A 72,089-nucleotide genomic window follows, 5' to 3' on the forward strand; every position below is an offset into this window, starting at 1 on the left:
GGAAGAGGTGGGAGGGACTTGAATTGAGGAAAGGGATGGTCCTCCACACCCTCAGTTTATCAGGGAGGGCCCCTTTTTCCCCCTGGCTCTTTTAGGTGAGCTCACCTGGAGGAAGGAGTCTTATCTTGTATGTGCTCAGAGGCCACCTACTGGATTGGGCAGTCACATACCTACCTTCTCTGGTTTGTGACATCCTCAGGGAGGGGAGTGAGTTAGGTGAGCGATAGGTGGCTGGCCACCTAGCCTGGGGCAGCAGTGTTCATGTGCAGGCAGGACAGTGGGGGTATAGAATGAGGCTGTAAGGCACATGCCCAGAGGACAAACTTAGGTGCTGAGTGAGTTTAGGCACCTACAGACAAGGTTAAGCAATAGCCATGGGGGAGTTTCATGGATTGCAGTGATGCCTGACACGTAGGTCCCTAGGTGCATCAGTACCTTTGTGGATACCACCCTGAGATCTGCAGTTTAATTAGCTACTTCTTCATTTTATTGACTGTCCCTTGTTATGAGCTAGCAAGACCAGAAGTTCCCAGCCCTTCCTGTCTTTTATTGTGCCCACTCCTCTTCATTCCAGAATCAAGAGAGCACGGGGAAGGGAACCATTAGCAAGCTTTGCAACTTTTTAACAGCTCCAGTGGCTGGTGGAAAAAATATTAAATTTGGTAGCATGGCAATGATTTTATACAAACTACAGCAGCTTCTATAGGAGATGGGGTGTGGTGCACTCTCAAATACACAGTAGCCTGATGGTTAAAGAGTGCTGCTGGGAGGAGAGACTTAGATTCAAGTCCTTGCTCCACATCAGGCAGAGAGGAGAGGTGAACCCTGCTCTCCCCCACCCCCTCTGAGTGCTCTAATCACTGGTGTAAAGGGAAGGGGGTGGGGGGGTGTGCCTCTTCTTCCAGCTGTGTTAGACCCAGTAGGGTAGCCCTGTTCTTAGCCACCCTCTGAGCACGTGTACCAGCTCAGGCCCCACACGCAGGATAGGGGTGGCAATGCCTAGTTGGTCATTGCATATGGGACACAAGCAAGGAGCTGCTCACATGTGTCAGGACTGAGGTGTGGACTTTACCAGCACAAACTTAGGCAAGTAAGGAATTTAGGCACCTACCAGGTTTAGGCAGCAGGGGAGGCTGTGAGGATCTAAATTTTGGACTTAGGCATCTAATGTGGCAGTTAAGAACCCCTTGAGAATCTAGCCCTAGAGGATTTTTGCACTCACTTTAGAAAAAGGAGCTCTTTGATATTATCAGCATTGCTTGCTGGAAACAGAAGATTGCAGCTTCCCAAAATTAATTCCCATTAGAAATCACCCTCTCTGGTACACAGTGAAACACACAGAAACCCTATGAGGCTGTCATATCCTCACACACCTTTAATCTTCTTGGTGCCTGGCACCTGTTCAAAGCAGCAGTGTCTCTATTACAGCATGGTAGAGATGTAGCAGATCTCTTTTAGAGGTATTAGAGGGAGTGAGAGAGAAATGTCATCTTTCACAAATTTGAATAGCTCAGCTTCCTCAGCTTAAAGATTGAGAGAGACAAATTGGGAGAACTGGAGGACTCTCAACAGCCTCCACACTGGCAAAAGTATACATATTTAACACTATGAAGTCTCTTCCTCTTCTTGGAAAGGCAGGCTCAGGGCCAGCACGTATTTGTTCTCACAAGACAGCTAGAGTTTTAGCTTGGAACTAGGCCTTAATTTACCCAGGAAGGCAAAAGATCCTATAAGGGCACAGGAGGTTTGAGAAAGAGATATTAAGCTTTGCAGCAAAAAGGTAATACCTAGCTCTTATATAGAAATTTTCTACCATAGAGCTTAGGGAAGAGGAGGGGCAGAAATAAATTGCCATTGTCCTCATTTCACAGCTGGGAAGGTTTTCTATTTCCAAGCTCTGCCTCCACCTGTCATATAACCCTGAGCAAATCACATCACCTTTCTGTGCCTTAACTCCACTGTTTAGGCAGCTACTACACAGTAAAAATTACTGTCCCAGAGTTTTTGCTTAAATACATTTTCAGAGCATTGACTCTGTTAGAAAGGTGGCAACCCTACTCTAAATGCTGGTAACTGAGGCTCCACCCTCTGCCCCACCTCTTCCCCCCCCCAAAAGGCCCTATCCCCATTGCTCATGCCTCTCCCCCCTCAGATCCTTTCAAGATCCTGCCTGCAGGTATGAGTAGGGGCTGGCGCAGGTTAATGACCCACTGCCTCCTGCAAATCTGCGGTCATCAGACTTTTGGTTTAGGTGCTATTTAGGGTTGCCAGGTCCCAAAAACCAGACACCTGGCAGCCCTAAACAGCACCAAGACACAGATGCCACCCTTACCCTATCCCCTTCTCTTCCCCATGCCCCATCTCCCTGGCAACTTCCTTTCCCTGCCCCATCCCCTTTCCTCTTCCCTAGTCCCCTGTTCCTATCCCAATTCCTTTTCCCACTGCCTCTTCCCCCACTCCACCTCCCTTACCCTGCCCCCCCATGGGGGCTCAGCATTGTACAGAAACAGGACCCAGCACACATGGAAGAGGATAATGACAGGCACTAGGACCCAGGAGGCAGCATCCCAGAGCTGCCACCTCAGCCCCAAAAGGCAGAGCAGAGCAAGCCCTACTTGGCACTCACAGAAATTGTGGGTGGGGAGGCAATTCTCCCCTCAACTATGCCCGTGGCTGGCATGAGTTGATAATCGGGCACCTCCCCCAACCACTGGTGACTGCACATTGCCAGGTTCCTTTTTTGACCGGACTGTCTGGTTGAATATCAGACACCTGGCAACCCAATGTTTGAGGGATTCCAAAATACACTCAAATATAAAGATTAAGTCTGATTCTGCTCTTTCTAGATGTCTTACTATGAGACTCTCAGTAGTGAGGAACTAAAGAAGTTTCAGAGCTAAGGAAACCAAGAACAGCAATATACAGCTACAGTGATAGTCAACTGCTCCTTAGCTTGGAGTAATCTACTCCACAGGTTACTTCTCTCCATGCTTAATCATAATCTACACATATATTATACTCTCAGATCCATCCAGATGCTACACATTACCGAAGTGCTTCTCTCTTCTGACTCCCCTCCAGAGAAAGACTCCAGGGTGTAAAGAAGCCTAGGCTAGGATCAGGGACCAAAAATCTATAATCTCTTTCTTGCTCCAGGAAGATTTACCTCTGTGGGTGTCCAGCTAAGGAACAGAACAACATTTTGGCATTAACTAGGGTTATCAGCATGTGAGACTTACTAACAAGAGCTTTAGTTCAGCTGCTAGTTTTAGTTGCTATTGCTGTTTTTTTTAGATCTCATTCCACCTTTCCAGTGGATAGATAAGATTGTGTGCTTTTAACCATGATTGGTGAAGGGGGTTATCTAAATGGGAATGTTCCCATATGAAACTGTGGGAAAAGGGGCTCATTTTTACAAACCCCTCCGCTTTTTAATTTGGACTTCAACCTCTCATATTTGTAACAGTTTTAGTAGTCATGGGAATTCTCAGTGCAATATATTTAGCCCTATTCCTTTGGGACGGGTGGGGGTGGGGAAGAGACCACTAAATAACCACAAGATAAATTTACTATGAATGTGTTTGGGAAACTTTGGCCAGAGAAAAAAACTGAAGGAGAACTCTGTGTAAGCTCAAAAGCTTGTCTTTTTCACCAACAGAAATTGGTCCAATAGAAGATATTACCTCACCTATCTTGTCTCTCTGATATGGTGGGAAGAGCATAACTACAACACTGCAAACAACTAAATGTTAGGCATTTAGATGGACAATGGCCAATTTCACTTGAGCCGTAATTCTACACCGCTTGTTCACAGTAAAGATCATACATTCACAGGAATGGCCTCACTGACTTCAGTGGATCCTCTCCCATCTGTACAGTGAGGAATCCTCAATGTCACAGAATCAGACCATTAACCTGGGCTATACTTCAAGTGAGAGGGGGGAATTCTGTAGCGTTCCCCCTTAAAAAAGTACGCCAAGCCCTCCAGCACAGGCAGGTTTTGCTTAGGAAAAAAATTCCCACAATAAAAATACTGCCAAAAAAAGAAGGAAAAAAAAAGAAAAGAAAAAAGTCAAGTGGAGTTCACAGCACTGCATAGCGAACATGTCCTGGTTGTTCAATTTACAAAATGTTAGTGCAAGCGTAGAGCAGTCTCCCATACTTGTGGAAGAGAAAACTGCGACTCAGTTGGAAAAAGAAGCAGAGAAAGGATGTGAACTTTGTTAAAAAATAAAACATATCAGCTGACAATGTTATCTGGCCCAACAGGAGTGTGAAAACAAATAGGCACTTCAAGAAGAGTGTAGTTAGCTAGGTGACTAACCTCAAAATAGCAGGAAGCGACCAAGGAAACAGACCAAGCTGCTGGAAACAAAACGGATTTCTTCACTGACAGCTTTCCAGAAATGTGCAGTACCCCAAAGGACTACTGCCACCATCTATGAAAAAGTGCTGATTATTGATTATATGTTTGATGCCATCACGTTTCTCAACTCTATAGATTCAGCTATGTAACATCTCATACCTCCTGAATAAGAAACAAGACTGAGGAGACTTGCTCAGCACAGAATTTAACATGACCCAGTGTTTATTGACTCCTGCAACACTTTATTTGTTTCATTCCACATTTTTTTAATAACATGAACACAAAATGTGCTGGATTGTAAAATACCACCACATGAATCAGTATCTATTGACTCCAAAGTGCCAGGATTGTTGACCAGCACACAACCTGACAAGAGAAGGGTTACCCATAACTCACTCTCAAACAGCTGGTAGTGCATCACAGTTGAAGTAAAAATAATTAATTTGCCTGCAAATAGATACATTTTCCTTTACATGCGAGTGGCGTTCGAGCTATTTGCAAAAAAACATTCAAACATTTTAAATTCAACAGAAATGGAATAAAACACTTTACAGAAACAAGGGGTTTTAAAACAAATGAAAAGATCACGATCTTTTCAAACTCCACTTCTGCAGACGTCATTTACTCACAGGAGCAAGGGTAAACTAGAGGGGGAAAAAAGATTAACGAGAGGCCACTTTGCTCCAGAGGCCAACAAGTCAGGTACAGGCTTAAGAATACAAATAGCCTCTCTCTATTTCTCAATGCCTTGTTTTTGTTTTTAAAGTTGTTTGTCCTCTCCCAGCTTTCTTTCACAACCAGTAGGCCCTGTTGGGAACGATAGCTTAGTGGAGCTTGCAGATCTTCCAACATCACCTAACGTGAAATGAAGTCACATTGGGAAGGGCAACTAATTATTTTTTTTTTTAAAGCCATGGATTCTCCATCACTGACAATTTTTAAATCCAGATTGGATTTTATTTTAATTTTTTTCTAAAAGCTCTGCTCTAGGAAATATTTTGGGGAAGTTCTATGGCCTGTGTTCTACAGGAGGTCAGACTAGAAGATCAAAACGGTCCCTTCTGTCCTTGGAATCTATGGAAGAAAAACAAAACAAAAACAAAAACAAAACAAACCTCCACCTTTCACATTGCTTGCATTTGGTGTACAGCAGTTCTGCAGACGTGAATGATGAAGGCACACATTTACCTAAATGTGTAAACAAGCTGTTGGTGGCTTTGGGAAGACTGAAAATTAAATACACTGGAGAAATAAGTCCATTTTCATAGCCAGATGGCACACGCTGCTTAGCTATATACTGTATATTTTAAACACTTTGCCATGAAACCCAAAGCTGGAAAGAAACTCCTTAAGTCCATATCTAGAGAAGCAATTCATGCATTTTATTATTGGTACAGCTGCTAAAAGAAAACTTTGTTCTTGTGTAGCAGTTTCAAGCATTCCCCTCAAAAAAAAGTGGGAAGAATGTGGGAGAGACTTCAAGAATAAGGCTTCATTAATGACTTGTTAAAATTAATGTGTGAAACATCCACAGAGATCCTTCAACTGATCTCAGATCTGTGGTGAGGGAAAGGGGGAATATTTTATAATCCTGTATACTCATTTTCTTGATGTTTAAATTTTACATATTGAGAGATGAAAGGTCTGTCTCTTCCAGGTAAAATCAATCAATCAACACTCTTACCTAGACCAAGAGAATATAGGCTGAAACTGAAAACATTAAGCAAACATTTTCTTTACAATAAATGCACCGATTTCTCCACACACCCCAAGCACACTGCTGGTGCCTTATGCTGGCAACAGAGATAACAAAAGTACCTTTAATATCCAGACCCTTTTAAAAAAAAAAAAAAATTGTACAAGCTACTTTGTTGTAGGCAGTTGATGTGATTTGCACTAACATTACTATCTAATAGGCAACATTGATTAAGTTTAGTGTTTCTGAAATCTATCAGAAGCAATGAGTTTTTATTAGGTTTGGCCCCTCAAATAATTAAAAAAAACTCCTTTAAAGAACTTTTTAAAATGTAGAAAATGTCAACTTTGCATAGAGATACTCAAACTATTACAACATATTCCCCTGCAGCCAGTCTTTTAGAGAGTTCAACATTTAACTATTTACATAAATTCATCTTTCAAGGAGTCACCTATTGCTTTCAGTTAAGACTTTTGACTCCTTTGGAATTAGAATTTTAAGTTGATTAAGTTTCCTTCAAGCCCATTCTGTGCTATTTAGATGCATCTGTAGTGGAAGAATTTTACTTTACAGAAGAAGTGTATCAAATTACATGCCTTATTGGAGGGAACCTAGTAGGATTTACAGGGATCAGGGATGGTTGTGTCATCTCCCCTCCTCAAATACATCTCTCTCATTCAGCAGGATGTGTGCCCTGAAGACACAGACACGCAGACCAACTGGAGTTAAAACCACATGATCACACCTGGATCCCCAGTAGAAGTCTGAGAGGAAGAGGGGTTGGCCAATACTAGTTCACTTAAATTCAGACTTCAAAAAATGGGCACAAGGATGACCCTCTTTTTCTTAAAGAATACAATTGGCTCAAAATACTCAATTCCTTTTGCCATTTCTCATGCCAGAAAAGCTGCTGCTTTTACATTTTGTGTTGCTGTTGTACTTTTTCTCCTAGCTAGGAAGCCTGAATAATGTCAAAAAGTCCTAATTTGGCAGTGCCTAGCACTCACATCATCACTCATTCTCTGGGTCAAGTTCTGTGGAAGCCATGTGCTTGCCCATGAAGGCTGTCCTGCCAATTGCTCCCCTTCTGGTCAGGCATGTGACAAGCTGAGTCAAGGGTGGGTTGGTTAAAATGGGGAAGAAAAATCATAATTGGCAGGGCCCCTCAAAACCATTGGGGTCCCCTGACACATGGGAGTATGGGCCAGAGGGGAAAGCATATACTTGGAAGATGTTAGTAGGTACTGACATACATTGACAAGCCTGGTATAACTATATGAATGAAGAGGGAAAGTTTACACACTAGGTGTACAATTGTTAAAACAAGAACGATTTATTTATGTGCTCAATGTGACCATGACAATTTTCTCAACATCAGTGAGATCTACACTGAGCAGCTAAGTCCTGGTTTTGGAAGTTTAAGCTGCTTAGGGACACCTTGGAAGTTATTCATCTAGCTTTTAAATTAACAAAAAAAACCCCCACACACTTGAAGAAAATGTGTTCCTGCTCATCTGAGCCTAATCCTCTTTTTGTATATCTTGTGGCTCAAATGCAGGAGGGAAAATAATTTGAAATAATTGGGACAGCATCACTTTTTCATTCAAAGTGCACATACATACGAATTAACCAAATGTCCGAGCTCAGGATGGGCAGCAGAGAGAGAAATCAAAACTCTAAATTAGACATAGTTATTCATCGTACATTTGTCAGGCTGCCAAACATATCTTTACCTTCCAAATTCACACTTCTATGGTACACACGTTGGTATACGGAGACTCAATTAAAAATTCTTGGCTCTAAGGGCTAAAGCATTTTGTGTGCCATCAACTTCCCCAGCTTACCAATCTTTCGGAGAAACCAGCTGCTTTAAAAAACAAACTGAAAATGGGAAGTGAACATTGATCCAGCTCAAATCAAAAAGAAAAAAAAATAGTTCACAAAATTGTGAACAGATGCATAACTGCCTCCCCACCCTCTGTCCGGGGGCTGTAAAAGGGCAAAGCAACTGAATTGCTACTGCGTGACTGTTGAAACGTGAACAAAATCCAGGCAGTTTGATGGCAACATGGAAGATTATCCTTTTAGAAAGTAAAAATACAGGAGAGTAAAGCCAATGCTCTGTGCAGCAAAAAAGTGATTAGCAGCCCATCAATAGCCCCACGTTAAGCATAACAGAAGATGACCCTCTACAAATACCTAGTTTAATTTCACATTTCCAATATCTTGCATTGCCCATCGGCATCTGCAACAGATTTTAATTTGTAAATCGCCTTTCCATTGAGCTAAGAAATTTACATAAAGTGCAAATAAGACTCAGGTTTTTTCCCACTGGTTCTAATACTTGTTATCTTTATTACCACTATTACTAAAAGCCAGCTGGCTTAGCCACCTGCATTAGGCTTTGGTGACATTCTTCTTTTACTAAAATCCTGGTTACTTTCTTCAGTTAAAGGCAAATAGAAAACAAGGGTTCCTTCTGCCAAATGCAGGCATGATGGGAGGCTACTGTGAGTACCATCAATGTAATATGCAGGTGTTAGACAGACAAATAAGTACATTCCTGTGGGTAGGAAGAATGTCCAATGTTTCACTGGAAAAGGACAAGTCGTCTTTGGATCTCATCATTTGCAAAGAGTTCAGAAACGGTTGTGATAAAAGCACTATGCCAGCAGATAACTTTCAGTCTTCATGGAGAGCTGCTTCTGTCTTCCCTGCATCTACAATGAACAATTGAAAATGCAATTAAGTTATAGTAAGTAAGTGTTTTGAACATCTAATGTAATAGCAGTAATCAGAAGACTCAGTTGGGGAAAGGAATATATCTGTATAAGAACTGCCATACCGGGTCAAACCAATGGCCCATCTAGAGTAGTATCCTGTCTCCAGTATCTGAGGTTCAGGGAGAGTGTATGGAACAGGACAGTTGGAATGATCTATCCTTGACTTTTCATTTTGGCAGTCAGAGATTTAGACCTGTCTACACTACAGAGTTAGGTTGATGGAAGAGTTAGGCCAGCTCTGTGGTCCCATGTAGTTCTGCAGTGACTGTGACATCACAGCACGGTGCATGCTGGGTAGCCATAGTGAAACAGAAATGCCTTGAATTATTATTTTCAATAGATTTATGAAAGAAAATCATACCAGTTAAATTCCTAAACTTTTTCTTGGCTTCTGCTCTTTCTTCAGCATCAAAATACCACACAGTCATGGCATATCTGTGAAAAAAAGGAAAGGATTTATTTCTTAGACTCCCAAGAAGACACTAAAACACCTAAGGACACTGGGTTTTTATTCTCATACAGAGAGCTCAAAACTCTCGTTTGTCTATTATAAAATTGGAAGCAGACGAATAAAGAACTAATTTGATTTCTGGGTGATAAAACAAACCAGGGAATCTCTGTAGACAAACTCTGTGTGTGTGAGTCTAAGTAAAATCCAGGGAAGAATTTGTGCTGTACCTCTGGGAGGCATAGCACAGATCTGGCAGAGGGAGGGCAGAAATCACTTTAAGATCTTCCCATTCTAGGTGCTCCAGATGTTAAAACAATCCCTGGGGTGACTTAGCCAGCTTAGGGGTTGCTCTAACTTATGGTAGCCTGGCTTGCCTATAGTTGGCTGCAGCACCCCCAATCCCTGTAATGTTATATGATACAGGCCTACTCCAAGGACCCCCACACTCATATTCACTATGGCTGTTTTGTGCAGAGCCTGCCACTGAGGAATTCTCTCCTCACCAGCTGAAGGGCTTACAGCTCCAATATGCTACCACAGCAGCATACATGGGCCGCAGCAAATGGGGTAGAGGGAGTGGGGAACTTCACCATATATATTATGCACGTATATGGTTTGATCCTGCTGCTCATTTTTGTGGGGAAATTTACATTGGCTTCAATGGTTCCAGATAAACTCCATTCACATTAGTATTTGTACTGTACATATGCATGTGTGCATATATACAGATACACCCCCCCACATAAAGGTTATATATTTTTATACACTATGTGTGTGTTGGAAAAGAGCCAAGCTCTTTAATCTTTGGCCACATGTCAGTACTGAACATCGTATTTACCTGGTTGCATAGGAAGGTTGCACTTCATGTGGGTTCCTTCGGTCTGACCAGAAAAAAAGTAACCTGTCAAAAATGGGCTCAACATCTGCTACATAGGACTTTCCTTCCGGGAATATTCGAAGAATTCCACCATGCAGCTGAAAGTAGAGTGAAGGGTTATTTTCCCCCACATACATACACCCACATTTAAAATGACAATTGTTTCCTCTTTAACACACAACAAATGTGGAGTAAACGTTGAGGGCAACGCAACAGCAGCACATGGCAGTGCTGGAAAGCTGTGTGTTGCCTCACGTTAGTCACTTTGATTTTAGCAAACCATTCGGATTGACCGAGCATAATAAACGTCTGTTTAAAAAAAAAAAAAAGTCAGCCAAGATGAAACACCAACTGCTTTTTTGAGACAGGACTTCCCCCTTCACAGAGGCTCTGTCACAAACACATGGAAACCACTTGAGCTCACAGTCATTTCTAAAATTAGTTAAGACTCATAAGAAGATTGTTTGTTCATTCTTTCTGGTTTGAGATCAGACTTCACTGCATGACTGTCAAATGGCATTTCAAAACCCTGGTATTGAGCCCACATAGGAGTTCTCTTTTGGGTCTGACAGTGGAATGCTGCACTGGACATGAATATGCGGGTGTACCCAGCCATCTAAAGTTGCATTTTATACATAAAATTGTGGCTACATCCTCCACTCTTCTCACTCCTTCTGGTCTGGCTTCTGTCACATCTCTCACTCTGGTTTCTGACAATCTTATGGGACAAAGTTTGCACCAATTTACGTGCATCAGTGGAAGCGCACAGGGTACAAGTCTGTGCTACCGTCCTCCTAGAGGACTAAGGGAAGTGCAACAGGTCAAGCAGATGGTTACATTTTTTTCCATTTCAATATGTGGGGGTATTATTCAGAACATGCTGTAGGTACAGGATTGTGTTTTTCTATAATACAGGATTTTTCAGTGGCAGCATCTCTCCAATATTAAATCACTTGTTGGGATTTAGTGGAGGAAGCGTGTTGGCACTTAAAGGGATGGCGGCTTTACATGACCAATGCATGTTAAGAAGAAGGTGACCTTAGTATTATCTGACCAGGAAATAACCTGGGAACAGGTTTGAAAGCATTCTAACAACAGAAATCTGAAGAAACAGTCTTTGATTTTACAAGCCCTTATCTTGTTTATTATTTAAGGTCTGATAAATTCCCTGCTCAGGCTGAATTAATTGCCCTGTAATGATACAATATGCACAGAAACAGAAATGAGAGCCAGCTCACCCCATTTGGCAAAGAAACTCATGGGATGTGGCCAGAGAGTTAGGGAAACTCTACCCGATTCCCCTTATGAAGTGTGCTGCGACCCCTTGAATGGAAGGGATTTAAAGACGTGGGGAGTATACAGGGGGCAAGGCCTCCCAATCCCATGAATCTAGGAAATCTGTGGGGAAATGATCTGCCTTTACAGCCCCTGCCTCAGTGTTGCCCCATTAGTCCTCACCCAGCCCTGCTGCCATTGGCTTAACAGTGGCTGTAGAGGGAAATGCATACTCAGATGTCCATGAGGTTAAGCAGGGGACAGTGTCACAAAATACAGCCAAGCTCCCTGCCTTCTGGCTGCTAGCCCCACTGCAGACCACAGGAGCTCCTTCTCCAGAGGGGTTTTACACAGGACAGGAGTACAGAGAGGGTGGGACAGTGCTGCAGAGGAACCTCAGTTTTGGCTCTGACCCTGGAGGTAGTGTCATAAAGAAACGAAGCTACTTCTCACACTCAGGAAGTGCTTCCTTTGCTAGGTCTTATCTTACTTTAAGCTGAAGTCAATGAAAGTTTTTCCACAAGATTCAGTGGGAGCAGGATCAGACCACTTGAGCAAAAACTTGCATCTTTCATGTATTAAGGGGTCTAATGAGACAGTTGGAGCCAGAAAACATGACAAATGGCTCCAATCCACTGAGGAAACTCCTAGAGGCCACACAGAATGGAGTCTGAAGCTGCAAGCCCATAAGCCTGAACAGATCACCCCTAAAATACCAAACCATCATGGAAAGTTCATCTTTGACAGATTCTAATAGTGCCAAAGGCAGTCAGGAAAATAAAACATACCAGGGATCTAGAGTAGAAGGAAGATGGGCTACCATGAGAATTCTAGTCTCCAAACGTTCTGTATGCCTGACTAATGGGAAGGAAGGCAGGTAGTCTTTCTGGACTTAAGGGACCCAATCTGTAGTTAATCCGTTCTTGTGCTTGGGGCCAAAAGATAGCTTTAAACCACCTTTGTGTTCTCAGTATTCTAGGACCATGCAAGGCCCTGACTGACTCCCAGGATAAGTCATAGCAACATTGGGGCTTGGTGCTCAACATGCATTCATTGTGCCCCCTATGCTAGACAAGGGCTCGTGTAGAGAATTTACATCAGTTCTACTTTAGCCAGGGGGGCGGGGAGGAATCCCTGAACAAGGATATTCCCATGGGGCTTTTACACCCACTTTGTAGCACTTTTATGTTTCCACAGAGACATAAAGCAGCCTTTATTTAACCAGGAAGCAGTCACAATACCCAAGTCTTTAAATTAAGGTGAGAGAGATCATAAACATTTCTGGCAAGAAATTTTCTAGAAAAGTCAGGAAAGATCAGACTTCACATTCCTAATATCCCTAATGTGAAAAAACAAGCATAAATTAATAAATGTCTTTCATGCCCTCTTCATGAATCATAAGAAGCAGAAAAGTGCACAAACCTAATTTTCATAGATCCTTTGCAGGTCAACTTAAAGGGACAGACCCCAAAAGTGACCTACCATTTTTTGGTTAAAACTGCTCCCAGATTCCACTTAGTCCTGAGTGGATGTGGTTTCTTTCTAGATGCTTCATTACTCTTTTCTCTAAACAAAACTAAAATGACAGCAGCCCAGCACATGAGCTGTTCTACGACTACAAACTGGAAGGGGGCGGGGGGGGGGGGGGGGGAAGAAGGGGAAATGGAAGAAAAAAAAAACTGGTAAGGAAACAATTTCAGTTTCAAGCTTCCAAAGGGGTTGCTAAAAACAGCAAGAAAACCCAAGATGTAACTGAAAAGTGCAGTTTTTAAAACCAGCTGTTCAAGAGTTCATGAAAATATGAAATGCAAGTAAACAACTGATAGCAACAACGAACCGTTTCTGAGCCAGCCTTCCCTTGCCTAGAAATATGGGGTTGCTTTTGGAACCCATGGCTCACATACCTTTGAGTCCCAATCCTTATTCAGGTAATAAATACAGGTGATACAGCGCCCATCGCCATTTGGATTGTCTACGTGACGAACATACCCAGTTCCGTTCCCAGGGTAGCAAGCTACCATTGCCTAAATGAAAGAAAAATATCCATCAACTAAATTCCCCAAGACTCTCGCTTTGTTTTTAAAACCTTCCTGAACAGTTGATTTGACTCTAAATACTAAATTATTCAGAGCATCAATCCAAAGATTCCAGTGGATACTAACAAGAGGACCAGTCACAAATTTCTTCCCCCATATGATCCTGCCTACGGGCAATTCCATACATGTAACGTCTTTGGTGTATAAGAGCAAGTACACTGGAGGGGGGAAATAGTTTATTTTGAGTAATATGCTAAAACATAAAAGGACCAAGTTACTATTATTTAAAAGCAACATAACTTTCAACTGCAGCTTGTTGTTCAAGAGAGTATCTCAATAAAGGTTTACTAGGGTTTCTAAGGCTGCCTGGTCACTATTAATCTGAAGTTCTTGGTCATAGTGAAAGCAGACAGCAATCTTACTATGCCGAAGTTTTGCTGTGTCCCCATCCTCCACTCCAAGTTTCCTGCACACAAAGCTCATATCCAAAAACACCACATGCAACTGCAAATTCAGGTTCCTCAGGAGCGAAGCGTGCAGAGAGATGCAAATCTTTAGGCTGTGCTTGAACCAGGCCGTACATGTTTGCTGTCACAGGCTGAGCCACAGAAGTAACCAGAAGTTTTCATAATCACAATTCTTTCTTTGATCATCCTCAAACCTGCTGATGTGGCCATTTAAGTCAAGGTTTGGTTAATTTCACATTTAATGGTGAGAAGAATCAACAGAAACACAAACATGAATCATTTTGAACCACAAGAGAGAACTACAGATGACTAGTAGGAGTATGTATCGAGCACTTAAAAAAAAAAAAGTGGTCTTTTGCAGCACGTACGCATTTAACATGAATTCAACCCAGTAGAATGATATTAGCAGACAGGGCACTGGATGCTCAAGGGATTATCAATTGGTTACTATGCCTCACTTGTCTAAATTATTAGTCTGAATTGGTAGTGACAACCTAAGTGCACTAAACTCTAGTCCTAAAGATATGGCCATACTAGCTTTTTCCCACAAAAACTTTTCTTCTATTATTAACACTGGAGGCATGGAATAGGTAGTAGCAATGGTGGCAGACCGTCAGCCAGCACAGTGGATCCCTCTGAACCTCTGCTAATTAAGCTTAGACTCTGTTCCCTCAAGGGTGTGCCAATTGCAGAAATGATTGTACACACAGTTGCACACATACAGTTCTCTATTTTTAATACTACAGTAATCTACTTTCCTTCACGTTGCTTGTCCTTTCCTGTAAAGGTTGCCAGAATGACACTAACAAGTTGTTATAGGATGCAATTTATAATCTGCTCTGCTGTTCAAGCCCCTATGGACATAGCTATTCTGAGGCCCAATCCTACACAGTAAGGTGAGAATCTCAAGGAGGTGATGCATGCTCTTAATTCCGATCAATATCAATAGGCACTCTTAGGATGTGCTGGCACCTTGCAGGATAGGTCTCTAAGGCCCTATTCACTATAGTCATTTCAGGGAACCTGGCTACAAGTTGGGTGTCAATTTGTAATGGAGGCTGAACCTCAATGATATTTCATTACCAGACTGAGGAACTGTGCTAAGGTCCATTCTCCATGGCAGTACTGGAAATATAGCTAAATATAGCTCAGTAAAAAGGCTAAGGGACAAACCTGGTTGGAACCAGGTTCCCTGACCGTTGTATTTGCAATGTAGAGGGAGCAGATGACTGTGAGCTCTGGCAGCAGAGGAAGGACAATACTAATTCTTTGTACCACAGGAACAATACTCTTTGGCTGATTGAGATGCCCTGGCTTGAAAACAAGGCGTTTACACAATATTATGGTGGTGCTGGACGGCTGAGGAAGGCTTTCTTCAATGGGCAAACATCATTTGAATAGCAATGAATTGTTCAAATAAAAATTCAGAGTGACTGCAGTTTGAAAAAAGTGAGCTCTTGTGGTGTAATAAGTCAGAGGTTGTCACTAAGGGTACATCTACACAGCAGCTGAGAGATGTAATCCCCAGCACTGGTAGACATATGTACTAGCTCTGCTCAAACTAGTGCCCCAAAAGAGCAGTGTCCCCATCATGACATGAACATACCAGGATCTCAGACAGAGTTGTATTTGGGTGGATAGCCAGAGCTGCCGCCAAGGCTGACGGCAGCCACACTGCTATGTTTAGTGCGCTGACTCAATCAGAGCTAGCACGTGTGTACATCTTCCTCAGCTGTGAACTACACCTCCCAGCTGCTGTGTTACAGCCTAAGGCCCAGAGTCTTAAAGGTACTTAGGGGCTGATCAGCTCAGTATTTCAATGCCAGCCCTGTAGGTGCCCTGCCACCTAGTGGAATCCTCAGCCCACAGCTAGGTACCCAGACTCCCTATACGCTGGGTCTCAAACTCAATTTACCTTAGGGCCACTGCCAGTCCTCAAATCCTCCCAGGGGCTAATAATGTCACTGAAGATGATGTTCAGAAAAGAAAACGTTTATATTGTATTTTTTATTTTGAATTTCTTAGAAGTAATAAAACTGTCAAACAACTTTATACAATTCTTTGCCTGCCAGAGAGTTTTTAGTGTTTGCCAGACACCTGGCAACGCTTCAGTGCTGTCAGTTTGTTGATGTTTGGCCTCAGTGATGGAGCAGTTGAAACCTTCAGGATTGCAGAAAGGGGTGCATCAGGTAGTTGTGTTCGGTATTTTGACTTGTTTATATTCATCATGGAAAAAAGTGACGCCGCCTCCATGGCTGACTCTGCCCGGCGACTAGTGATGGTATCTCTCCCCCAGCCAATGGAAAGCTGCAGGGGGTGGCACCTGCAGCAGACAGAGGCCACTGTGGGGAGGTTCTCGGGCCGCAGATGGCCCGTGGGCCAGGACTTTGAGACCCCTGCCCTATACAGTGCATGGGGAGAGGTAGGTGCTTAAGACAGGTTTCAGAGTAACAGCCGTGTTAGTCTGTATTCTCAAAAAGAAAAGGAGTACTTGTGGCACCTTAGAGACTAACCAATTTATTTGAGCATGAGCTTTCGTGAGCTACAGCTCACTTCATCGGATGCATACCGTGGAAACTGCAGCAGACATTATATACACGTGTGTATATAATGTCTGCTGCAGTTTCCACGGTATGCATCCGATGAAGTGACTGCTGCAGTTTCCACGGTATGCATCCGATGAAGCGAGCTGTAGCTCACGAAAGCTCATGCTCAAATAAATTGGTTAGTCTCTAAGGTGCCACAAGTACTCCTTTTCTTTGTGCTTAAGACAGGGATCCTCAGAAGCCGGCAGGCTTAGTGAGGAGCTGCCTAAGCTAACCAGGAGTGAAATGCCTAGGAGCAGGGCTGGGAAAGAAGAAGGGCTTAGGCCCTTAACTGGCTGACATGAGGTATCTGGCTGAAGGGCTAGAGATAAGTTCCTCGTTCTGTTCAAGATCCTCAGCTGCAAACCCTCCCCTGAAGTTACACACCGAAGCCAGTTCAGCTGCTTAGGTAGCCCATGCTCTAGCAGCTGGAACCTTCTCCCTGGTCTTGTTGAATACAGCGAGCGAGGGTTTAAATTTACAGCACACTAGGACGCCATGCACTTGGGGCCAGTCACAAAAACTGCCTCACTGCCACTGTAGACACCTAAATTCCAGAATCAGGCCCCATGGGGATTCACAAAACCCTCGCTCAGCGGCCACTGAACCGTGTAGGTGCCTCAACGCTCTTGGTGCCTATGTTTCTACAGTAAAAGTTCCCCCAGCACCTATTTTCTGCCTCAGTGTGTGCGCTTTGCTGCCTCACTCTACATGTCCAGATGCCTATGCCACACAGCGATGCAGGATTTGGGGGTTGGAGGGAGGGCGGACAGACAGGCATTTCTCCACTTTGGGCCCCACAGGTGAGTTATTGGGTAGGCATCTTCAGAGCTCTCCAACTGGAGAGCCTACACAAAAACAGGTGGGAAGAGGAGGCCTTCCCTCATAAGTTTCAGTTCAGTGGTTAGGGCAGTCATCTGGGATGTGGGAGACCCTGGTTGAAGCCCCTGATGTGAAATAAAGGATTTGCACAACAATCTGCCACCTTACAGGCTAGAAGCTCATTAGCTGTGGGGCAATGTCAGAACATAGGTGGCTTTCCAAGTGTCATCTGGGGGCAAGTTAGCGGAAGGAGTAGGGGTTAGGCAGCAACTGAGTGGTGGTTATGAAAGGGTCAGTGGTGCCTAAATATCTTTGAGGCTCTGGATCTAATGCCTTAACACTGAGGCCAGAATCTTCCCAGGCCTCCCCACACACTACATTCTAATAAGAAACATGTGCTTTTACTCAGCAGATGCCGCAAGGTATTAATTATTATTATTTTGTATTGTCTGCATCTGCAACTTATAGGAGTCCCTGGGGATGAATGAGTAGAACAATTACCGTATCATCCAAAGCACTGAACGTGTTTATATAAAAGGTTAAATAGGAGCTTTCCAGCAGCAGCAGACTCAGGGGCAGAAGAGCAGAAGTGAAATATCCTTTTTCCTGGCACTAGTAATATTTGAATGAAGCCTTAAACAATGAAGGGAAATCATTGTGGTCCTCCTAGAGCCTGTTGAAATGATATCAAGTTTTATCAGAGCACTGACTGGAGCAGCTCCAGTATAGATCAAGCTAGCCTCAGCAGGGCCTCCAGCTGTTACTACTGCTTTTGGATTCATTGGTAAGCAAACAAGAAACAGGAGATGAGCCGAGTGACCTAGACCTAATTTAGGTAATTGTTGAACATTGGTCTTTGCCAGTTTAGCACTCGGGCTTGATGCAAAAAATGGAGACTGGATCAGATCAACAAGATCACTATCCCCTATATAGGGGAGCAGCTAGTGCAGCTAGCAACAATTATTCCCTATGGATTTGTGTTGATGTGTTAAGGAGAATACTTTCCTTTGGGGGAAAGTCTATCCAACAGCCAATTCTGATTTAATATAAATCAATCAGGCAGTAGGAAGTATGAATGTGCCCTGTGCTGTTATTTTATAGCAGTGAAATCAGCTGCAAGGAGTGTGAATAGGCTTAACCTCCCACTGCAAATACTCAAGAGTAAATCTCAGAATCAGCAGGTGAATTTGCTTTCATTAGTCTGCAATTTGTTGATGCCAAAAAATACACTATGGTCTAATACTCCAGATTAAAAACCTCACACATCAATGTACATACAAACTACTTAGTTGGTTAAAGGCTATCTAGCTGACAATCACAAATTAAAACCCTAAAATCCTGGAGTGTTATTTACTACCTGTCTGTAATTAGATCATAGAGGGGGCTTGTGACTGGTTTTCTGTGTGTCTCAAGTCTTCTTGTATGTAGCAAACCTAGGGAACTTGGATACCATGAAGGAATCAAGAATTCTACTGTTTCTGCACTGTCATTATCTGAGATGTTTGTTTACCCACTTGGGAAACCTAACCACCAGTTAAAAGAGTAGTAATTATTATCTGTAGCAAGGAGCCAGGGATCATCAGTGAATTACATGTTGCACAAAAAGGTTTACAAAAGGAAATAATGATAAAGTCAAATACCATATATTACAAATTGAATTACCAGGGGAAGAATTCTGCAAGTCATAGAAGATGGCAAGGAAATACAAATGAAGACTGGAAGTATACAAAAAACTACAGATGTATAAATAGTCTCCCTATCCCCCGCCCTTCACTTCATTCTCTCTCCCCTCAATGTTTCCACTAGGGAAAAGCCCTGGTTAATTTCTCTTACTACTGGCCTGCAGCCACCTCACAATACACTGTGGAATTGTCAGATGATTTCACAAGCTAAGTAGGGTTGGGTTAGTCACTATTTGAAAAGGAGTTCTTCAGGGAATTCCTGGGTGGTGATGGTGGGTCAGAAGGTGGCATTTTTCCTTTATGTTAGCACTGAGCCAGTGTCATGCTAGTAGGGACTATAAAGGTGACATTTTAGGATAAGATGTAAATATAAAGGTACTGACATTTGTGACCACTATAGGTTCCAAACCTTTCTCCAATCCCGGGGCTGTTATTTCCAGTGACCCAATAAAATTCTGCCTTGGATAATTACCATCTGCCTGCATAAATTACTTCTATAGGTATCAGCTGGTTCCGGTATTTTTTCCATTTCCTGCACCAGATTGTTGTGTAGTGTTGCTGTTTGTCATTAAACAGCTGCTATATTTGATCCCAGGAAAGGGTACAGTGATCCCTCTCAGCAGTTTTCAAACTGTGGGTTGGGACCCCAAAATGGGTTGCAACCCCATTTTAATGGGGTTGCCAGCGTTGGTATTAGACTTGCTGGGCCCCGGGGCTGAAGCCACAGCCCAAGCCCCACCACCCAGGGCCGAAGCCACAGCCTGAGGGCTTCAGCCCTGGGTGGTGGGGCTCAGGTTACAGGCCCCCTGTCCAGGGCTGAAGCCTTTGGGCTCTGGCCCCCCGCCTGGGGTGGTGGGGCTCAGGAGAGCTTAGGCTTCAGTACCCCCTCTTGGCATCGTGTAGTAATTTTTGTTGTCAAAAGGAGGTCACGGTGCAATGAAATTTGAGACAGTTGAGCTCGTTAAGTTTAGAAAGAACTTTGAGGTTCTGTGAAATGAAAGGTGCTACGTAAACACAAAGCAATAATGGTTTATGTAATTGCATCCTCTCATTTATAAGTCATGAGATGGAAAGCCAAAATACTAATAATTAATTGCATTACTTCTGACACACAAGCTTTAGGATATATTTTTAAATGACTCCAAGTTGCCTAAAAGTGGAGTGTAATATGTGGTTTGCAATCCTGAACTAAAAAGATTAAACACACACATTTGGAGAAGGAGCACCAGGATTCACATCAGAGGCCCAGGTCTGAGTGAACATTAAAAAACAGGTTGAGTAGTTTGTAGACTGCAAATATTCTGTGCATCTGGGAGAAAAAAAAAGAAGATACACAGCATGCACTACATTAAAACAGCATGAAGAGTCTGATATCTAATGCTCAAAGCAAAGAGATTCTCAATCAAGTCTCGTATGATAACATGGGCACAATGGAACATTTCTCAAGTACCTTTTTTTTTTGCACCCAATTGTGCCCAAATGTTTTCCATTGTGTAATTTATAGTGGTCAGTTATAAGGTTTACATGGCTAGTATTAAATATTAGTTTAGATTTTCATAAATTCAAACAAACACCCAACCACCACACCAAGGAATAGACTAGCCATACTGGCCTAATGTAATAGTCTTTACAGAGGAATAAATGGAGGGAACAGAAGGGAGAGAAGAATGATGTTAAAAACCTAAACAATCTGTCTCATGTCCATTCGAAAGGTAACCGCCAGTTCCAATAGGTTACATTCTGCTCACCTTACTCTCCCAAAAATTTCCATTCTCTTCAATGGCAGTGCTGAATGAGAAAGGACAAAACTACAAGGGTACCTACTGGGCTCAAAGGGAGACTTGCGACTACTTGCAAAATTAAGCGTAGGCTTGAGGAAGAAGGGAAGGCATATTCTAGACCAGGGGTTCTCAAACTGAGGGTCGGGACCCCACGGGGGTCACGAGGCTATTACATGAGGGGTCACGAGCTGTCAGCTTCCACCCTAAACCGTGCTTTGCCTCCAGCATTTATAATGGTGTTAAATATATAAAAACATCTCATTCAGAGGCTTGCTGTATGAAAGGGGTCACCAGTAAAAAACTTTGAGAACCACTGTGCTAGACCATCCAGAGCAATGACCATGAATCTGTTCTCCAAGCTTAGGACTGCCAGTGTCAGTAGCAATATTTTACTACTTTCCTGTCAGGCAGGAACTATCTCTCAATTAACTGTGGAAAAAATCCATTGATTTAGCTTCCTTTCCTCTGTTCCCAGGACACATCAGCTTAGCCAGTTGGCCTGGTAGTTGGATACTTGTGGCACAGATCTGGATGTTCCAGGAACAGAAAAAAAATTCTTGCTTTGCTTGCATCTACTTTTTGTTCTGCCTTGATGATTCAGCTGTACCTTTGTAGCTGCTTCCACATGTACAGAGATGCATTTATGAGAAATTTTCAGGAGCTCCCCCAATATACTACCATCTGTCATTATTCTGATTGCCACAGGGTTGGTTAAGGGTCTTTCCTTGACTAGAAGAAGAAGAGGAAGTCCCCAAAGAAGGATCAGCCGATGATCCAAAAACTATTCCAACTGCAAAGGATAGGTATCATTTGTCAACTCTGCATTTTCAGGAGAATGCTGAAAGCTAAAGAAATAAAACCAAAGTTATATGGAATATCATGACAATAGGATTGTAATTCTGCTTAGAGTAACATCCTTGTCTCTTCTAATCTTCAAAAGAATTAATCTTCACTTGTGTAAGAAGGGTGTTGTCATGCTCCTTAACGCACATATGTTTGTATTTGCTAGGATTAACATTTCTCTGATTTCCCACTGCTCATGGACTCCCCTGCTCATTATGTTCTACAATGCTGAAAAAAGGGCTTTGTTTTTGTTTTGTTTTAAATTATGTTCCAATTTAAACTTCTCTTTATGCTGAAATTTTATTCAGCTGGTGTGCTTTTTATGTGCCCACAGACAGTACAGTTTGAGAATGGATTCACTTACTGCATGTTGAGAGCAGCCATGCTATCACCATAAAACCTGAAATTTATGAGGCTATAAGCCAATTAATTACTTTCTGTCAGGATATTCAGATTTAGTCTCCAATTAGCAGATGTAAACAGGCTTGGTGCACCATTGTATCAATAAAAGCTGTTTCGGTTTAGGAAGCCCGCCCCTTAACTACTGAGTTCTGGCTCCTGGCCAGCTAGATGATGGCTTAATGACAGTGCTACGTGCAGAGCGTGAGGGTATCGGCAATCAAACACAAACTTTACTCCAGAGTACACCTCACAGAGAGACTGCGGAAGAAAGGAAACACACACTTACAGTACATACAGTCAATGTACTTCTCATTTCTGATTCTTACTGAACGCCCTCCTTCCTTCCCGCACTCTCATTTCCTATATATATTCTTTTAATGCTAGATACCAAAGAGACACTACGGTCTAAATAGATTTTTAGAACATTTTTACTTGTGTTTTAAACCACTGTCTTCCTCTCTCCCCGCCTCATCATCCAAAAAAACTCCATACTATTACATTTTTTATTGTCCAGAAACAAAGCGGGGATGAACTATTCTAACTAGAAAGCATCAGACATTCAATACAGAGTACTCTGTAATGAGCCACAAGAGAGACCGTGACCAAGAGCTCAACCTTGTAGAAAAACAAGTTCATAAACACAAGCTCATTAAGGAAATCTGTAAAGAGTCTCGCCTTAAGTTCAGTTGTCAATGGGGAATAAAGGCATGGTAAGCAGAAAATAAATCTCCTTAAAGTTTTTAATCAAGTGGTTTTATATATCGTGGGGGATAATGTCATAGTTCCTTTAATATTTGATCCTTGTATTCCCTGTCACCACTTACAGCTTTACCATTCTGTTTTTAATCACCCAGAGAAATATTGACAGAGACTTTGATAGACTAAGTAATGCCTTCCCCAGAAACAATTAAAGTAATTGCATATATTTTAGTCTCTGTCCCAGAACATTAATATAGGGCGTCATCCTAGATTTAATGGAAGCAAAACTTAAATGGGAATTTTGCCTATGTTAGGGCTGCAAGATCAGGCCTATATCCCTTTTTGACTTATGGACGCTGTGGGAGATGGTAATACTGCCTGCAGGACTTTCAATGTGGTGTACTGTATGCATAAATAAGCCATCTTTGCACTACCCTGATTCAGTGCTGCTGAGGGGACCCTGGGCTACTCCAACTTACAACAGCTGACCCAGCGTCACATTGCAGACCAGAATCCCTCACAATACTGAGTCTATAGCTATTGACCTTTCTGCCCAGACACCCTGCCGTCTTGCCCACAGCATGCCTCCTATGACAGGGCTTCTGAGGGAAGGCAGCATAGGGCTACTTGCACTGATCCTATGCTGCTTCTGCACCCGAGGAATTTTCCCTCTCTCTGGTGGCACAGTTACAATCCCTGTATACGGAGCCAGAGCAGCTGTAGCAATTTAAAAATCATATAATTGAATTTGGAGGGAACCCCAAATCTCATCTGTGTACCATCCCAAAGTTCTCAAGGCCAGCTTGGCTGCTGAAGCTATGCAAACACTACTTCGCAGCATGAACACTGAGATGAATGGCACACAAATGTTGATCCCAGCAGTACCGCTAAATTAAGGCTAACTGATGAGACCAGTTATCCCTGCTGTAAATTTGGAATAAAGCTAATTCTACATTTTTGAAAGTCGACTAGCTAACAGTACATTCATGCCTGCACTGATTTGTGCATAAATGGATATTTATGGGTAAAACCCATTAAAGTTACCAGTGATAAATTACCCTCAGAAATAATTTATGTTGTTCTCTAAGGAATGGATGAATTTTAGTCTTTCAGCTCTAAGACCTTTTCTGAAGATACCACTAGAGTTAAAGCAGTACAATCCCTCCTAGTGTAAACACAGTTATACCAGTATAAACGTTCTTGTACCAGTACAGCTTGTCCCCATATGGTACGGGGAATAAGCTATTTCAGTATAAGGGTATGTCTACACTGGAAACTTCCAACTGCTGCCATGGGAACGCTCCCGCGGCAGCGCTTTGAAGTGTGAGTGTGGTCGCGTTCTAGCACTGGGAGAGAGCTCTCCCAGCAATCTACCTCCACGAGGGGATTAGCTCCGAGCGCTGGGGAGCCCAGCTCCCATCGCTTGGAGCCTGTCTACACTAGTGCTTTAGAGCGCTCAGACTTGCTGCGCTCAGGGGGGTGATTTTTCACACCCCTGAGCCAGAAAGTTAGAGCGCTATAAAATGTAAGTGTAGACATACCTTAAAGCACTGTTACACAGTAGAATTCTGAGTTACCATAGATTCATAGATATTTAGGTCAGAAGGGACCATTATGATCATCTAGTCTGACCTCCTGCACAATGCAGGCCACAGAATTTCACCCACCACTCCTAAAAAAGACCTCACACCTATATCTGTGCTATTGAAGTCCTCAAATTGTAGTTTGAAGACCTCAAGGAGCAGAGAATCCTCCAGCAAGTGACCCGTGCCCCATGCTACAGAGGAAGGCGAAAAACCTCCAGGGCCTTCCAATCTGCCCTGGAGGAAAATTCCTTCCCGACCCCAAATATGGCGATCAGCTAAACCCTGAGCATATGGGCAAGATTCATCAGCCAGATACTACAGAAAATTCTTTCCCGGGTAACTTGGATCTTACCCCATCTAAAAACCCATCACAGGCCATTGGGCCTATTTACCATGAATATTTAATTACCAAAACCATGTTATCCCATCATACCATCTCCTCCATAAACTTATCGAGTTTAATCTTAAAGCAAGATAGATCTTTTGCCCCCACTACTTCCCTCGGAAGGCTATTCCAAAACTTCACTCCTCTGATGGTTAGAAACCTTCGTCTAATTTCTAATCTAAATTTCCTAGTGGCCAGTTTATATCCATTTGTTCTTGTGTCCACATTGGTACTGAGTTTAAATAATTCCTCTCCCTCTCTGGTATTTATCCCTCTGATATATTTATAGAGAGCAATCATATCTCCCCTCAACCTTCTTTTAGTTAGGCTAAACAAGCCAAGCTCCCTGAGTCTCCTTTCATAAGACAAGTTTTCCATTCCTCGGATCATCCTAGTAGCCCTTCTCTGTACCTGTTCCAGTTTGAATTCATCCTTCTTAAACATGGGAGACCAGAACTGCACACAGTATTCCAGGTGAGGTCTCACCAGTGCCTTATATAACGGTACTAAAACCTCCTTATCCCTACTGGAAATACCTCTCCTGATGCATCCCAAGACGACATTAGCTTTTTTCACAGCCATATCACATTGGCAGCTCATAGTCATCCTATGATCAACCAATACTCCAAGGTCCTTTTCCTCCTCCGTTACTTCTAGTTGATGCGTCCCTAGCTTATAACTAAAATTCTTGTTATTAATCCCTAAATGCATGACCTTACACTTCTCACTATTAAATTTCATCCTATTCCTATTACTCCAGTTTACAAGGTCATCCAGATCCTCCTGTAGGGTATCCCTGTCCTTCTCTAAATTAGCAATACCTCCCAGCTTTGTATCATCTGCAAACTTTATTAGCACACTCCCACTTTTTGTGCCCAGGTCAGTAATAAAAAGATTAAATAAGATTGGTCCCAAAACTGATCCTTGAGGAACTCCACTGGTAACCTCCCTCCAACTTGACAGTTCACCTTTCAGTAGGACCCGTTGTAGTCTCCCCTTTAACCAATTCCCTATCCACCTTTCAATTTTCCTATTGATGCCCATCTTATCCAATTTAACTAATAATTCCCCATGTGGCACAGTATCAAACGCCTTACTAAAATCTAAGTAAATTAGATCCACTGCGTTTCCTTTATCTAAAAAATCTGTTACTCTCTCAAAGAAGGAGATCAGGTTGGTTTGGCACGATCTACCTTTTGTAAAACCATGTTGTATTTTGTCCCATTTACCATTGACTTCAATGTCCTTAACTACCTTCTCCTTCAAAATTTTTTCCAAGACCTTGCATACTACAGATGTCAAACTAACAGGCCTATAATTACTTGGATCACTTTTTTTCCCTTTCTTAAAAATAGGAACTATGTTAGCAATTCTCCAATCATACGGTACAACCCCTGAGTTTACAGATTCATTAAAAATTCTTGCTAATGGGCTTGCAATTTCTTGTGCCAATTCTTTTAATATTCTTGGATGAAGATGATCTGGGCCCCCCGATTTAGTCCCATTAAGCTGTTTGAGTTTCGCTTCTACCTCAGATATGGTGATGTCTACCTCCATATCCTCATTCCCATTTATCATGCTACCATTATCCCTAAGATCCTCTTTAGTCTTATTAAAGACTGAGGCAAAGTATTTGTTTAGATATTGGGCCATGCCTAGATTATCCTTGACCTCCACTCCATCCTCAGTTTTTAGCGGTCCCACTTCTTCTTTCTTTGTTTTCTTCCTATTTATATGACTATAGAACCTTTTATTATTGGTTTTAATTCCCTTTGCAAGGTCCAACTCTACTTGACTTTTAGCCTGTCTCACTTTATCCCTACATATTCTGACCTCAATAAGGTAGCTTTCCTTACTGATCCCTCCCTTCTTCCACTCCCTATATGCTTTCTGCTTTTTCTTAATTACCTCTCTAAGATGCTTGCTCATCCAGCTTGGTCTACAACTCCTGCCTATGAATTTTTCCCCCTTTCTTGGGATGCAGGCTTCCGATAGCTTCTGCAGCTTTAATTTAAAATAATCCCAGGCCTCCTCTACCTTTAAACCCATAAATTCTTCAGTCCAATCCACTTCCCTAACTAATTTCCTTAATTTTTGAAAGTCAGCCCTTTTGAAATCAAAAACCCTAGTTGCAGATTTATTTTTGTTAATCCTTCCATTCAATTTGAACTGAATTAGCTCATGATCACTTGAGCCAAGATTATCCCCTACAACCATTTCCTCTATGAGGTCCTCATTACTCACCAAGACCAAATCTAAAATGGCATCCCCTCTAGTCGGTTCAGCAACTACTTGCTGAAGGAATCCATCAGCTATCGCATCTAGGAAAATCTGAGCCCTATTATTATTACTAGCACTCGTCCTCCAGTCTATATCTGGGAAGTTAAAGTCTCCCATGATCACACAGTTTCCATTAGTATTTACTTTATTAAAAACATTAAAAAGGGCTCTATCCATATCCAAATTAGATCCCGGCGGTCTATAGCACACCCCAAGCACTATCCCAGGGGAGGCTCTAATAGTTTTCTTCCCCAATTTAATTGTTGCCCAGACAGACTCAGTCATATCCATTTCATCGCTTCTTATTTCTTTACATTTTATCTCATCATTGATATACAGTGCTACTCCACCACCTTTACCTTTATTTCGGTCTTTCCTAAACAGCACATACCCTTCAATACCTGTAGCCCAGTCATGACTACTATTCCACCAGGTCTCTGTTATACCTATAATATCTGGTTTCACTTCCTGCACCAGTAACTCTAGTTCCTCCATTTTGTTACCTAGGCTCCTCGCATTGGTGTACAAACATCTTAATTTTTGCTGTTTGGCCTCACTCACATTCTGTACCCTATTAGGCACGGTTATTTTACTACCAGTATAACCTATTAGACTTGTATCTACACTACCCTTCCTCCTACCTATAGCTGTATCCACTCTTACTTCATTTTCTTTCCACTCTATGCTAAATTCTGGCGTGGAGATTACCTGGACATCTCCCAACCATCTCCCCCAAATTCCTAGTTTAAAGCTCTCTTAATCAGTTGTGCCAGCCTCCATCCTAGAAGTCTATTTCCTTCCCTACTCAGATGAAGTCCATCCCGAGAGAACTGTCCTCTATCCATGAATGCCTCCCAATGGCCATACATCCCAAAGCCCTCCTTATAGCACCACTGCCTAAGCCATCCATTGATAGTCATAATCTTGTCACACCTTTGTTGCCCTTCTCTAGGAACAGGCAGAATCCCACTAAAGATCACCTGAGCCTCAATTTCCTTAAGCGTCCTCCCCAGCCTAGCATAGTCTCCCTTAATACTTTCCAGCGAGAATCTAGCCGTATCATTTGTTCCCACATGAAGGATAATTAGGGGATTCTTTCCCGCTCCCTTTAGAATCCTTTTCAACCTCAGGTCTACATCCCGTATCTTAGCACCTGGAAGACAGCACACCCTCCTATTTTCTGGATCAGCTCTGGTTACAGGCCTATCTATTCTTCTCAGTAAAGAGTCCCCAATCACATAGACCTGCCTTTTCCTAGTGACGGTGCTATTCTCCAGTCTATCCCCTGTTCCCTCTGGCTGCAAGTTTTTTCCATTCCCATTCTCCCTTATAATCCTTTTTAACCCATCCTGTATCCTCCTGGGGCTCATATTTGGTGTAATCTCCATTAACTCTTCCCCTTTTCCTATAGGGCTAACCGCTCTTCTCTTCTTCCTTGCCCTGTCACCTTCAGTGAGTGTGGAATGGAGTTTGTTCGTAACTCTGAACAAAACATTATGGTTGATCTTACAACTGAACATTGACTTAATATAGCTTTGAAACTTTACTATGCAGAAGAAAAATGCTGCTTTCCCTTAATTGTGTTAACACAGTTAAATGTAAAGTACTAAGTACTGTACTGTATTTGCATTTTTGTTTTGGTCTCTGCTGCTGCCTGATTGTATACTTCCAGTTCCAAATAAGGTGTGTGGTTGACTGGTCAGTTCGTAACTCTGAGGTTCTACTGTACCGGCATAACTGCATCCATACTAGGATTAGACTAGACAACAACAAAAACCCCACAGAACAAACCTTCACCACCCCGCAATGAACACTTCTCTACACATTTTTTATACCAGTACTGGGACTTAAAAAATAATCCAGTGCAAAACAAATAAACCCTCAGCATGCAGCACTATATTCATTATACTTTTGCATTTTGTATCTGGAGATCAACATGATTCATAAAGGCAGTTAACCCATTATCTTCATTTTACAGGTGCGGAAACCAGGGCCCAGAGAAGTTAAGCAGCTGCCCAAATTCACACTGCAAGCCAGTTTCAGAGTCCAGAATTGAACATAAGTTGCCCAATTCCCATATGACAGCAAGGACTGCTACTCCATGAATTCTGGCTGCATATCCACACTAGAAAACAAAAGCCTTGATAATTTTCTAGGTGGGACAGCAGCAGGGTAAATACCAATGTGGCACGACACTCATGCTAGCCAACTGTTTCTGCTCCATTGTACTATCTTCTGGATGCTTACACAGTGCTTCCAAATACACCTTGCTGTAACTATGGTTGTCGGAGATTTCCAGAGAGCAAATTTCAGTGGGGCTCTGTACAGGTTCAGGAATCTACCAGGCAGAGTAACCTGCAGGATCAAGGCTTCAATGGGACTTAATTTTAAGTACACAAGCATGTTTGCAGGTTCAAAGCTTAAGGGTATGTCTAGCATTTTGGAGGCTGCGGGAGCAAGCCTCCCAGCCCAGGGCAAGAAATTCAAGCTAGTGGGGCTCATGCCAGCATTCTAAAAATAGCTGTAGACAGTAGTCAGCCCACCTCCCTCCTCGGGCTTCAGAGCCCGGGCTCTGTCTCAAGATACAACTTCAAAGCACAATCTACACTGCTCTTTTTAGAGGGCTAGCATGAGCTCCACTAGCCCAAGTATTAGAATATAAATAATAATCATTTTTATACAGGGAAAGCAATGAAACAGATGAACAACCATAGGTCAGCAAATACACAAAACAAATGTTTCTCTAATCCAGGGGTTCTCAAACTGGGGGTCGTGACCCCTCACGGGATCACAAGGTGGTTACATGGGGGTTGAGAGCTGACAGCCCCATGAGGCTGACAGCCCCGAGCCCCCATTAAATTAATACTGCCCCCCCCCCGTTCTTAAATTAAAAGGGTGGGGGAAGTCACACTCAGAGGCCTGCTGTGTGACAGGGATCACCAATACAAAAAGTTTGAAAACCACTGCTCTAATCCTTTACAGTCATGCTAGTTATTGTGTTAAATTAGTAGATTTTTAAAAATCAGTAGTGTGACCTAAGTCGACACTGTCTGTTTAAATCAGGAGCCTAAATATGATTTTAGATGTTTAATGTTGAAATGTGCAAACTTGACATTCATATACCCGGCCAGCAGGACTGGTATTGCTAATTCTCTTCCTCCTCCTCCTGTGAAAATGCAGTCTGTAAAATATTTAACAATTCAGTGACCTTTCCTGTTGGCCTGGTTCAGCAGCCATGTACATGCTTCACAGGCAGGGGAAGACAGATGAAAAGCTAATCCATTAAGGAAAGGGAAATATTGGTGAATACTGGAAAGAACAGAGTTCAGTATAGCCTAGGGGAGCCTGTTCTATTTATATCCACCAGCTGGCAGAAAGTGAATTACATACCTTAGCGCGAGGACACTCTATAGCACTCCAGCCACTGCCCCCTCTTCCTTCAAATCCCTTCTCAAAACTCACTTCTACTAGGATGCCTACAATAAATTAGACACCACCAGCCAGGTTAAGCAGCTCTTGATATTTGTTTTATTAATGTAAATCAAAATGTTTGTGTACGTGTATATATATATTTTCTGATTGTTCCCTCACCTCTATGAGCTGCTTGTTTTCTTGGCTCCTGTCCTGCAATGTGCTCTGCTTGGGCAGACCCCTGCTCCCATGTGAAGTCAACGGGGCTATACGTCGGTGCAAGGATCTACCTGCCTGGAGCTCATTGGATGATCAGGGCCTTAGATTGTAAACTATTCAGATGAGGGACTGTCTTCCTCTGTGTTTGGACAGCACCTAGCACACTGTGGGCACTACTGGAATAAATGCTATTACTAATTTTAATGTGAGACGAGCTTGCTACAAGACACTGTCAAGTACACATCCTGATGCAAAGACAGTGAGAGAATATTATTTGGATTGCAGTAGCACCCATGTTGGATCATATTAAAGAAGTTCTGTATTAAAATCACAAATGAGTTTGGTTCCCCAGAGTTTAAATTCCAGGGTATTACTAATTAAGAGGTCTCTTGGTTTTTGGTACTGTTTCTCTCCCTCTATGTGTGAAACTTGCAAGCTGCTAATTGCGTTAGTGCATTCTAAGACAGAGTCTGTTCTCAAAGCAATTCACAGAGAGAGAGACTCAAAGCAATACTCTGTAACAACAGAAACAGCACCCAGAGACTCCCCGCCCTTTTGTTGTATTAACCATTGTGATTAAAATAGAGATAGAGGATGTATGTGGATGGATGCTTGGTGTGGATAATAACTGAATGATCAGGGAGATGCCAGCCTAAGAATCCAGTGTCCATCGGCTGAAGAAGGCGTCAAGTGAAAATAACCAGAGGACCCCACCCAGAGGGCAGACTGGAATCCACCCAACAGCCTCAAGAATGGGAGAACCAAAGAACAAGATAACATCTTGGAGCCGTCAGGAATGTGCTATCTGCTGATTGATTCAGCAACAGCATGATGAAGCAATTCCCATAGACTGGCATAGGAAGAAATTCCTATAAAAATAGACTCTAAAAAGTGAGAACTTTGGGGTCTGATTCTGCAAACCAACTTCCAGGAGCATCAGATGAGCATCTGACAAGGCCCTGCTCCCTCCTCATGTCCAGGCCACCTGGCCAGTGGCTTGGCATGAGCAACTCTAAGGCTGGTAACTATGATAACAACCTTGCAGAACCTGTGTGTGTGGGTGTGTATGTGTGTGTGTGTGTGTGTTTGTATGAATGAATGTGTGAATAAATATGAGATTGAATGGAATGTTATAGCTATAACTGCTTACTATGATTCTTTCTGTATTCACAATAAATGTGGTATTTTGCCTTTTTCCCTTTAATAAGATCCTGCTGGTTTTTATTTTATTGGTACAACACCCAAAAGAAATTAGGGCCCACTGTACATACCAAAATCTATCCACCCACCCTCTCAGATGGTCCCTGCTTAAAACCTAAGCAGGACAAGTGGTGGATACAAACACGTTGGGGGGAGTGCAGGGGAAACAGTGCAAGATTTTCCTCATAACTTATTTAAGGCCCCCAATCCAGCAAACCATCCCTATTCAGCAAGGTACTTAAGCACATAGAATATTAGAGTTGGAAGAGACCTGAGGAGGTCATCTAGTCCAATCCCCTGCTCAAAGCAGGACCAACACCAACTAAATCATCCCAGCCAGGGCTTTGTCAAGCCGAGCCTTAAAAACCTCTAAGGATGGAGGTTCCACCACCTCCCTAGGTAACCCGTTCCAGTGCTTCACCACCCTCCAAGTGAAATAGTGTTTCCTAATATCCAACCTAGACCTCCCCCACTGCAACTTGAGACCATTGCTCCTTGTTCTGTCATCTGCCACCACTGAGACCAGCCTAGTTCCATCCTCTTTGGAACCCCCCTTCAGGTAATTGAAGGCTATCAAATCCCCTCTCACTCTTTTCTTCTGCAGACTAAATAACCCCAGTTCCCTCAGCCTCTCCTTGTAAGTCATGTGCCCCAGCCCTGTAATCATATTCATTACCCTCCACTGGACTCTCTCCAATTTGTCCACATCCCTTCAGTAGTGGAGGGACCAAAAATGGATGTAATACTCCAGGTGTGGCCTCACCAGTGCCGAATAGAGAGGAATAATCACTTCCCTCAATCTGCTGGCAGTGCTCCTACTATACAGCCCAATATGCCGTTGGCCTTCTCGGCAACAAGGGCACACTGCTGACTCATATCCAGCTTCTCATCCACTGTAATCCCCAGGTGCTTTTCTGCAGAACTGCTGCTTAGCCAGTTGGTCCCCAACCTGTAGTGGTGCATAGGATTCTTCCTTCCTAAGTCCACATGCTTCAGTCCCATTGATTTTACAAAGAGAGAGTGACTCTTTGAGCATATGCTTAAGTGCTTTGCTGAATTAGGGCTGAACCTTTTAAAAATATTTCTTTTATTGATTTTTTTTTCAGAAACATTCAAATCCAAACAAAACCAATGCAGTGCAATAAGTAAGATTTTTAAATTGATACAATAATCATTATTGACTCCAGGACAGAGGAATGAAAACACACACTGTTTTTAAAACAAAATACAGAAAAGGGCTAATATGTGACCCTCAAATCAGTATAAGTTATAAATGTAATTTAGGTATTAATCATTTTGGTACTAAGAAGCATGCAATACCTATTTCTTTGTGTTCACTGTAAGATTTAATTAAACTCCTAATTCAAGCATGCAGAGTTTTGTATCAGAGCAGATCTTTATTTTCAGAACTGTGGCAAGGTCTTTGCATATATTACGCCAGTAATTTGTGCCAAGTAAAAGTTAAGGAGGACAGCGTAGTTAGCCGCTGATTTGGTGACATCTTTAGCATTCACAATGCTTAATATTTACCTGCTTTATGGGGACATTTTGGTGTCCAGTATAATTTACTTCAGATTTTGGTTTTGAATCATCATAGTGACAAAACTGCTTGCATTAATTAGCTTCTAATAATTGTTTTGCCTGGCATCATTAAATTTCTTTGTTTAATAATCTTTAAGAATATAGTGAAAACTATTACAAAGAAAAGCCCCTCTCTCACACACACAGAGTGCGGGGACGGAGGCAGGGAGGGAGGAGAAATGGGGCTTAGGGCTCTGCCAAATTGCTTGAGGGAACAGAGTCAGAGATGGTTTGGCGACAAAATGCCATGGCCGTGAATCATTTAGACAGAAGGATGTAGTCTACTTTGCATGAGCTGCCTTCATCTTTTCCCTTCCTTCATTGTTTCTCTGTCTAACAGAAAGGATGAGCTACTTCTGGCCTACTCCCTTCCACATTCATCTAAAAGTCACATAGCAATGTTATGCGTAAACCAAAACCATTTCCAAGGTATCATACAACAACATATCTTGTAGTAACAGAGCAATTATTCACCCTCAGACCTGCTAAGGCATGCGTTTGCAATGAGCCATCCACCACCTAGAGCGCACGTACTGAAAGCAGTTTCAATACTTTTCTAAAAACAAGGCTCCTCTTTTAATCCATTAAAACCTTTTCACTGAAGCTTAGAGAGAGTCTTGTCTTGTTAATGACTTGCTAACATTGCTGTTTTAGTCTTACACTTGATCACAGAAGGATTATGGCCATGCTAAACACAAGCCAGGTCTGTGACACTCACTCTTGTTGGTATACATACCCTTCTCTCCAGGAATCTAAAGCTGGAGACTGTTACTTGCACAGGTTCCCTTACTGAGTTCCCTTGCTACTTGGAAACCTTACTGAATTGCTTATTCTCACAGGCTGCCTATTGTAATGTTAAAAGAAAAAGGAGGACTTGTGGCACCTAAGAGACTAACCAATTTATTTGAGCATAAGCTTTTGTGAGCTACAGCTCACTTCATCGAATGCATCTGATGAAGTGAGCTGTAGCTCCCGAAAGCTTATGCTCAAATAAATTGGTTAGTCTCTAAGGTGCCACAAGTACTCCTTTTCTTTTTGCGGATACAGACTAACACGGCTGCTACTCTGAAACCTATTGTAATGTTAGTGTCACAGCAGACCAGGCAGCATTCAACTGGCAATTTGCCACTGCCTATTATGGTGTGGGGTAGGGAAACTCAATCAAGTCAAAAGCATGGACACACACTTTAAAAAAAAAATTGTGTCTACTGTCTGTTGTTCATAAGACCCCTATCAAAGTGTGTAACAAATCGGTGCCTACCAATTATGTCCTTATCAGCTTAGCAACACTGACTTAATATAATCACCACTGTATTCATGTTTGGGTTGTGTGGTGTTCTCCTTCCTCCCTCCTACCCCGCACCCATTTTGAAGGGGAATTTATTTCACAGCAAAGCGAGGAATGACTATGGCTAGAATTTGTTGGTGTGCTCAGGCATTATGAAGACTCCTCACAAAGGCCCTCTCTTGCTGGGTAAAAAGTGTTTTCTTAAATTGTGTTAACTCAATCAAGTTAGCTTAACACGGTTAAGAAGTGAGGTTGCAGGCCAGCACGTCTGAAGCCCTGTTCAGCTGGCCATCTTGTGTTCTAAGGGGGAATGTAGGCTACAGCACAGCCAGCTAACACAGCCTCAAGTTATAACTGGCATCCTAACAGAGCTTTTCAGTCATGTTAGCTAGCTCAGTTAAGTTAACACAACTGGAAAAAAAAAGGGGGGGGGAGAGAAGGTGATCATTTTTGCCCATCAGGATTTCTCCATTGCTCTGCCAGAGCCCTGACCTGCAACACCCCTGCTCTGGCTGCTCAGCAGAGGGATGTCTACACTACAGAACCTATACTTGCATAGTCATGTTTGCCAGCATAGACCCTCCCCCCCCGAGCACAGACACAGCCTATACTGACAGGAGTTTTTTTCTGTCAGTGTAGGAACACCAGCTTCCTGAAAAGGACATTAGCTATGTTGACAGAAGCACTCTTTCAGCAGTATAGTTGTGCCTACTCTGGGGGTTGTGTCAGAATAGCTGTTGGTCAGGGGGATTATTTTTCATACCCCTGACTGACACAGTTATACCAACATATTCTTTAAGTGTAGACCAAGCCAGAGACTGGTAATCATGTCTAGCTATACCAGGATAAGGGCTCAATCCTGCACCTGGATTCATGAGAGCGACCCTTAGCATCAATGGGGTTCTGAACAGGCACACAGGTCCACCCAGGAGGAACGGATTGCAAGATCAGGGCCTTAACCTCTGCCAGAATTTAGGACCAAATCCCCATCATTATTTTCACTTGTGGATGATGTAAAATTTGAACCCTTATGACCAGCTGTGATAACGTCATGGATAAACCTTCTACACCAGCAAACCACCACGTATATGAATTTGGAAGGGGTTGGGGAGCGGAAAAGGACATTTACTAAAGGAGTTGATTCCATAAGGTAATAAAGACACCAAAGTAAATTGTTAACTTAATTAGATACAAGGAACTCCGTATGCCAGCAAACAGGTTTACCTTGCAGTATATGTGCTCTCCTACCTCAGTGTAATGAGCATCCATGCATTTTCATTTCATTGCAGCTGAATGCTAAGGAGATTCATATGAGAGAGTTATTAAACACACTGCATACAAATGATAACAGCTAAGGGAAAATTATCTCATTGCATGGAGAAATGCATAGGTGTGGAATGGTCTGGGGTCAGGAAAGTCCACAAGGTGAATCTTGCAGAGTTTCCAGAAAATTGTGGATGTATCTGGGGATGCAGAAGGGGTGGGACATGCTGCCATGCAATCCCACAGACCCTGTAAATCCACAGGAAAGAGTACTCTCACTCCCGTAACAGTTCAGGCCCACAGCTCTGGTTCCACAGGAGCTATGCTGCCAGTTAGCAAGCTATATGCACCTTCACAAAAAGCAACTCTTTCATGGAGTTTCAGGCATGAATACTTTGGGCTTGTTTATGGTGGGGAATTTTCCCTGGTGTAGTTATATCCCAGCATAGCAATATCAGTGCAGGCCTCCACTGCACCACTATATAGGGCGGCTTGTACTGATGCGACTAATCCTAGTTTGAAACATGGCAATGGAAAAAATCAGAAAGTGGCCCAGTGGCCCATGACTGGATTCCAGAAGTCTCACCATCTGCTATCAATGAAAAGTGAGTAATAATACGGCTTTTCAAAAACTGATGAATCCCAGGCTACAGTGGGATAAACTAAACTAATCCTTAAATTGTATTTCCTCTGGCCCTGATTCTGCCACCTCGAATGCATGTGCAGTCCCACTGAGTTCCCTTCAGGATATATTGACAACTCTGTTCTTTACAGTATTCAAATGTTCCCCAATATTTCCCATTCCTGAATGGATTAGCTGGTCATCAGTCTTCCTGTCTGTATTAGGACAGTAAAGCATATGGATGGTCTCTGACAAAGGCCACAGGAAAGGTCACTGAGTGGTGAAGTGTTTCACAAACTTCCTTTTCACAGGAAAAGATGAACTGGCAATAGCAATCCTGCTGACGAAGAGTCTGACTCAAAGCCACCTGAACATAACAGTGGAAAGACTCCTGACTTGGATCAGGCTGCAGGTGCATTACATTTAGCATCTGATAGTGGTAATACGTATGCCAAATTTTCACTCTGGGGCTTTTAGACACTGAGGGTATGTCTACACAGCAGATGCTAGTGTCAGCTGTGTATCGGGTGACCAGACAGCAAGTGTGACAAAATAGGGGCGGGGGTAGGGAGGTAATAGGAGCCTATATAAGAAAAAGACCCCAAAAATCAGGACTGTCCTTATAAAATCGGGACATCTGGTCACCCTAGCTGTGTAGTCACGGCTCCAGCATTGGGAGAGAGCTCTCCCAGCACTGTAAAACACACCCCACCTCCGCAAGAGGAATAGCTATCAGCGCTGGAAGCATGGCTCCTAGTGCTCTAGCACTGTCTACACCCCCATTTTACAGCACTGAAACTTGCATTGCTCAGGGGGGTGTAGACAAGTCTAAAGATCCACTATTTAGATGCCTAAATGCAGATTTAAAGGACATTCAAAGGACTAGAAGTTGTAAAGTTACTCAAATGAATAACTGTCTGTAGGATCAGACCCTCTCTCTGTAACATCAAAGTCCTGCTAGGTGGAGCAGGAATTTGAGGGCTTGGCTACACTTACATTTTATAGCGCTCTAACTTGCTGGCTCAGGGGTGTGAAAAATCACCCCTCTCCCCGCCCCAAGCACAGCAAGTCAGAGCACTTTAAAGAGGCAGTGTAAACAAGCTCCCAGCGCTTGGAACTAATCCCCTCCTGGAGGTGGATTGCCAGGAGGGCTGGGGGAGCTCTCTCCCAGCGCTCACGCACGACCACACTCGCACTTCAAAGCGCTGCTGCGGGAGCGCTCCCACGACGGCGCTTTGAAGTTTCCAGTGTAACCATGCCCTGAGATTCTGTTTGCGTTCTCATTTCAATAAAGAAGTGTTTTAAAAAAAAAAAAAGTCACTGAGCAGAATGAGTCAGAACAAAATTAAGAGTAGATATAAACTTTGGTATCTTGTTTTAATGCTTGATTGTCAAGAAAAATATCCCTATTCCTGTGTATAATTAACCTGGCTAACTAATCTTGCTTGACAAACATAGATATAGAAATCAGTCCTGACAGTGATCCAAGGCAACTGCTCTAGGATCTCTGCCAAAGCTGAATTCCTCAGTCTGATATCATAAAATGACTTGTCTGTTGTATTTACAGTTCCGATGGCTCTGGACTCTGCTGAGCACTGGACATTCTGGCACTCATCCACAAGAACAGATTTGAACCTGACCATTATGCCAAAACATGTGCATTTGATTAGAAGAAAAATTATGCATGGTTCTTCTGGATGGCAGTATTCATCAGACTTTCCATTGTAAGCTAATTGCAAGGCATGCTGCTGTGCAAGTATCATAAAAATCCTTTGTAACATAACAAACTATTATATTTCTACATCCTGTGTTCCTCTGCAATTTGATCATCAACCTGTTACACTGCTCCTTAGGCTTGTACCCAGAATCTAAGGGGTTTCACTTTGGATTTTAATGTTAAACAAGAAAAATCGCTGGGAGGTTTGTTTTTTTAATATATTAAAAACACACACAAAAATTATATTTCCTCCCCCCAGAATTACAAGACTATTGATGAAAATCCTCAACCTGAGCTTCTGAAGATTCATGCATTCCTTAAATCCCTGTGATGAGCAAGGGGTGGGTGGGGGAGGGGAGCGGAGCAGGCATCTCAGCAAGGAATCATTACATTGGAGGCCATGATTCAGAAGCCACCTTAGGACTCTCGGGCCTCTGCCAGGCGGGGAGCTCTGAACGCGATCCTCCCAGATTTGGGGCCAGCACCTGCTAGTTGTGGCCACACCACCCAATCTTGGAGAGTAAATAAATACTTTCCCATCTATAGGGCAAAGGCAGCATGGGCTCATGTAGGGTGGTGCTGGAGAGGATGAAGGTGCCTACTTGGACTGACTGAAGTTTTTTTAGTCATTACCTTGAACGATGACATGGATGGAGAGGGTTGGAAGGGGTGGGAGGAGAGACTACTCAGACAAAAAATGCTAGTGATTGTCTCCTCTCTGCTATACACATTCCAGTGACTGTCACCCTTTATACAGAATATGACCCAATTCTTAGAACAGCTCAGCCCTCATTAAGACACCTAAATGAACCACCCAGATTTTCAAAAGAGGTTTCCATGCACTTTCATTTATCCAGGGTCCTGTCTGGAAGTGGTTAGGTTCTGAGCTCTCTGTATAAAACAATGTCATTGCGTTTCTTAAATACAATTGAGTTCTTGTGATTATTACTGGTTGCAAAATTTCCTATACTCAGTGGAACTCACTTGCCTCTGTGAGGTCAGGCCTCCAGAGACCGTCACAGCCTCCAACGTTCACACCAAGTAGTGGCGGAGTCTCTGATAAAATGAGCAAGTGGGCTATGAAAACTTCCACCATAATTGCATGAGTGCTAGGTGCCTGCAACCCCTGCTCCGTTGAGGTGTATGCAATCTTCTGACCGAGTGCCAGAAACTGACCGAGGAGTGGTCCTGGCCAGATCAGCCAAGTGATGGTCTGAGTCAGTGCCTTCCTTGGAGAGTCATTGCTGGTGGGACTCTTATGGGGCCACAGCTGTACTTTAAAGCTGCCATTTCCTGGCAAAACCAGAGGGCAAGGGTGGAATCACCACCATGCTCTTCACCAACAGATGAACCACCCCTCTCAAAGAGCATAGCTGCCTTTACAGCTCAGGGAATGCAGGTTGCATCTCTCTATACTAGCACTGGGTGGCGAATGGAGCTCGGGAGTACACATAAAGGAATGTTCGAACAGCACACCTGCTCATCGTGAAAGGATACGCCAAACAGATCTATTACTTTACAGTTTTAAAATGCTCCCTGTACAAAACAGAAACAAAAAAAGCAACGGCAGTAATACATCTTTCCATCCATAGATCTCAATGGCCTTCGCAAAGTAAAGTAAATCTCTCTATCCCCATTTTAAAGATGAGGAAATGGAGGCACAAGTGACATCTAATGCTATGAAGACTACACTGGCATAGCAATGTCATTCTAGCTATGCTGGTGTAACCTCAGAAAAAAGATACAGTCTAGTCTACACCAATGGAAGAGGTTTTTCCCGTCAGCGTAGGAGAACACACCTTCCTGAACTATGGTTGCTACACTGACCAATACATTCTTCCATCAACAACCCCCAGTGTAGACGCAGTTATAAGTCAGTATAGCTATGTCGGTCAGGGTTGTGGATATTTCACACCCCTACCTCACAGAGGTCTGTCGACCTAACTTTTAGGCATAGACCAGGCTTAAGGTAAGTGAATTTAGAGCCTGTAAAATGTGCAAGGCTGACAGATTTATCCAGTGAACAAACAGCAAAGGGAGGAGCAATATACCTGGCTGAAATATTTTTCCAGTGGAAAAAAGTTCTCTCTTGGAAATTGCCAATTCAATGGAATAGGAAGGGGTCACAGGAATGTGTTGAATCCATGAAAGCTTTTGATGGAAAGCAGGCAGGGATCAGCCTGGCCAGCCTACCTGCCTTCCCAGGCTCCCCAGCACTTGGTCGGTTGCCAGGGTGGTTGGGTTCCCAAGCTCCACCACTCCCAGCTCCTCAGCAGCTCAGCTGGCAGGGTGCTTGGCCTCTGAGGGCTTCTCAGGAGCCTGATGAGCTCAGACTGGTAAATTTTCAGAAGTGTACATTTTGGTTCTTCCAAAAATGGGATTTTCTGAAAACATCCCTCCTGCAGAAAATTTTGCATTTTTTTTTCAGAAATGAAAATTTTTCCATGGGACAAAAATTCCAGTTCCTGCACAGTACTACATAGCAATATAATTTCCCCCAGGGCTTGAACTGTGGGGTGCATGGCAGGATAGTGCACCAACACCTCTTCTCACCAGCAATCTTGTGCTCCAGATTCTCAGCTTTATTTAGTTCGTTAAAACTACGGCCATGTCTGGACTACAGTGGGATAGCTTTGGGGCCATCGCTATACTGGCATAACCCCAAAGCGTAGATGCAGACTACAACAATTGAATGGGTTTTTCCATTGCTGTAGGAACTCCACCTCCCTGAACAACAGTAGCTAGATCAATGGAAGATGCTTCCATTGAAATTGCTGAATCGACACCCAAGTGTCACAGCTATTCTGACCTAAGTTTCAGGTGTAGACCAGGCCCTACAGGTATGTCTACACTACGCAGACTACACCAGAACAGCTATATCGGCATAGCCCTCTAGTGTAGACACAGCCTACGCTGAGGGCTTGTACTCGCTGGCAACGTTAAAGCACTTCCGCAGCTCTCCCAGCGCTCTAAAAAAACCACCTCCACGAGGGGCGTAGCTACCAGTGCTGGGGCACTGTCTACACTGGCGCTTTACAGCGCTAAAACTTGCTGCACTCAGGGGGGTGTTTTTTCACGGCTGTAAAGGGCTGTAAAGTGTCAGTGCAGACAAGCCTTAAAAGAACGGGTTGTTCCAAGTGTAAACCAAGACTGGCATAGCTAATTTCATTCAGAGAGGTGGCGTTCCTGAACTGATGGAAATTATATCAGCATAGCTGGTGTGAAAAATCTGCACCCCGAGAGACATAACTATGCCAACCCAATCCCTGATGTAGACAATGCTAGGTCACCCACCTCTTGGGGAAATGGCCTACCTATGCTGATGGGAGGGCCTACACTGAAGCACTATAGCATCTGTGCCGTTGAAGCAGTTTAAGTGTACACATACCCATAGCCTAAGCAATTCCATCAATTCCTTTCCATCAATACTCAAGGTTCATGTTTAATTGAATATGCTATAACTTTACTAAATGTAAAGTTTGAGTAGATTTCTAAATAATTATCAGTCTTGTGACACTTGTATTCATTTCCACAATCAGAATACTTATCACATAGCTAAAGTTTTACATGGGAGGGGGGGGAAACACACACACAAACACCACAAATTGTTCTGGATTGTTAAACACCTTCTAGAGTAACAGCCGTGTTAGTCTGTATTCGCAAAAAGAAAAGGAGTACTTGTGGCTCCTTAGAGACTAACCATGAGCAAGCTCATGCTCAAATAAATTGGTTAGTCTCTAAGGTGCCACAAGTACTCCTTTTCTTTTTGTAAACACCTTCTGTGACCCTCCCTTCCTCTCCTCCCCTTTCCACCCCCATGATCTACCCCACTCCCACAAAATGCCAGTTTTCCTAAAAGAGTAATTATAACAACGTGTCAAACTGAAAAATGCTGAGACTGTTGATTTAAAAAAAAAAAAGAAAAAAAAAACAACAAAAAAACCCCCACACATACACTCATGCCGAGGCTACTGAAGGTTTTCGAGTATCCAAAAACTCAAAGCATCTTTTAATAAAGGATGCAATATAGTATATAGCCAAAACATATCTAGATTTAAAATAATTGCAATTGTTGTCCAAGTTCACCAATCTCACAAGACAAAGCCAGATGGGCCTGATTTTGGATTGGAGGCTTCAAAGAAACAGGCATGTAGTGCAGGAAGCTGTGATAGTTATTATGGCAATTCAAAAGGGGAAAAAATCTTTCCCTCTGAATCAACAACTTTGTACGGTGCAAGCAGGCACTGTCTTACTGAAGCTGCCATCTTTCAGTGGAGATGTAGAACAATGGCTACCTGTGATCCTCAAAAATTCCACAGCACTTTTTTTGAGAATAGGGATGTTAGCCTGCGTGTTCTTGTTAATTTCCTATTGAAATTCTCCCTGCATTTAAAATCAGATACCACATTCCTCCCTTTCAGTCCTGAATTGTTATGTAATTTTTCTATGCACAGTTTAAAGTCTGCCACCTTCTACCCAAAAATGTTCATGGTTGAAGAGATCTATGTATACAAATATTTTGTCATCTGTTTGTAAAGTGGTTGAGTTCTCTGTAGGATACTATATGAAAGTCAGTTATTACTCCTTATCCATAAAGAGTAATAACTACTATGATTCACAAACATTGAGGGCTGGCGGAATACCACAGATTGGTTATAAAAAAAATTCCACTACTCAAGGTGAGTCCCAGAAGAACTTGCCCTAACCCTACAAGTTACATCTAGTGAGGGTCTGTGTGTGCAATTATGTAAAAATTATGGTGATCCCCCTTCGTGTTTGGCTCTAGCTTTAGCACAAACTCCCCTTTCTTCCCCCTAGTGGCCAAATAATGCAGTGCCTCACTTTCAGCATTAGTGAGGCGAGCAGCGTCCTAAATTGCAGGCAATAGGCAAGGAAGTTTTCAACAATTAATAACTTTGTCCATTGTAATTCCATACAGGATCACTCTACCATAGTGAAACAGACTGAAGAGAAACCAAGTTAGCCCACTCTAAATGAACTAATGTTCAAACTCTACTGGGAATGGGGACTTGAAATGGCAGTTTATGCCTTCCTTTTCACAGAACTATACCTCCTTGCTCTTAACACTAAAGCACTAATAAATTGGTTAGTCTCTAAGATGCCACAAGTACTCCTTTTCTTAAAGCACTAGATCTCTCTTTTCAGGCTTCACACCTATAATGGCGATACTAATGGCTCAATCAATCACAATATCCCCTCTTTAGTTATGAAACAGTTGATACGTGACCACTGAATTGAAACTAGTTGGAGTGAAACATTTCATCCATCAGATAGTATTAAACAGCCAAATAAAATCAAACATATTTGAACAGCCGACGTGCACAAGGAAATGTAGATCACCCTCCCCACCTTCAGATAGGGAAAGCCATCTACCTCAAAACCCCTCTGAAAGTTAGAGACAAAAAGGGATGGGATAAAAAGAGCCCATGTTAGAGTACTCTAGTCTGTTGTGATCAATTAGTGGGTGCTTAGGTGCACTTCTGCCATCCCTTCCAGGTGTGTTTAGCACTATAAGAAAGGCACTGGTGGACAGGGTTGTAAGCAAACAAAGCTTCTCCTTTGGATCAAATACCAGAAAACATTTTATGCTGGGACCCAGGCTCTGGTCTTCCCTCACTAGAAAATTAAATGATTGCTATGTAAATTTGTTTATTTACTCAGCTGTGGCCTCTACTGGTACACATGTGCATAAATTAGAGATTAAATGTATTACGTTTTATAATAACGAGCCGCCAAGCGCCTGCCTAGCGATGAACATTAATACTACAGTGACCAAGCAGACTCTCTTAGGCAAAGTAAAAGGAGAGTAATCTGACAAGATAGTCAATGTATGTCATGTACTTACAAACTTTCTTATTTAACATACATATTCATTCCTCCCCTTTACAATTGACAGGAACTGTTTATAAACAATTTCCTGTACTTTTAGATCTGGCAGCTAATGCACACACTGTGCTTCACAGGAAAAATCTACAGTGTGGTTTAAATTGGGGAGGAGGATGAAAAATCTGGGAGCAGTAATATCTACAGTTCATGAGTTTAGAAGTGTAAGGTGCTATTGCAGGGGGTTTATAACTCAGTGGTAAAACTAGAACACGGAAATACATTTAGGAAAAACCACAAAGCCAGAGTCTGTTACAAATCCAAATAGTGACTGAACCACTCTCTTACCTTGGACCTTTCCTTGACATAGTACTTGCCCAGTCTACTTCCACAATACATCACCAGCCTGTCTATCAACGACAAGAGAAAGTTGATGGCCTCACAGCCTTCCTCAGTGCCTCCGATCCACTTTATCTGGTCTCCTCTCAAATGCCTTTTGGAGATACCATTGTTGTGGCCGGCTAGTTGACCATCCTGCAGCTCCCCGTTACAGTGCATCTGTTTCACTCGCTCCAACAGACAGTCCCCTACCACCTCGCCCAGGAAATTGTCCAAATAGCAGAAGCCGATATCATGCAAACAGGGCACAATATAGTCGAGGGCTATTTTCTCTAGATCTAATCTCATTATAGGTCCCAGAGGCATCTTGACTAGGTCGTTTCCCCCCCACCCCAGAGTTAAGTCAAATATGCACCAAAGCGGTGCTTAGTAGAGCTGGAGATGAACAATCGCTCTAGGAACTTGAGTCAACCAGCAGGTACAACTTTTTAATTTACGAAGCAAACGAGTGCAAGGTTAAGTACGAAGACAGCGTGGGAAAGTTTAGCTGCAGCAATGTCTCTCCTCAGTGGAGATTTCCAGTTCCACCCAGCCTTTGGGTTACCAGACTAGATAATTAAATGCACGCTGAGTGCACTTACTACCCCGAACTGACTCCCCCACCTCCCGCCTACCAGCCGCACCTTTGCTGACAGATAAGTGCTTAACCAGAAGGCTGCTGATTCTGGAGTTCTTTTTTATCTGGTTGTATGTGATCCACGTGTGTGAACTCCCCCTTTTTTGGAGCTCATGAGTCCTGCAAAGTGCAAACTCCTTTCGATTTATTTACCAAAGCAGCAGATGGCCCCTTTCTGATTAATACGTCTGCTACGTGCAGAATGTGTTCTTACTCAGCAGCGATCAGCACGTGGGTGGAGCCCCCTCCCCCCTCCAACCCGATTCAGCACTTACCTAGCCAATCAGTGGGTCGAGTGGGCGTGGCCTCCGTCAGAACCCCCAACGCGTTACACCGAGTTCAGCCCTTCAAAGGCTTCACCGTTGGAATCGCATGAGGGGGGCGGGGGGATTGCCATGAGTCTAAAGGAGGTGTGTCTTGTGGTTTAGCAGGCTCCACCCACCCATCCCGGGGGCGTGGTCTCCGCCATTGAGGAATTCTCCCTCAACATGTACACAGCTACTACAGTCACATACTACAAGGCAATGTAAACAAATGGTGCTGAAAGATTAAGTGCTAATCGAACTGCTCGTGGCAATTATCTTAACTCAATAACACGGGCTGGGGCAAGAGTTTGCCAGGGTCTATAATCTTTTTCCGGGAGGGGGGAGACGCCCCTCAACCCATACACCTTGACACACAAACTACCAGGAGGTGATTTAAAGTTAGTTTAAAAACAAACTTGCCCCAAGTCTTATTCATCTGGAGACAGAATCCCCCATTCCCGAATCAGTTTTTAAAAGTATCTCCTTCTTGTGACAAACGCTCTTATATGGTTCAATGAGACGTTTAAAACTAAAGATCTCATTCATTTTTTGCTTTAAACTGTCCGTCATTTAAATTGTCCCCTGAAATAATAGCAATGCCAGTTTCAACATCAGAACAGCCTGGTACAATTTGGGGGGGTAGGAAAATTTAATGGAAGTTTTAAAAAAGTTTGTTTAAGAGCCTCGTCTGTACTTTCCCCAATTATTTACTGAAAACGCTTTTATGGTCTATTTTGTGTTGTGGCATGAAGTGCATGGGATTCTGTCAGTTTCTGGAAGTAACACTGCATGTGATCAATTCAATCTGATACGTACAGCTTCAATTTTCACTTTTAAGAAACAACCCAGCAATCTTGCAGCTACTGTAACCACTGCATTGTAAGATTTTCACATTCCCCTCCAGTTATCAAATATGATACCATGTTACTTGTAAAGCATTTAATCTCTACTCGTTTATAAAATGTATTCTAATGAAAAGTAATTAGTTTATGAGACGGTACAAATAAAGACTCGTTTAACAAAGTCCGCTAACACTCAGCGTGCCCAGGATTTGCTGAAAATCTGAATGTAAGATGTTGTGTGCATTTAACGCAGACTAGAAACTAGTGGGGGGTAGGGGTACCTTAAAACAAGTAATTGTCACTGCCGTTACTAACCTTATGTCTTCCTCTAATTTTGTAATTCCCAAGTTTCCCATCAGCGTACATGATGAGTTTATCCATTCTGGACAGAAGGTAGCCTATATTTTCACATCCTTGCTCATTGCCCTCCACCCACAATATCTTGTCCCCGCGAATAGCCTTAGTGCTGCCTGATTTCTGACTTGCCAGCTCTCCATCCTGGAATTTGTCGCTCAGGTGCAGAGCTTTGACTTCTTGCAAGACTTTGTCTCCAGTTTTGTGTCCCAGGAAATTGTCTACTATGCACAAGCCGTAGGAGTTCATGCAGGGCACGAGGTACTGTACCACTAGTCTCTGGCCACCTCTGTGTTCTTTAGCAGGAGCCCTCTTGCGAGGGGTCAGGTTCAGAGAGCGCGCTCTGGCGCTGGGCTCCCCCGCTTTCACTGGGCAAGCGCCTCCTCCTGTGCATCTCGACGGGTCCGCTCGCTGCGCCTCACTCCTGCCCTGGGCTTTCTCGCTGCTCTCGGGGTTATCCGCATGGATCAAACCCCTTTTCATGCTGGCTACCGATTCGCAACTGCTCTTGCCTATTGGCGGCTCGGCTCCCCAGCTCGTTGCCATTTGCACTGCGGTCCCCCGTCCCCATGCATTGCTCACACGCTGCTGCCAGCCCTTGAGCCGTGCGAGGGAATGGGAAGTGCCATGTTCCACCAACAGGATGCTACAGAGGACAAGCCGCCGGGCGGGAGCGTGCACACGTACCGGCGGGAGCGCGCAGGCTCACCCGCCTCCTCCTCCTCCTCCTCCCTGCCCTACAGCCGCCTCCATCCCGGGGGACAGCGGCTGGGAGCATGCCAGTTCCAGCGAAGCGCACGAAGGCCGAACGTGCAGAACGCGGCAGCCCCCGCCTGCAAGGTGCGTTTCCTCCCAGCTGAAAGACACCAGTGATCGCCCAGGGGACAAGCTGGGTGCGGTTCATTTTTGGCCCTAAGCTCCCAAATTAGACCATCAAAAACATTGGGGGGGGGGGGCGGAGAACAATCCAGAGACCTCAATGCAGCTGTAAGTGGGAGGGCTGCACAAACCGGGATCCAGTTAGGGGAGCTTGCTGGGTCCCAGCAAAATGTTGGCCACAAAGCCCCAAAGTTGAGTATCTGAGAAAAGTCTAGCCTCTCCTGCACCAAAAAATGATAGAGTCTGGCACAGGACTGCTGCAACCCCCCCCCCCAAATCCACACCTGGCTCCAGAGGGATCCTGCCAATTGTTGGCACCACTGCCCAAATAGATAACAACTGTAGCTGCCTCAGGCGCCACCGAGAATATCCTGCTCCCATGCATGCTGGAACATGGCAGGTGCAAAACCCCAGATTCAACACCTAGATCCAGTCAGATCTTGGTAATTTTTGCCTCCAAATCCCTAAATTCCTCTTTCACTTAAAAGAATCTGATGCTGGTCCAACAGGAGTGGAAGAACCTGGATCATCCCAGTTTATAATCTACATAGAGAAAAAATGCAGCAGCTCCTATACATCAAAAATCCTAGACCTTGTTGCAAAATGGTCCAGCAGCACAAGAAAAATCTGTCTCCAGCATCTGGATTCTGCTAGGTCCAATTAGTTTTTATCTGAAACCCAAAGAATTCTGTCAGCTGTACAGAAAAGTGACCTGCTAAAATTCCACTGCAAAAATCCAGACCCCAAAGCATGCTGCATTCTATCTTATTTATTTTACAGGTAGCATTTGCAACAACAAATGCCATAGTTTAAGTTGTACACACATTTCCATTACAGCTAAGCTATAGGACCAAATGGTCCCTGATAGTAGGACATGTGTGCAGGGAGGATGTACATTTTCACCTGCCATTCAGGCCGTGTGCAGGGAATAATTCTAGCACCCCAAGGGATGCAAATTGCCCCAAAGGGGAATGTAGAGAAACTGGGACCATGGCCCTATTACCCGTCTGCACCAGCCCACACAACAAGCCCATTGAGGAGCAAGTTGTACCAACCCAAGGAATAATGTAGCATGTGTTTATTGCCCTGCAGAATGGGGAGCACCCAATGAAATTTTGCTTCCTGAAGCACCTTGCCTCACCAAGCACCTGCTGGAGATGCTTCACACAACTCCCTACCATGGCAAAATGCCACAGAATAGCCAATAATTATGTTACAAATGTAACAAAGTAAAGGTGTGTGAAGCTAGGCTTATTTATAAATGTCATCTCAACATCTGGATGTACAAAAAGCCTTATTCATAATTGTTGTGTTTCCTATGTTTGACAGATGACACCTTGTAAATAGAAAACTTGTCTTTCAATGATAGATGAACTGCCCCTGTGCCATCCTACACCTTCATTTTTGAAAGATTCTATTTAATTCTCAGTTAGAAGCCCTGAGGATATTATAAGCTTATTGCTTACATTTACATTTGCAGTAGTTTCTCTGTAATACATGCAGTAAAGTTTGTGTTGATAGCATGGTATTAATGGCTCTTGTTTGGGATGACTTGCATAACTCATTAGTACCGGTAAAGCCTTTATACTACATTATACATACCATCGTGTAGTTTTTAATGCCACATGTTTTACAGATGCACTATCTTAAAATAGGTTTCAGAGTAACAGCCATGTTAGTCCGTATTCGCAAAAAGAAAAGGAGTACTTGTGGCACCTTAGAGACTAACCAATTTATTTGAGCATAAGCTTTCGTGAGCTACAGCTCACTTCATCGGATGCATACTGTGGAAAGTGTAGAAGATCTTTTTATACACACAAAGCATGAAAAAATACCTCCCCCCACCCCACTCTCCTGCTGGTAATAGCTTATCTAAAGTGATCACTCTCCTTACAATGTGTATGATACTCAAGTTGGGCCATTTCCAGCACAAATCCAGGTTTTCTCACCCCCCCCCCCCCACACACACACACCAGCAGGAGAGTGGGTTTGTGTGTGGGGTGGGGTGAGAAAACCTGGATTTGTGCTGGAAATGGCCCAACTTGAGTATCATACACATTGTAAGGAGAGTGATCACTTTAGATAAGCTATTACCAGCAGGAGAGTGGGGTGGGGGGAGGTATTTTTTCATGCTTTGTGTGTATAAAAAGATCTTCTACACTTTCCACAGTATGCATCCGATGAAGTGAGCTGTAGCTCATGAAAGCTTATGCTCAAATAAATTGGTTAGTCTCTAAGGTGCCACAAGTACTCCTTTTCTTTTTATCTTAAAATAGGTTTCAGAGTGGTAGCCGTGTTAGTCTGTATCAGCAAAAAAAAACTAGGAGTACTTGTGGCACATTAGAGACTAACAAATTTATTTGGGCATAAGCTTTCGTGGGCTAAAACCCACTTCATCTGATGCATGCAGTGGAAAATACAGTAGGAAGATATATATACACAGAGAACATGAAAAAATGGGTGTTGCCATACCAACTGTAACGAGACCAATTAATTAAGGTGGGCTATTATCAGCAGGAGAAAAAAAACCTTTTGTAGTGATCATCAGGCTGGCCCATTTCAAACAGTTGACAAGAAGGTGTGAGTAACAGTAGGGGGAAAAATTAGCATGGGGAAATAGTTATTACTCTGCGTAATGACCCATCCACTCCCAGTCTTTATTCAAGCCTAAGTTAATGGTGTCTAGTTTGAAAATTAATTCCAATTCTGCAGTTTCTCATTGGAGTCTGTTTCTGAAGTTTTTTTGTTGGGGAATTGCGACTTTTAGGTCTGAAATTGAGTGTCCAGGGAGGTTGAAGTGTTCTCCGACTGGTTTTTGAATGTTATAATTCTTGATGTCTGATTTGTGTCCATTTATTCTTTTGCATAGAGATTGTCCAGTTTGGCCAATGTACATGGCAGAGGGGCATTGCTGGCACATGATGGCATATATAACATTGGTAGATGTGCAGGTGAACGAGCCTCTGATTGCATGGCTGATGTGATTAGGTCCTATGATGGTGTCCCTTGAACAGATATGTGGACAGAGTTGGCAATGGGCTTTGTTGCAAGGCTAGGTTCCTGGGTTACCGTTTTTGTTCTGTGGTTGCTGGTGAGTATTTGCTTCAGGTTGTCGCCTAGAGAATACATTGAAATACTGACTTTTTTTTTTTTTCTGGTCCTAACAGAATCAACTGTTTTCCCCTCCTATCTTGCAAGTTTTCAGATCTTGCTTAGTAACCTGTGACTCATAAATCACTTTTTGATTAAGAAAGGGGATTCTTTTTAAACAGGCATCAACCCCCTCTCCCAAAATCATATTCCAGTGTTTCTAGAATTAAACACTAAATCCCAGTGATATAAGTACAGGTCTGCACAGAACACTGCTCTCTACTGAACCACAGATTCATAGGTCACCAATGAAGAGACAGAAACTGTAGCTAGTTTATATGCAACTGTCAGGGGTAGGTAGGGGAAGCTATCAGGGTATGAACAGAGTTTAGTAGAAGTAGTATTTTATTGTATCTTGTTTACACTTCAACAGTCTGCAGAGGATTTTTTTTTTTTTTAAATTGGATATGCCCTTTTTTTGGCCTTTTTAGGAGATATAAAGAAATCCTGAAAGCTTCATAGCATATTTGCCTGCTTTTTAGCTTAGAAATAACAGTAGCATCAGATCTCTTTTTCCTTTTCTATTCTAGCGGGATCTCATGGGGCCCTCAGAGTCATATATCCGCAAACTTTGAAAAGTTTACACAGCCAAATAGCAAACCCACATGTTATCTAAAAGGTGACCTTTATTGATGGGATGAGGGTGTGGAATCTCTACCAAAGGCTTCTATCAGGGTGTGCTCTGCTCACCACTGGGTGGAGTCTCCTTCTGGCAATTAGCTTCACCTAGTTCAGCATCCCCTTTCTGGTCTTTCAACACACAGCTCTCCTCCCACTCACAAAGTCACAGTACAGCTGCTTTATGACTCAGCCCTCCAGCCAGATCAGTCATGTCCCCTGCAAGGGGAGTCTTTTCAAGACTCATGCCTGATGCCCTAGGTCCCTCCCTCAGGGCTTGTCTACACTACCGCACAGGGTCGATCTAAGTCTTCACTGCGGTAAGTCGATAGCTGACGCTGTCCCGTCGACTCCACTTGCACTTCTCATTCTGGTGGAGTACCAGACTCGATGGGAGAGTGCTCAATATATTGCATCTATACTAGATGCGATAATTTGACCCCCGATGGATCGATCGCTGCCCACCGATCCAGCAGGTAGTGTAGACAAGCCCTCAGTCTTCCTATTCACTGCCCCTAGCAATACCACTCTACAGTGGATGGTAGGGGAATCCAAGATGGCCCTCTACTCTGGGTTCTGGTCCAGGGCCCTACAGCAAGCAGTTAAAGTGTATGGCTAGACCTACCTTACCACTCTCTTCCCCGGAATACTTCCTGCCAACCTTCCCAAAGCTTTTCACTTTCTAGCCTTCCTACTGAGATCCTTCTCCCTTAGGCCTGCTAGGTAAACGCTTTCTCAGAGGTTCCTCAGAGAGACAGACTGCACGGCAGGCTTCCTTCATGTAGCCTTACACTGTTGCTAGCCGCCTGGTTTTATGGAATCACTGCTTGTTCCCTCACAGGTGAGATACCTTCTAGTTAGTGCCCTCCACACAGCCTAAATCTCCCCTATTTGCAGCTTAATTGGCCAATTGCACCTTCCTGGCCTAATTCTACTCTCTCAGGGCCGTTTGGAGCACACCCCATCACAGCTTTCTTTCTCCAAAATTCAAGTTAGACACTGAAGTTGTACAAACTGTTCACACACAACACTCCCACGCCCCCAAAAAATTGACTATTCTTCTACTCTCAATTGCTCATCTTTTACTCTTTTGGCTCTTACAATGTCATCATTTCACTAGTTCTCCAGTCATGACCGATGTTTCAAGACAGTTTAGACCTGAATTTCTAATATTAAAACACAAACAAAACAACAACCAGGAAAAAAAAAAAAGAGAGAGAGAGAGAGAGAGACAGACCCTTTTAGGCCTTCTTTATAAATCATAAAGAAGCAAAAGAAAAGTAAAGAGCACAAATCCAATAATTTTTTCCCCTTTGCAGATCACCTTTAAAGTTAAGCAACTGACTTGCACTTTTCCAGTTCTATTAGCTTGTCAAAGTAAGCAGCTTATTAGCTGCATTTTAATCATTCAAGGCTCCACTGTGAGGTTCTGAGTACATACTATTTTAGTATACTTTTAACTTGACTCTGGGAGTTCTCCTTCTATCCACTGAAACTGAAATTCCATTAGACTCCCAACTATGACTGTCCAGCTGAAACTCCAATCACAGTACAAGCTTTAAAAAGCCGTTCTACAGGTGATCTGCAAAGGATTTTATTAAAAACGGAGCTTATGCCCTTTCTTGCTTATTTATGAGGTATATAAAGGCCTGAAAAGTTTTTATTGAAAGAGAGAACTTTTTTGTGTGCACATCTGTTGGTCTTTTAATCTTAGAAATGTCAGAAATATGAACTCTGTCCTTACCTGGTTTTGCTGGAGAATGGCTTGACAGACTCCAAGTATGTGAATTTAGCTCTTAGGGTATGTCTACGCATAACGCTACATTGGCACAGCACTTCAGTGTAGACACAACCTATGCGGACGGGAGGGATTCTCCCATCTGCGTAGGTAATCCACCTCCCCAAGAGGCATTAGCTAGGTCAGTGTTTTTCAAACTGTGGGTTGTGACCCACTACTGGGTTGCCGTGCTCTGGTCAGCACCGCTAGTAGGCTAGTGCCTACCTTTTCCAACACTGCGCTGCGCCCCAGAAGCGGCAAGCAGCGGATCTGGCTTCTAGGCAGCGGGGGCCACGGTGCTTCGCATGCTGCCCCCGCTCCGAGCACCGGCTCCAGTTCCCAGCCAATGGGAACTGAGGGGGGTTTCGAAGTAGTAGCCATGTTAGTCTGTATCCGCAAAAAGAAAAGGAGTACTTGTAGCACCTTAGAAAATAACAGAACGCCACTAGCCATCACCTTCAGCCCCCAGCTAAAACCTCTCCAACGCATCATCAAGAATCTACAACCTATCCTGAAGGACAACCCATCACTCTCACAGATCTTGGGAGACAGGCCAGTCCTTGCTTACAGACAGCCCCCCAACCTGAAGCAAATACTCACCAGCAACCACACACCACACAACAGAACCACTAACCCAGGAACCTAGCCTTGCAATGAAGCCCGTTGCCAATTGTGTCCACATATCTATTCAGGGGACACCATCTTAGGGCCTAATCACATCAGCCACACTATCAGAGGCTCGTTCACCTGCACATCTACCAAGGTGATATATGCCATCATGTGCCAACAATGCCCCTCTGCCACGTACATTGGCCAAACTGGACAGTCTCTACATAAAAGAATAAATGGACACAAATCAGATGTCAAGAATTATAACATTCAAAAACCTGTCGGAGAACACTTCAATCTCTTTGATCACTCAATTACAGACCTAAAAGTGGCAATTCTTCAACAAAAAAACTTCAAAAACAGACTCCAAGGAGAGACTGCTGAATTGGAATTAATTTGCAAACTGAATACAATTAACTTAGGCTTGAATAGAGACTGGGAGTGGATGTGTCATTACACAAAGTAAAACTATTTCCCCATGTTTATTCCGCCCCCACAACTGTTCCTCACACATTCTTGTCAACTGCTGGAAATGGCCCACCTTGCTTATCACTACAAAAGGTGTCCCGCCCCGCCGGTAATAGCTCACCTTACCTGATCACTCCCCTTACAGTGTGTATGGTACCACCCATTGTTTCATGTTCTCTGTGTATACAAAATCTCCCCACTGTATTTTCCACTACATGCATCTGATGAAGTGAGCTGTAGCTCACGAAAGCTTATGCTCAAATAAATGTGTTAGTCTCTAAGGTGCCACAAATACTCCATTTCTTTCTGAGGGGGGTTGATGCTTGCGTGCCTTCGCCTAGGAGCCAGACATGCTGCTGGCTGCTTCCAGGGTGCAGTGCGGTCTGCGGTACCAGGACAGGCGGGAAGCCTGCCTTAGCACCCCCGCTGCGCTGCTGACCAGGAGCCGCCGGAGGTAAGTCTGCGCCTCAACCCCAAGCCCCAATTCCCTGCCCCAGCCCTGAGCCCCACCCTAAAACCTGGAATGCCTTCCTGCACCCCAAAGCCCTCATTCCCAGCCCCACCCCAGAGCCTGCACCCCCAGCCCAGAGCCCTGACCCCCTCCTGCATCCCAACCCCAGCTCTGAGCCCCACCCCAAACCTGGGGCCCCTCCTGCACTCCAAACCCCTTATCCCTGGCCCTACCCCAGAGCCTGCACCCGCAGCCCAGAGCCCTGACTCCGTCCAGCACCCCAACCCCCTGCCCCAGACTAGAGCCCCCTCCCACACCTTGAACCCCTCATTCCCAGCCCCACCCTGCAGCCCTCACCCCTGCACCCCAACCCTCTGCCCCAGCCCTGAGCCCCTTCCACACCCCAAACCCCTCATCCCCAGCTCTGTTGGGTCATGGGCATCAAGAATTTTCTTCAACTGGGTCCTGGGAAAAAAAGTTTGAAGACCACTGAGCTAGGTCAGCGGAAGAATTCTTTTCACACCCCAGTGCAGGGGCAATGCGTGCGGGGTGGGAGGCATGCAGGGTGACACCCATGACCGACAAAAGTTTTGCTGACAAAGTGCTTGTGTACACATAGCTTTAGTTTTCAGTCTCTTCATTCTTGTCATGTAATTTGATATGGTCCTGCCTGCAATAGTTTTTTTGCCTAGAGTTAATTGATTGCTAATTAACTTAAGATAGCCAACACCTTTGTAAAGGCTAGTGTGGACACTCCCAGGTTGCAGACCTTTATTCTTTACCTTGGCTAAGCCTGTGGCTTCACTAGGAAAAACGGTATATTTTTACCACAGTTAAATAAACCCATGTTAACATCCTAGTGAAGGTAGGCACTTGTGGTTTTAACTTCTACTAGCTTGTTGAGCTTGGAAATGACGAGTATAGCAGTAAATAGGTTTGTAACAATTGGGGAGTGTATTGGTTAGTATTTACAAATGTGTTATCTACAAGATAAAAAGGAGAAGAGGATAACTTTTTTATTTTAGGCCGTACAATGTTGGGGGTTTTACTTTTTGTCCATTATAAAAATTATACAAGTGTAATTTTTTTTAATGTACTGATTAGGGTTATTAGTTTATAACTGATGATGCCTTAGTTGCATATGCAGTTACAGAACTACAATTGCTTTCCTATGTCCTAGCAAGCACAATTAATCAGTTATCGTATCTAAGCACAGCAACTGCATAGGCAGTTCAGGCTCACAGAGTTATGAAAGTGTCTGCTCCCTAACATTCTCTTTTGCAGTGTAAACTTTAGCTCAAGTACAAACCATGAAAGTTGATATGATAAATCAAAGAACAAATTTTGCTCTGTTACACTGGAACATCTTAACTGGAGTTCTCTGAGCACAAATGGAAGCAAAATATGGCTGCTAGTTCTTAAAACGGTTGGAGTATATTGAGCACCTATTGTTCATGTATTGAGATTATAAATAGCCAAAAATAACAGACAATTTAAAAACATCAATTGTTCAATTTATATAGCCTCATATGTAGGTGTATCTGAACAACCACAATGTCAGCCTTAACATTAAGCTGCAGCTGTTTTGTTCAGTGCAGAATTCTGAATCCAATATGGTGGAGAACACTCTTTGCTAGGTCTAAAATCTTAATTCCCTCTCTGAAAATAAGGCTTAATTAAGAACATGGCACTTCTTCCCTTCTGAGAATCCTGCTGGTGGCAACCCCATTAGTCATAAATTTGATCTTCCGATAGGCAATTTTTTCTTCTTTTAATCTCTTCCTGTCTCCAGAGCTGTTCACATGCCATCCAGCAATTTATTAGCAACAAAAATCAATACGTTATTAGGTGATTATCATACGTTAAAACTTAAGAGTATGAATTCAGTAGCTATCACGCTTACACAGCTTTCAACTCATGCTGGGCAAACATTACCCTATTTCTTAAAGTTCTTATCCTAATGTTTAAACAGGATGGAAACAGCTTTACAATCTGTGACATTGGCCTCCCACACTGTTGTCTTCCCAAATTATATCCCCTTTCACCAGCATGTAGGCCATGCTAGGCTCAGGAAAAACACCAACTGTAATATAAAAACTGTCTTTTCAAACACATTGCCCAGTTTATAGCCAGTATGAAATGTCTCTCCTCAGAGAATCTTCCAAAAGAAAATCCAATTCCTACAATGTACAGTAAAATGAGGGTTATTAAAAGGATTTTAATTTAAAAAAAATCTTATTTAAAAGACACAGTCAAGTTCTTTTTTCAAAAGAGTCGAAATTATTTATTTATTATGGTTTCTACAACCCATGGGACGTGTGAAGCAGAATCTGTATGTTGCGAGCACAGGATTATGACTTAACTGCAGGATAAAGGGGAAAGAGAAAAGTGGGCTTTGAGGGAGAAAGACCTTTTAGAACAACTATCTTACATAATTAGCAATAATAGCAAAGGAAATGCAAAGTATCACAATGAAAGGAAATAGCTGTTTACATAGATGCTGTCTTTATTCAACTGTACTCTAATATAAAAGTCCCTTTTAAAGAGAGAACCTTGTCATGTCACTATTCCTTCAACCCACTTAATACCCACTATAACCCAACAAGATGTTGAGATGGTGGGGAACTGGTACCCCTGCTATATCTATAACCTGCTTTTGAAGAAGCATATATTTTTAGAGCCACAAAGTAGACTATTTTTCACAAGTGATATGTTTGTACTGGCCTTCCTGTTAAGGTCTTGCACATCTATATTTGGTTAACACTGTTATGCTAGGATACATAATACATATAAGCACATCATTTCCATTTTCTAATTGCTTCACAGGCATACTGATAAGCCATATAATGACTGTACAACAACTGTCAAGATGTATACAATTTCTTTCCAATTTACAGTGTGAGTAGATATTTACTGACAAAAGCTCAATGGAAATTCTTCAACACATTCAAGCACATTCAGTAACTGACAACACATAACTACACCACAGAAATTGCCATGGAATGAAGGTTGTGAAAGCTGGGTAAGGAGAGTTAGAGCTTTTGACACTATAAAGGTATGGGAAATGGTTTGGAATTATGCGATAAACACATTAGCGGGATGTTTCTGCAAAAGTATTCAGCAGCAAAATAGTTAACTGTCTGGCCATGTAACATCTTTGGGTTAACACCCTCTTGAGATGAATGGAAGCGGCTCACATTTCGCAAAGAACTATTGTATCAGGCTGTCTACAGATTCAGAGAGTATATCTACACCAGGAAACCAACTTCTTTTTTTTTTTCAGTGCTGCTACAGCTGCACAGGTCTTAATGATGGTGTTAACTCAGTCCTTGAGTTGGCACAGGTATTTTTACTACTGGGTCATAGTATAAACTGTAGTGGAGACTGGGTGCAAACGTTTTACTATCTTGTGAAGAGGACAGCTGTAGAATAGATTGGTACAGGCATTTTACTTCCATACCACCTAATTCTGCCTATGTAAATCATTTTTGTCCAGTCAGTGTTAGAGCTTACACAGTGAGTAGCACCATGCAGACACACTCGTGCTGAAATATGACTACAGAACTTCCTAGTGTAGATAAGGTCAGGGAAGTGGGAAATGTGGTCTAGATGAAATTACTGTAACGTGGGTACACAACTGGTTGAAAAAAAACCATACTCAAAGATCAACTATCAATGGTTTGCCGTCGGACTGGGAGGCTATATCTAGTGGGGTCCCACAGAGGTCTGTCTTAGGTCTGGTACTAGTCAATATTTTAATTAATAAGTTGGATAATGGAATGGAGAATATGCTTTTAAAATTTGCGGCTACCAAGCTAGGAGTGGCTGCAAGCACTTTAGAGGACAGGATTAGAATTCAAGATGACCATGACACCTTGGAGAAATGCTCCAGAATCAACAAGATGAAATTCAGTAAAGAAAAGTGCCAAGTATTACTCTTAAGAAGGAAAAATCAAATTCACAAATACAAAGTGGGGAATAGGCAGGAGTACTGCAGAAAAGGATCTGGGGGTTATAGTGAATCACAAATTGAATATGAGCCAACAATGTGATGCAGTTGCAAAATCATTCTAGAGTATATTAACACAAGTGTTGCATGAAGTGTCCACTTCTGGGTCACACACATAAAGAAAGATGTGGACAAATTGGAGAGAGTCAAGAGGAGCTCAGCAAAAATGATAAAAGGTATTGAAAACCTGTGAGGAAAGGTTAGAAAAACTGGGCATGTTTAGTCTTGAGAAAAGAAGACTAAGTGAGGACCTGATAACAGTCTTTAGGTATATTAAGGGCTGTTCTAAAAAGGATGGTGATCAATTGTTTTCCATGTCCACTAAAGGTCTGACAAGAAGTAATGGTCTTAATCTGTAGCAAGGGAAGTTTAGGTGAGATATTAGGAAAAACTTTCTAATTATAAGGATAGTTAAGTACTGGAATAGCTTCGAAGGGAGTTTGTGGAATTCCTGATGTTGGAAGTATTTAAGAACAGATTACGCACACATCTGTCTGGATGATCTAGGTCAGGGGTCAGCAACCTTTCAGAAGTGGTGTGCCGAGTCTCCATTTATTCACTTGAATTTAAGGTTTCGCTTGCCAATAATCCATTTTAATGTTTTTTAGAAGGTCTCTCTCTATAAGTCTATATATAATATAAAACTAAACTATTGTCGTATGTAAACAAGGTTTTCAAAATGTTTAAGAAGCTTCATTTAAAATTAAATTAAAATGCTGATCTTATGCCGCCGGCCCGCTCAGCCCGCTGCCAGCCTGGGGTTCCGTTCACCTAGTCTGGCAGCAGGCTGAGCGGGGCCTGCGGCCGGGACCCTGGCTGGCAAGGGGCTGGCAGCCAGAACCCCAGACCGGCAGTGGGCTGAGCGGGGCCAGCGGCTGGGACCCCAGACCGGCAGTGGGCTGAGCGGCTCAGCCCGCTGCCACTCAGCCCACTGCCAATCTGGGGTTCCGTCCGCCTGCTCCTGCCAGCCAGGGTCCCGGCTGCCAGCCCCGCTCAGCCCGCTGCCGGTCTGGGATCCCGGCTCTGCCCACATAGAGTGGGTACCTACCTTCTCCCTGGTTCCAACCCATTCTCTTCCTCTCTGTCTGCACTGAGCTGAGGGTGAGAGTTCACTGAGCACAGGGCTGGGGGTGGAGGAGCAGGCTGGGGGTTGGGGTGCAGGGTCTGGTCAGGAGCTAGAATGAGGGAGGGGGCTCAGGGTTGGGGCAAGAGGTTTGGGTGTAGAGTGCTTACCTGAGGAGTTCCCATTTGGTGCGAGGGGTGCAGGTGGGAATGTGGGGCGGGGAGTGCAGGAGCTCCTGTTTCGTGCTCAGGGTGGGGGTGGGAATGTGTGGGGTGCAAGAATCAGGACATCGGGTGTGAGGGGGCTGGGTATGTGTGGGCGGTGCAGGAGTCAGGGCATGGGGTGTGGGAGGGCTGGGTATGTATGGGGTACTGGAGTCAGGGCTGGGGTGTGTGGGGGGTGCAGTGGTCAGGGCAGAGGGCCGGGAGTGTGTGAGGGAGATGCAGGGCTCAGGGCATGGGGCTGGGAGTGTGTGGGGGGGGGTGTAGGGGTCAGGGCAGAGAGCTGGGGGTGTGGGCTGGGGTTGTGGGGGTGCTCCCAGCCCCCTGCCCAGAGCGGCTCACGGCAGGGGGCTGGAGGGGATATGCCCTGACTCCACCCCCCTTCCCCAAGGCACCATCCCCACCTCTTCTCCACCTTCTCCCCAGAGCAGCGAGTGTGCTGCGGCTCTGCTTCTCCCCCTCCCATGCGAGGGCCATCAGCTGATCGGCGGCAGGGAGAGGAGGAGGGACAGGAATGCAGCATGCTGGGGGAAGAGGCGGGGGAGGGGGGAGCTTGCCTGCCCTGCAGCAGCAGCTGGCAGGACCAAGCTTCTTCACCCTGCTCGGGGGTGGGGGAGGGGGTCGCAGAAGAGCGGCCCAGGGTGGGAGGCGCAGAAGAGCGGGCCAGGGTGGGCAGGAATTTTAATGGTATGCTGCTGCCTGCTGGGGCCCTGGCCTGTGTTCGGCAGCGGGCTGAGCGAGGCTGGCAGCTGGGATCCGGCAGGCAACACCGTGCCATTAAAAATCGGCTCGCGTACCGTCTTTGGCACATGTGCCATAGGTTGCCGACCCCTGATCTAGGTCTACTAGGTCCTGCCTCAGTGTAGGGGACTGAACTAAATGACCTCTTGAGGTCTTTTCCAGCCCTACATTTCTTTGAGTCTATTAAATCAATGCAGCCTTGGTTTGCATTGGGTCACATTTGAAAGGTTAACTTTGCAACGATAAGAACAAGAAACATTTTTATTGAAGCTAACGCCTTGTTTTCAGTGGGGCTAGCCCACTGAAACACACGATTCACACTACGTGAAGTATCCTGTTGTCAGGCAGATAGATTCTGAGATACTATTCTGCAGCATGGGATAAACTCCATGGCAAATTCCATGACTCCACCCATAAGGGCCATCAGCGCCCTCAACTCTCATAGATTTTAATTGAATCATTAAATAACCACATCTTTAATTAACAGGGATTCTCTAATCATACTTTCTGGCTTGGAAAGTGAGATATCACAGAGACCTCTGCCAGATTAGGACATGATCTAATAAATAGATTACATCGATTCTATGGGCTAGTTCTAGATGGGTATCTACCAGGAAGCCAGGATGTAATCAAGATGTGATTTGAAGGGGGGAAGGGACAGATCTATCCTTTAATCAGAAAGTTTCATACTAAAGCCACCCCTCCCAAAAACTAATTGGAAATTAGTTAAGGTAAAGAAGTTAGTTTAAAAATTAAGTTGTGATTATTGGAGCATAAATATTCGTTACGGTGCAATACATTAGTGTCAATCTGGTTAATGGCTGCAACTTTGGCTTCAAGTTGTCCCATTTCTCTCTCCCATAAGGAAGAAAAACTCAAACTATTGTTTTAAAAACAAATAATTAAACAAGAGATCTCTGCCACACTATGGGTGAGATCTGAGAAGTCAATTACCTCGATACATCAAGTGTGTGCTGTATTGGATTCTATTCTTGAGGCTAAGGAGTTTATCATTGAGGCCAAGATATATTTACTCCTTGATTGTATGTGCTTCCTATGTGTAGGACCAAAGGGCCTGATTCAAAGCCCATTTGAGTCAATGGGAGTCTTTCCATTGATGTCAGAGTGTTTTGGATCAGGCCCAATATACATATTCTTTTTATATGAGTTTTTAAGCACTCCAGATGTCAACAACATCAGTGGCTCATATATGGATAATGGAATGGATCACTTTTTGTTCACTTTTTTCATCACTCATCAATTTGTGTGCTTATTAAAACTCCCATACCCTTTCCAAAGAAAGCCCCACAAACTAAATCAAGCTATATTATCATCTCAAAAAGTAAGTTACTGTTTCACCAATAAATCGTTTTAATGTAGTATTAATAATAATTTTATAATTAATAGTAAGGACAGGTAAGTTATACAAAGCAATGTGGATCAGTTAGTAAACTGGGCTCATTTGAACTCCACATTTTTAATACAGCCAAAAGCAAGGTCAGACATCTAGGAATAAAGACTGTAGCTCACAATGATGGACTATCTATATTATGCTTTGGGGGACAGCATCCTGGAGAGCATGAACTTCGAAATAGATGTAAGGTTCATGGGGGATAAGCAGCTGAACATGAGCTTTGTGACTGGTTGTTGCACTAGAGTTTGCACTGGTAGAATGCACCTTGTTTTGGTGGAGGCATGTTTGTGGCTACTTTTACCTCTGTCTCACACTGAAATCTCTCTCAGGTTATTTGGTATAATTATTTCTCATTTGGGAATAACGAAGTCCCTCTTGATAAAGTTATATTGATGCTGGGGCAAACAGTACAAGAAGGCCTCTGACTGCATTCCCATCCTGCATCATTCCCTTCAGTAGAGACTTGTCTGGTAATCTGTTTGACCTCTATTGTTCAGGGGTCAGAGTGACCAGAAGTCCCCTAGGTTTTTAAAGGCTTACAAAGCATTAAAACTACTAAGCCCTCAAGAGAATATTCCTTTGTGCAAACAGTGTCTTCTGTTCAGGGCCAGGCTCAGGTTTCAGGATGGTGCAGAAAGGAAGTCATTGATTTTCCTGGCCCACAAGGTGAGAAGTAAACAAAACTGATTTTTTAAATATGGGGGCTGCAACAACAAAAAATATAAAAATAAAAGATTCATTTCAGGTCAAACAAAACATTTTCTTCAACTCAAAACAATTTCTCCTCTCTTTTTTTGTTTCATTTCATGCTTAGGGTTGTTTTTTTAACCCTTTGTTTAAAAAAAATCTAGCTACATTTTAAAACAAAACATTTCAAGATGAAAAGTCTCAAAATATTTTGCTTCAAAATGTCAAAACAAACTGCTTTGACTTTTTTTGAAAAAAAGTTGTTGGGTTTTTTTTGGTTGAAACTATTCTCTGAATTCGACTTGAATTCACAAATAGTTTCAGTCAACCCAATACCACATTTTTGTGTGAATAAACTATTTGTCTGAAAATCTTTTGCCCAATGTTAATGAGGAGTGAGTACAGCCAGGCACTGGAAAGTCCAGGTGTGGTCCAGATCCAACTTAACACAGACCCAGCCTGAAACCCTGGCACAGATGCCAGAACCTGCATATCCCACACAGTGGGGAACTCAAGTAAGTATATGAATAATCATGACAATTACTAGCCAGTTCCTACACAAACATTGAGGTCAAATTACTATCTTCTAGCTTTTAACTATTGGCAAAGCCTCTCTAGCCATCACCATGCATGTTGGAACTGTGTGTGGAAATACTAGGAAGGAGGGCAGCAGTGTCCTTCCCTTCATCCTACTCCACTGGCACTGGTACAAGCTCCATCTGCCATTTCACCTCCCCACTCTGGTAAGAATGTTCCAGTTCTCCACCATCTCTAAAAACACTCACTATTCCCCCGATTTGGGTTGGGACCTGCCCCAAATCCCATTTTTAAAACTTTGCAGCTGGCTTTCCAAACTGCACCTCCTCCCCAATATTTTGCCTAAAATAGTAGTGGCAAAAATCGGCATTTTGCAAACAAAAGTACTTTCATCTCAACAGTACGCCACAGCACACTGATATTTTTTTTAAAGCATGCAACTAAATCCATTACTGACACATGGCAGACATGGTGTGAGGTGCATCAGTAGCAACATTATGCAATATTTGTGGTGCAATGGCTATAACAAAATTGATTCACGGTGAATATCATGTACACTCTATGATGATGCATGTAAAGTATGTTCATCGACTCAGTTCCTGAATTAATGTGATGGCATGCACTTCGATAAACGCATTTAGCAGCCAAGGTAGAATACACCTGAGGTAGCAAAAAATTGATAGCACTTTCCAGCCAATATATGCTACTCGGTAAAAGAGCATGATTTTCTGTGGTAAAACAACATTATGCACAAATACATACACATACATTACGCAGACCCACCATCTCTCATTCAGAAATCAGTGGGAAGATAAAATACACAGCAGGCACTGACCACATGAACCTCAAAATACTGAATGGTTCATCATGCCATGTAACAGAGCAAGACAAATATAATAAGAGCGCCTTGCTTAGGGCTGGGGTTCAAGGAGACTAGATGTTCTCAGTGCCATGGCTTACAGCTTGAGAAGCTTGTTAATCTTCACATGAACTGTTCTTGAATCTAAAGGTTCTATTTCAGAGAACATTTTGAACGAGTAATACCTTATTTTTGCCCACCCATTATGGTGGAGAGGTGATTTGCCTGGGTGAACCACAGTAGACTACATTCCCATGAAGTGCTGGTGGAGTGGCAAGGGGTGGGGTCATCATGGAAAAGAGCTTGGCTGCATATTTCCCCAGATGGCCTCTAGACCTGTTAAACAGCTCCCTTCTCTGCCACTTTGGGATCCTTCTCAGGGATATATCCGCCAGGATCCCAACAGCTACAGGAAGTTAAATTTATTGACTAAATATTCCCTTTACTTGTAATACAAGACCCTATTCACCCCTCTAGTATTTCCAGGAGAAGTTCTGCAAGATGCTGAACTTGCAAAGCAAGGAGAATAACATTCACCATCCTGAGGGCTTGAATGCAGTATTTGCCTAAGAGATCTTTGTTGAAGTCTACGTATGTGTTTCTAAGTGGGAAAAATAAAGACTTTGGAACATTTCTCTATCACAGAATGCCTGCATCCCTAGCACTAACCAGTGTTTGTTTTTTGATTAATCATTGGGCTCAAAGAGCAGGATCCTATAATGTGACACACACACACCCCCCACACACACACACCTGCAGAACTTCTGGTAAATATCTGAGACAAAAGAAACAGAATCATGTTTTCTGATCTTATGTCCACATGCCAGCAGAACTTGTGAATGGCAAGAAAAGTGTTTGAAAAGAGGAGGAAGGACAGATAAATACATGGACATGGTTCAGTTGACAAAATGGCAGACAAAACGACTGGAAAAAACAGTGGGGCAGAGGAAGAAAATCAGGCAACCCAAGGAAATGTGCCTGGCTCTGCAAAGCAGAGAGAATGTAGGCTATTGACAGGAAACATACATCCCCAGCAGAGGCAATTCCCAATTCATTCCTACCCACTGGACAATAACTCCTGCAATGATACGTTGTTAATAAACTACAAGTGTTTTATCAACAAGGGTCTTTTTATTGTAAGCAACAACCACAGCAATAGACGGGAGACCAGTAATACAGACAGTAGAGACAAGCACTATGGCCCATCCTTATCATTACTTGGATATTATAGCACCTTGAGATCAACACCGGTAACTGGTCAAGTATCCAGCTGCTCAAAATTAGCAGTTGCTATACTTCACTTTCCCAGCCAGGTGAAAGAATTTCTTCCTTGATTTCATAAATGTTACGCAGTGCACAGAAGGCAAATATAAAAGATGGGACATTTTCCTTGCTGAGATCAAGCTGTGTTATGAGACATGTCACCTGCCTTTAGGCTTCTGAAGGCACACTCATTCTGCAGCTAATGGTTAAAGGGTTCCTTGTTACTTTCCAGCCTACCAGTATAGTCATCAACCAGTATAGTCAATCAATTGGAACAGCGGGGCAGGGGGGAGAATCACTGATTTCAGTTTGTCAAATACTCCCTGAACATTCTGGCATCATGCACTTTTCTGGACAAGCCAATGTTAATATCAGTGAGGCATCCCCAGTGATCCACCATGGCCTGCAGAAGCATTAAGTGCCCCTCCCGGTTTATATACTTAGAAGCTAGGTGAGGGGGATACAACATGTGCATATCAATCCTGTCTAAAGCTCCACTACAATTAGAGAAGCCCAGATGCTCTAATCCATCTATTATTTCCTACACACTGACCAGACTGACCCCCCTAAGCAGCTGCATTGCCGTGCACACCACAGTGATGACTGCCCAACTGTAGTTTTCCCATACCAAATTGGGTCCCCACTGATCAGCAGCAATATGAGGTTACAAGCTTTCACACTATGATTACCTCTTGCTTCTCCATGCGAAGGGCAGCTCTTATTCTGATGTTCTGACGCTGCAGGGCCTGGGTTCATCACACAACTCCAGGAATGTGTCCTGCCACATGAAGTTCTGGAGCCACTGCTGGCCATCCCAGATCTACAAAATGATCAAGTCCCACCAAATAATGCTCGTTGGACTAGCTCAAAAAGTCACTGCACCAAGTGTAACTGGTGGACAGAACAAGGAGGAGTTGCATCCACTTCCTTTATGTGCAAGTTCTTCTCTGATGAGTCAGTCTACCTCCAGTGACCATCCCTGTGCAACAGGGTCATATTTTCTAGCCTAACAAAGGACAAAACACTACATTACTCCATCCTCAGCCATGTAAGTGGTGAGCAGTTCAGAACTGGCACAGGTGAGTGGCAAATTATGGGATATATGAGAGAAAAAGCTGGATGCTTGACTTCAGCTCCCACAATTCTCTGTGACACCAGGTAGTATCCCACAGTACACAGCAGGTGGCAGGGCAGTGTGGAGGACATTAGGTATCTACCTGTAGCATACTGTACTTTTAGTGACCCAGCATCTTGCTGTGTGGACACAAATGTTGTGACAAGCACTGTTGCAAGGGCACAATGTAGTTTTGTCAATTGTCATCACGTTCCCATTATGCCTCTGGCGTTTAGGGCAGCGATGAAACTCCTCCACTCCTGTCTGTTTTTTCCAATTGTACTATACCAATAATTCTGTGCTGGTGCAGCTTGTTGTGTTTAAACAAACCCTTAGAAGTATAAGAAGGGGACTATCAAGTAGGATTAGGGAGGTGGTATTACCACTGTATACAGCATTAGAAAACTGGAAAGGGTTCAGAAAAAAGTTACAAGAATGATTTGAGGTCTGGAAAACCTTCCTTTCAGCAAGAGACTTAAAAAGCTTAAGTATCTTCACAGAAGATTCGTGATAGTAGAGGGCTCTTTTATCTAGCAGACAAAGGTATAAGGAGATCCAATGACTTGAAGATCAAGATAGACAAGTGCAGACTAGAAATCAAGGATAAAGCTTTAACAGTGAGAGTAATTAAGTTGGAATAATTTACCAAAGTCTGTAGCAAATTTTCCAGCATTTGAAGTCTTTTAATTAGGACTAGAGACCTTTCTACAAGTTATGCCCTAGATCAACCAGAAATTAGGAACCTGATGGGGAAATAACAGAGTGAAATTCTATCACCTGGGTTATGCATGAGGGCAGACTAGATGATCACAATGGTTCCTCTTGGCCTGAAAATCTATGAATTTAAAGACAAGAAATAACTTTGTAGGAATCTGACTCTAACAGCATTTGCTCTCTCTTTCCTGTTCTAAGCATTAATATATTAAGCTGAATTTAAGGAAAAGATCTTGAAAAGATTGATTTTTTGCCCCTCTCAAACATAGACTGCTTTCAGTTTGGCTGGGAAATTGGAGAAAGGACAAGACCCACTGAATCTTGAAGTGGAATGAAATCACAGTGATCGTAGATGGTGGCTGCACTCATGTTTGGGAAGATTATTATATTATTGTTTATTTATATTACAGTAACAGCTAGATTATTTTTCCTTATGCTTTTGTTGCTAAAGATGCTCTGCTGTATAGTCTGACCTTCTGAAATTTCTCCATAGAAAACTGCAATTTGGAACGTCTTGTCTTTTATTTAATCAAAGATTCAGACTGATATGCTAAACCTCATGTAAATTTGTTATTTGTGGGTATCAGAAGAGCTGATTAAAGTTAGCAATTGGAAGTTGGGGGGGAATGGGACAAAGTCTATCTAGAATGTGTTCATCTGCTGTCTCTAGTGCCTTTTTTAGAAGATTCTCCCAGAAAAAAAATTCCATCTCATGTGAAACATCAATTTAGTGCTAACATTAAAAGGGTTAAGTGCCCTGATCTGTTAACAGAAGTGCTGTTGCTATTTCCTCATCCTCAGGATGCTTTACAATGTGGTTTCCTTCACGGTAATGTCTGTGATACCACAACATTTTCGGTGACCTAGTTAGTGACTTTAGAAGTGAAAGCTAGCTCAGCAAGCAGTCTGGGGCACAAGCAATTCCAATGTCTGTATTTGTTAAGCAGCTTGATCCAGCTAATGTCCCCTGAAATTCTGTGTGGCAGTTGCCCTGAAATGTAGATATCATATAAGAAATGCCTCCAGGCTAAATTTAGTGACTAAATAGTTAATGACATTACTATGGCAGTGCCAGCCCATTGGGGGCCCTAAGCAGGAATAATTTTTTTTGGGGGGGCACACAACACATACTAAAAAAGCGAATAGGGAGCCCCCTTGAGCTGCTTGGGGCCCTAAGCAATTGCTTAGTCTGCTTATGCCTAGTGCCAGCTCTGGAATATTGTTTGAACAAGGGGTAACTTTTTAGATCGGGCCCACTCTCCATCCCAGAAACACAGACTTAGCACAGTTAAGACCTGACACTTCCATTTCACACCAATTGCACAGAGGTGTAAGTAAAACTCTGAAAATTACAGCACAACTTGTTTAACAGAGCTGTATTCTAAGGCCTGGTCTACACAATGAGGTTGGGTCGAATTTAGTCACGTTAGGTCGATTTTAAAATGGATGCGTCCACACGACCAACCCCGTTCTGTCGACTTAAAGGGCTCTTAAAATCGACTTCTGTACTCCTCCCTGGAGAGGGGAGTAGTGCAAAAATTGACCTTGCAGGGTCAAATTTGGGGTAGTGCAGACGCAAATCGACAGTACTGGCCTCCGGGAGCTATCCCAGAGTGCTCCCATGTGACCACTCTGGACAGCACTTTGAATCCGATGCACTAGCCAGATACACAGGAAAAGCCCCCGGGAACTTTTGAATTTAATTTCCTGTTTGGCCAGCGTGGCGAGCTCAGCAGCACAGGTGACCATACAGTCCCCCCAGAATCGCTAACGAGCTCGAGCATGGACCAAAAGGGAGACACTGGAGCTGATTGCTGTATGGGGAGAAGTATCTGTGCAGACAGAACTCTGAGCAAAAAGTAGAAATGCTAATATATATGCCAAAATAGCATAGGGCATGATGGAGAGAGGCTACAACAGGGATACACAGCAGTGCTACGTAAAAGTCAAGGAGCTCAGGCAAGCCTACCAAAAGACAAAGGAGGCAAATGGGCGCTCCGGGTCAGAGCCCCATACATGCCGCTTCTATGATCAGCTGCATGGCATTCTAGGGAGGGACCCTACCATTACCCCACCACTGTCTGTGGACACCTGCAAGGGGGGAGTCTCACCCAACAGGGAGGAGGATTATGTGGATGAGGAAGAGGAGGAGGAGGAGAATGCGCAGCAGGCAAGCAGTGAATCCATTCTCCCCAGCAGCCAGGACCTTTTCATCACCCTGGAACCAATACCCTCCAAAGGCGGGATCCCTGACACTGAAGCTGGAGAAGGTAGCACAGTAGTGAAGACGCACTCCACCGACTTAATGCACTTAGTGTGGACATACGCAATCATCCTGGAAGTGCACTGATGTGTGAATTCTAGAGTCCTCTTTCAAAGTGCACTAATTTTGATGCAAATTGAATTAGTGTGGACTGTTGTTCTTGTGCACACGATACTGCTGTGTATTACCATGGCAGTCCTCCAACTGCTATGCCAGGCTCCTTTGCAGGTGCCTATCACTAACTTGTTTACTTACGTGCCCTCCCTTGCTTGGGGTCAAGTTGCTTGGATGTCCCTTCCTCCATTTAAAAACTGGTTCAGAGCCAGGATTGGCCCATTTGTTCCTGGACTTGAATATATCAGCAGTACAGCAATATAACTCCAGCAACCTTACAACAAGCAGTTGCTTGGAGCCGTGGTGAGATCCTTGAGCTCCTCGCAACCTAGGGGAAGCAACAGTGCAGACAGCTCTTGTGATTAACCACTGCAGTAAGAAAATTTTAGAAGGAGATCACAAAGCAGACGGTCGAGCAGGGTCACAACTGGGACACTGAGCAGTGCCATATAAAGAGCGAACAGCTCAGGAAAATGTATTAAAATCCTGGGAATGACAGAAACACATCCAGTGGTGCCCATTTGGCCTGTCCATTTTATGAGATTTTTTTGGGTTCTGTAGTGATGTGTCAGCAATGCTTTCATGGACAGTGCTAGCCCTACCTCTGCCACCACTAAGGATTCTGTGCCCCACAAGGATGAGAAAGAGTCAGAGGATGCCGACAGTGAAGAGGTCTCCCCGGACAGCCAGGCTCAGTTTGGAACTCCGGAGGATGAGGGCAGCCATGTAGGAAGCCAGCCAGATTCCCAGCCACAAACCCAGCCGAGGACACAAGAGGATGAGCCTATTGAAAGAACCGCAGCATGTAAGTAGCTAGCCTGACAATTTAGTATTATGCTATACAGCTGTGCTAACTTCTGTTGTGGGAGCCCCACGGCTGCTGCCTTTCCAAGTCCCCACCACCTTTCCAATGTGCCCACCTTTGTTCTGCCCCTCCCCCAAATATATCTTTAAAATGGCACTGGATGAGCTGGGCAATTGACGTCTATTTCATGCTGAAGCCCCAATCATCAGCTGTTTACAAATCTATGCCAGGGAGGGCACATATCCATTTCTAATTTCCTTCTGCCTCCCTGCAACAATCCTGCCCAGCAAACATCCCCTTCCCTCAACTCCATCTATGTGTTCAACATGGCAGCCACATGTAGCAGCCGCAACCTCTGCCTGCCCTTGTAACTGGGTCATGCTACTCACCGCTTGGTGGCACCTCCTGGGGGCTCATGTGGGAAATTAGCTTGTCACTGTCCACACCCCATCCAGCAGTTACTCAGCCCCTTGCCCCAGTCACTCGCTCTGCTGCCACTCTCCTGCTAGCCCAGAGCTGCAGTACCTCTCCTTCATGGCTTAGCCCTCCAGCCAAGTCACCATCATCATCCAGGATATTATCAGAGTCTCCTTCCTCAAAGTCTCAGGCAGTCTCCACCTTCACTATGCTAACTGCTCCACTCCCGCAGTGTCTGGTAGGGGAACCGGGCACATCCTCTACTCTGTGTTCCAATCCAGGAACCCTCAAACCAACAGTTCATCAGGTCTGTCCCCCTCAGACCTTATTGCTCCTTCCCTGGACTGCTTCTTACCTTGCCCTTTCTCATGGTCCTAGTCTCCCCCATGAATCAGGAAGTTTGACTGCAAGCTCAGCTCACCTCACTGCAGTCCCATTTTATCCTCAACTCCTAGGCTTTACAGAATCCCCCCTCCCACACCCACATTCCTGACCACCTGAGCTTCAGTCTCATTGCCCCTTATCTCTCTAGCAGGTCCTAAGGCTAATTGGTGTCTCTTGCCACCTTAACCCAATCCATGCTGCTGAGGGGTGAACACCCTGTCACACCCCACCTCCCCCCACACGTATCAGATTCAAATAATGATACTATTTAGTGGTGTGAAATTCAAAAGTGTATTGAGACAGTTGCTGGGGGAGGAGGGAAGTGTCGTTACTAGTCATAGTTTACCTGAAGTATATGTAGGGATCGGCAGTACATGCCCGTAAAGATAGTACGGCTACTGCTCCCTACTGAGGTATATATGCCCTCAAACAGGGATTCAGGCAGGAAAAGACGCTTAGGTTAGGGACACCAAAGCTATACAGCTCTTAATGGCTTTTCACAGGCTCACATATTTCATAGAAAAAGACTGGAAGCAGGTAAGGTTTCAAAACAGTCAGTGCAGACCGCAATCTGGTTTTCTCTGCACTTTCAGCACATCTGCAGGGGAGATAAAGCAGCCTGTGAGACTTGAATGTTTGCTCATTCTGCAGCTTCTGCACAGCTCCAGCATAACTCGTAACTCCCTTCCACTCCAGTAGCACTTGAGAGGGTGAGGGTGGGACCATCTTGGTGAATAACTTCACAGCATGTCTCACTGGTCTGCCCTTTTCTTTTTGGAATAAAGCCATTCTCTGCCTCCTATTCAAACCAGGAGCACAAATCCAACCCTCACCCACAACCCAACCCCACCCCCC

The 72,089-nt window shown here is 43.5% G+C and overlaps 1 protein-coding gene across 3 annotated transcripts; it reads right to left on the minus strand.

Moving 5' to 3' along the window:
- Positions 1 to 4,587: 4,587 nt before the first annotated feature.
- On the minus strand, positions 4,588 to 47,328 carry EGLN3 (egl-9 family hypoxia inducible factor 3). 3 transcript variants are annotated; one of them, XM_073348993.2, is made up of 5 exons: positions 46,639 to 47,328; positions 13,353 to 13,472; positions 10,135 to 10,271; positions 9,207 to 9,280; positions 4,588 to 8,782 (listed from the first exon to the last, which is right to left on the minus strand). In XM_073348993.2, exons 1-5 carry the CDS (start codon positions 47,221 to 47,223, stop codon positions 8,745 to 8,747), a joined length of 954 nt encoding a protein of 317 aa, XP_073205094.1. In that variant the 5' UTR covers positions 47,224 to 47,328; the 3' UTR covers positions 4,588 to 8,744. The 3 variants fall into 3 exon arrangements, with proteins under 3 accessions (XP_073205094.1, XP_073205096.1, XP_073205097.1); XM_073348995.2 differs by lacking the exon at positions 46,639 to 47,328 and adding an exon at positions 44,510 to 45,182; XM_073348996.2 differs by lacking the exons at positions 13,353 to 13,472; positions 46,639 to 47,328 and adding an exon at positions 44,510 to 45,182.
- Positions 47,329 to 72,089: the final 24,761 nt, after the last annotated feature.

This window comes from Lepidochelys kempii, chromosome 6 (assembly GCF_965140285.1).
Source record: "Lepidochelys kempii isolate rLepKem1 chromosome 6, rLepKem1.hap1, whole genome shotgun sequence".
NCBI lineage: Eukaryota > Metazoa > Chordata > Testudines > Cheloniidae > Lepidochelys > Lepidochelys kempii.

What these genes read in the sequence shown, in the direction of transcription:
- EGLN3 (XM_073348993.2), bottom strand. Translation starts at nt 47,223, where the DNA reads ATGGCAACGAGCTGGGGAGCCGAGCCGCCAATAGGCAAGAGCAGTTGC. An exon ending in AAATTAGAGGAAGACATAAG is followed by an intron (nt 13,473 to 46,638) that starts GTTAGTAACGGC and finishes TCTTTCATTTAG; the next exon opens with GCAATGGTAGCTTGCTACCC. An exon ending in CAACCTTCCTATGCAACCAG is followed by an intron (nt 9,281 to 10,134) that starts GTAAATACGATG and finishes TTTTTTTCACAG; the next exon opens with ATATGCCATGACTGTGTGGT.